This window comes from Myotis lucifugus, unplaced genomic scaffold (genome assembly GCF_000147115.1).
Source record: "Myotis lucifugus unplaced genomic scaffold, Myoluc2.0 scaffold_40, whole genome shotgun sequence".
Lineage (NCBI taxonomy): Eukaryota > Metazoa > Chordata > Mammalia > Chiroptera > Vespertilionidae > Myotis > Myotis lucifugus.
Genome location: NW_005871088.1, coordinates 2,447,489 through 2,515,167, shown reverse-complemented (window position 1 = coordinate 2,515,167; position 67,679 = coordinate 2,447,489). Strand labels below are relative to the sequence as shown.

The window sequence follows — 67,679 nt, the reverse complement described above, 5'->3', positions numbered from 1 at the left end:
CCCAACTACAATGTTGTGAGGGGAGGTTCTATTATTATTTCTAATTTACAGAGGATTTGGAGATTAAGAGTGCTTGGCAACCACCTGAAGGGCATATGGCCAGTAAGTGGTGGCGTTGGCACTTAAATTCAGATCTGGAAGACTCCACAGAGCCAGGTTGCTGAGAACTGCAGTTTCTGAGTGTCCCTGTGTGCTGGGAAGGGCTGGTGCCTTGGCATTTCTAGCCACCTGTGTGCATTCACTAGCTTAGAAGAAGCAGTATGACTAGGAGTCAGAAGCTTTGTGTATCAGTCCTGGCTTAGCCATCTATGCTGGGGAAATCACTGACTGTTACTGGACCTTAAGTTTTCATTTGTAAAAGAGAAATCATATTTCTATGGATCTGGGCATTGAATATGGACTGTAGACTCTAGGGCAACTAGGTGCACCCTGACTCTGGTCAAGGCTGCTGGTCATGTCTTGTTTTCTGAAACATCCTGTTTAACCCAAACTTTATTCTGTTTCCAAATCAATTCTTCAAAGGCCTTTACATACTTGTCTCACTACCAAACACACTCTCATCTCCCTTGCCTGCAGTAAACTTATCTGTGACTTTGAGTTCTGTAAGGCTATTCAATGTAAATGAACAAGGACTTAGATCTTATTCCATAGACCTGGGTTGGAGTCTTGTCTCTCTTACTAAGCAGTAGTGATATATTTGATCTGTGTGAGTTTTATTTCCTTCCTCTATAGAATGTTGTTAATAACTGTACCTATTTCATTACATGAAATAATGTCTGAGGAGTACTCAGCCTGATGCCTGGCACTATGTATATGCTTAAGAATGGTAGTTGCTGATGGATTATTTCTCCTCGCAAGCATAAAATATTGCATTTTTTCCATGTCAATATTTCTCTTTTCTTCTAGTCCTAAGGCCCACCTCCCTCTGGCACTCTCACTCTCCTCTCTATCCAGTTTCCTGAGGTCTCAGCTTTATGAATCATCACCATCCATGCTTACTTTCTAGTCTCTTTTGTTCTATTGGCTTTGGCCCTGCAGTCTAGAAAATTCCTAGGCATGTCCTAGCTTCCTGAACTACTTTGGTTTTTCCTTTGCCTTTATGCCAAACATCTGGAGAGTAGAGACTGCTTTGAAGGCCATCCCATACTCACCCTGGCTCCCTCCTCAGCTCCCAGCCACATGTCTCTGTCTCCCAATACTTCCCAGAACCTGATCCCACAGCAGGCACTCAAGATCTCCTAATTGCCAAATCCAATGGCCCCATTTTGCCTGCTATTTCCTCAAGCCTTCTGTACAGAGCTACTTCCACTCTCCTGAGATGAAGCTCTTTGCTTCCCAGCTGCCATCTCTTACATTGTTTATAAATACACCTTGCCTTTGAGTCTCCCATAGGTTTCTGAAAACTACCAACAAGAAAATGCTGAGACAGGAATGTTGGCTTCTTCCCAAACCTGTTGACACCCCTTGGCTCCTCTCCCTCCTCCCATCTCCTAACATAAACACTTCCTAAGTTTCTGTCCTTGGCCCAGTTTTCTAGCTTGACACTCTCTTCCCTGGAAATCTCACACTCCCACAGTTTCTGTGCTCACTTTTTTTGTGGATGGTTCCCAGGTCCCTATCTTTAGTCCTGTTCCCATCTGAGCCCCATTTTTCTATCTCCAACTGCCTGTTAGATGCTCCACCATCGATCAGCTGCCTCCTGCACATCTCCTACTGGGGATGTGCCCGCAACCCAGGTACATGCCCTTGACCGGAATCGAACCTGGGACCTTTCAGTCCGCAAGCCGATGCTCTATCCACTGAGCCAAACCGGTTTCGGCTATCCCATTTTATTTTTTTTTAAATATATTTTATTTATTTTCTACAGAGAGGAAGGGAGACAGATAGACAGTTAGAAACCTTGTCTGATTCAAGCTTTCACTGTTTTCACCTGGATAACTATGGTAGCTCCTACCTGATCCCCTGACATCCAACATTCCTTCTTCTCTCTCTTTCCTTTATCATAGCAGCCAGAGGGGGTCTTCTTAAAACCTAGACACAATTACTTCTTTCCATTGAGATGCTATATCTTTTTAAAGAGATGATACCTTCTCTTAAATTGAAGGGACATTAAAATTCATATTTTTATTTAAGATATGATTTATACAAGGATACCATTGAAAATTGTTCACCTCTCTTCCCCCATCTTTATACATAACATGAACATAAAGGCAAGGTTAGACGGAGGTTTGCACTAATAATGATTATTGTGTGGGGGTTGAAGTTATTTTTAATTTTCTTCTTTGACCTTTTCTATATTGATTTAGTTTCTAATTAGGAGGACAGATACATTTTACAAAAAAAAGTCATTCTTAAGGAGAGAGGGAAAAAAAGCTTCCAATGACTCCTTATTGCTGCAACAACAAGGTTCAAACTCCTTAACCTGGTTTAAGTGGCCTTCAGTGATTAACCTCTGCCCACCTCTCTCTCCACTGAAGGCCACTCTCCCCTTCCTCCACTGTCTTAAGCTCCACCCCTGACCCTCTTGCAGACTCACCATTCCTAGTATATACATTGCCCTTCCTCTTCTTCTTTTTAATACCTTTTGAAAGCATGTCTATCCTCCTGGGTAAAGCAAACAATGAGAAAAAAATAAGATATCATTGTGGATGGATATGTGTCTTTGTCTCTCAAGCACAGTTCTGGCTTCAGAGTCAATCATTTACAGCCAGGGGATCAACCCTCCATTCAGATGTTGCAGTCTTATGAGGGGAGGAGCAGAACTAGGAACATGAAGCTGGCATAGATGGATTAAGCCATGACTCTGAACAGTGGGCAAAAAGAGTGGCTTAGGAAAGGAATTGTGAGACCAGATGACCAATGTGAGCTTTGCTACCCCTTGCTCCTCTGGTGTATACATGAGTGTGGTGATCCACCTTCCTCCTCAGACCAAACATAGGAGAAGTATATACCTGCAGGCACCAAAGGGGCCTCAACCATTCAGATCCCAGGTAGCCCAAAAGTCTCCACTCCAATCATGGGTCTCCTGTGGTAACACAGAGCTCTGCAACCAAAGGGCACTGTGGTAGATAGTCCCTATCTACCTTTTCTCAGTCCTGCTAACTCCCATTGGTTTATGTTACTATGAAGGCAAAGGGCAAGGTTACCCATGCAGAACACCATCATCATCCTTCATCAGCCCAGCTCTGCTTCCATAGGGAGATCTTTGCAGAGATTTTTTAAATATTCCTCCAGTACCTCAAACACAATATGTCCAAGATGGAACCTAATCCCGAATCACCCCCATCATCTACCACCATCATCACAAGATGCCTTCTGTGTCCCAGGTCACGACTACCATCCTCCTCATCCCTGGCTCACACACATGCACCATGCTGTTTCACACCTCACTGCTTTCATATATGCTATGCACTTGTTTGCAGGATCTGTCCCCTCTTCCTTTTACCTAGTCCCCATCAAGACTCAGCTCAGCCATTAACTCTTGTGAAGAATTTCCCTTTATCTTTCCAATATTCTTGAAGTTAGATATGGAATCCCACCTCTTTGTCCCTCAGCAACTAGGGATACACCATTGTCACTTTCTTGCCTGATTTTTCCATCAGACCTGGAGCTACTTGAATGCAAGCACTATGGATTTGTACTTCTGGTCCCTATATTGAAGCACAGAGCTCTTTATACATTTGATGCTCAGTAAAAGCTAGCTAAAATATTTTATGGATTCATAAATCTTAATGTCATATGGATTCATGAATCCTCAACTTTTTCTTGGCTTTTATGTTCCAAATTCAGTCAGTTACTATGCCAGTCCCTTTATCTTCTTAATGATCTCTGGATCAAATATACTTCTCTTCAACTCTAGAACCTTCAGGCCATCATCGTCTCAGTGTCCAACCACTCCAGCCTCCTGAGTGATTTTCCAAACACCACACGGTAGCCAGGCAGAGCCTTTTTAAAGCATAACTTTTCTTGTGTTACCCTTCTTCTCAAAACATTTCAGAGGCTTGGCACCACCCTCAACACAAAGTTCAAGCCCTGACAACAACTTACTTCTGAGACCTTGGAGAATTCAGATCCTCCAGCCCTCCTCAGCCTTAATTCCCACACTCCTTTCCCAGAGTCCTAGAGTTCAAGAAAACAAAACAACTTGCTATTATTTTCAATCACTGAGTTTTCTACCTCTATCTCTTTTCTCATGTTATTAGCTCAACCTGGAATTCCCTCCTCAATGTGGAATCCCCTCCTTTGTATGCTTTCTGTCAAAATTTGCTCTCTATTTTAAAGCTACACTTCAGTGCCCTCTTTCAGGATGTCCTGGGAATCCTGGCCACCACCAGGTCAATGACTCATACCAAGGACATAAATCCCTTAGGCCATCTGAGAAAGGTTAGGTATCTTTCAGGTGGGGCCTTGACTGGAACATAGAACTTCTGAGCCTCCCTGTCTCAGCAGAGGCTCTTTGGCCCAGGTAAACTACTTCTCATTTTGGGGGTTAGAAAGATACCACTGACCCCTCTGGATTCCTCATGGCTACCACTCTATCCTTCAGCTGCTGGCAAGGCTATGTGTTGCCATATCCACATGTAGAAAGCCCTGGGGCCACTCATATGGGTGAACAATTCTGGGTGCTCGGACTCTTACCCAAAACACAGCCTTCTTATAAACAAAGTCAGACTCAGTACCTGACTTAGATGAAGCTCAGGAAGTCAAATGCAAATGAGCTTGATCTTCTGATGTGTTTGTGTGGGAGCTATGTGGGGTTTTTTTTTTTTGAGATTGGGAGAAATTTGGGCTCAGAGCTTTCCTTGTAGGCAGATGGATGGCTTGGCTGAAGTGACTGGGAGACTTCTAATAAAGTAATTCTGTGCTAGGTCAGAAAGAATGACAGTAACATGGGTGTAGAAGGAACTTCTTTGCCCAGAGCTATGACAAGAAAGGTAGAATATAGTCCAGGGTATATCTGTGGGCAGAAGTCAGGGACTTCTAAATCAGGGCTGTGGCATTTATAGGAAAACAGATTTTATTCTGAATTCAGGGAGGGATTCAATGCAAGCAATATTAACAGAGTGCCTATTCAATGCCAGGCACTTGGGACACAGAAAGGACACTGAGGTGATTCTACTCCTGTCCCTTCCTTCACAACACTTCTAGTCTAAACTGGAAAGATATTACATCCTTAGTGGACTTGTAAGCCTAGAGGTGGGAGCAAGGGAGAAGTAGAAATTAGGAAGAGTTAGTGAGGTTCCCAAGCTTGCCCCATGAGGCTATGGAGACCCCACTCCTCTCTCCCTCCCAACATGTAGTGGTGTGTGTGTGTGTGTGTGTGTGTGTGTGTGTGTGTGTGTGTGTTTAATCTTTTCAGCTTGGATTGAGTTAGTGCCAGTAATATTTTGCAATGTGGAGGTGAGGTACAGGGCAGGGGCCTTCTGTTTTGTTGTTTCCAATTTTCTCATACTTCTGAGATCTATAAGTTTTGAAAAATAGCTCATGTGGAATTTCTCAACCTATGATCTTATTTTCCTCATCTCCTCTGTAATGACTTAAACCTCAATGCTCAGCCCTACCTTCCTGCATTGATAGATGTAGCTGGAGGGCTATTCTGGTTAGGAGGTGAAAAATTAAACATAGCTGGTTCTAATTGCTTGCTTTCTCAGGATCAAAGGTGCTTTATTGACAAGTATAGCTATAGCCTTACTCCTCAGTTTGTCTCTGAGTCATTGTGGCCGTGTCAATAACAATACCACCAACGTGTTTTCTTAATGGCTGAAACAGATTGACTGTTTGCTGACCTGATTGATTTCTGAACTCCCAACTTGAATCTGTCCCAAAATAGCACCTGTCTCAGTGGAACACATGGGCTCACTCTATGCAGTTTTCAAACAATCACTTCAACCTTCTGTGCAATGGCTAACCAGTCAAGTCAATAGGTTTATTGTGAGTGGGTGCACTGATTTGCTGAGAATACTCAAAGGATTTAGTGGAGGTTAAGGACAAATGTGCCATAGTGAGTAAGTCTTCCTGGCCCCAAGATAGTTCTGGAGGCCTACTTTCTGTCTTAGACAGGTCCCTTTGAACCTGCAAAGGTAGAAGAGTAGACGCAAGACATGTGCACATACACATACTGGTGTGTGAATATGAGGTTCTCTCTCCCTTGAATGTCTCTCCACTGCCTCACTACTCAACCACCACAACTACCTAGTTAACTCAGATCTCAGTTTCTTCATCAGTTTCTTGGGAAGGCCTCCACCACCTGCTGAACTAGGTCAGGCCATCTTGGTCTTCACTTTCAGAGTAGCTTTCAATTTTCCTTCTTAGCACTTAGCTCTGTTGGCAATGATAATTCATTTCTGTGACTGTTTGGTTAATATCTGTCTCTCCAACTAAGAAGTTCCACAAAGAGGAGACCACAACTCTTTCACCTCTTGAACCCAACACAGAGTCCAGTACGTAGTTCAATCTCTTTTCTTTCTACCACTGTAGGAACCACATAGTCTATACAGCCTTTCCGCTCTTACCTACATTGGCCAATAGTTGAAGTTTAGCCACTGGTCACTAGATGTCTTCCTTGCCCATCCAGCTCTCTTTCCACTCCCTGCAGCCCATTAAGATGCACAGAGACCAGAGTTATTATCCAAAAACATCTGACTTTAATCATCCTTGGGGTCTTCTGGATCTCCTAGACAGGTATGGCCCTTCTGCTGTTGCTTCCAATCCCACTTCTCTAGCCTCATTTTCCCTATCTTCCACTCCAAATTTTCTGTTTTAGTCAAGCCAGTCTTCTTAGATATTGTATTCCATGCACTGATGCTACCTTTTTATGGCAATCTAGGTCTACCACCCCTTCCTTATCTGGTATAAAATGCAATATACTTCTTGAATTTTTTCTTTATTAAACCCACTCATCTCAGACATCTCCTGGATCAGTCCATCACACACAGTGCTCACTAACAGATTAAATGCAGTTGCAATGAGTTGTATATCATCACTTAAATTTTATTTAACAATATTACTGACCATTTACTGAGTTTCAGGCACTGTGCTGGGCCCTGAGGATATGACTATGACCATGAATGACATAGTTCTTTCTCCATGAGCTGAACAGTTCAGTGGAAAATCTAGATATGGAACAAGTGTGATTACTATTTTATTTATTTGTTTGTTTATTTATTTATTTATGAGCGAAACATCAATTTGTTGTTCTACTTACTTATACATTCATGTGTTGCTTCTTGTATGTGCCCTGATTGCAAATCAAACCTGAAACCTTGTCTTATCCAGACGATGCTCTAACTGAGCTACCTGGCCAGGGCTGTGATGAATATTTCAAAAGGGCAGGATCAATGTGCTTGGGGAGCTGATTAAGCCTGGGGGCAGGCAAGGCCTCCCCAAGGAAGAACCATCTCAGCTGAAACTTAAAGATAACAATGTTAAACTGGCCAAGGAGAAGAATAGGGGCAGGAAGAGGCAGGGTAGGGAAGGGTTTCTAGGAAGAGGAATGAATTATGAAAAAACCCCTGCATGAAATAAAAGCAAAGGAAAAGAGTATTAAAAAGAGGCAGGGGCTGGAACACACAGGATCATTAGGCCATGGGAAGGAGTTTGAATATATATATTTTTTACATTTGAAGTCATTTACTTATTTATTTTTTGTTTTTTATTGTGGACACTATTATAGATATCCACTATTCCTCACCCCACCCCTTTGCCGACTTCCAGTAAGCCCCCATACCCCTTCCCTGGCCTTCACCACAGTGTTGTCTGTGTCCATGGGCTATACACATATGTTCTTTGACCAATCTTTTCATGAAAATACTAAAGGCCCAGTGCACGAATTCGTGCACAAGGTAAGGGGAAGGACCTCGGGAGGTTGACCGCTGGGCCAGAGGAGGGAGCTGGCCCTCAGCTCCCCTGGGAAAGGGGCCGCGTCTGCCACCACCCACCCATGGTTCCCTGACCCAGACCAGGCCAGATGGCCCCAGTGAGGTTGGGAGAATAGGTGATGGTCGTTGGACCAAGCACCAACGCCGCCATCAGTGCCCCACCACTGCATGGTTCCCTGCCTCCCTCCTCCTCCTTCCCTCACTGCCTTGCTGCCACCAGGGGGATGGGCAGCCCCTGGAGAAAGGAGAGGATGGGAGCGAGACAAAGCCTTATACAAGAGCTGACTTTCAATAGATCACACCAAGGGAGTTGCTCTGCTACATATGAAACCCCGACCCAGAAGCAGGTCTCTATGCAGGTCTCTATTCATGGTTTAGCATGAGGGGCCAATGGGGGCCAGCCAGGAGGGGAGGTGCTGCAGGGGGTTAGTGCATTGACCACCAAGGGGAAGCTCCTGCACTTAGTGTCTTCCCCCCTCTTGGTCAGTGCGAGTTATAGTGACTGGTCGACTGGTCATTCTGGTTGTTTGGGCGTAACGGTTGCTTAGGCTTTTATATCTATAGACTAGACACCCGGTGCACAAAATTTGTGCACAGGTGGGTCCCCCAGCCCAGCCTGCACCCTCCCCAATTCTACTGCTGGTTTAGGCCTGATCCCTCTCACAATCTGGGACTGCTGTCTCCTAACTACTCACCTGCCTGCCTGCCTGATCACCCCTAACTGCCACCCTGCTGGCCTGGTCACCCCAACTGCCCCCCCCCTGCCAGCCTAGTCACCCCTAACTGCCCCGCCCACCGGCCTGGTTACCCCATGCAGCCTGCTGTTCAGTCGTTTGGTCACCCCTCACTGACCCCCCTGTTGGCCTGGATGCCCCATGCAGCCTGCTGCTGTCATTTGGTTGTCCCTCACTAACCCCCCTGCCAGCCTGGTCCCCCCATGCAGCCTGTTTGGTCGTCCGTTCAACTGTGATGGTTGCTTAGGCATATATGGATATATAGATATATAGATATATAGATATATAGATATATATAGATATATATAGATATATAGATATATAGACATATAGATATATAGATAAGGGGGAACGTGTTGTACAGTATATGATTGTCACCTTCTTTTACCCAGTTCCCTCCACTCTCCTACCCTCTGACATTTGTCAATTTCATGTATCCATGCCTCTAGTTCTATTTTGTTCATCAGTTTATTTTGTTCATTAGGTTCCAAATATTAGTGACATCATATGGTTTTTGTCTTTCTCTGACTAGCTTATTTTTCTTAGCATAATATTCTCCAGGTCCATCCATGCTGTCATAAAGGGTAAGAGTTCCTTCTTTTTTATTTCTGCATAGTATTCCATTGTGTAAATGTACCACAGCATTTTTATTCACTCATCTACTGATGGGCACTTGGGCTGTTTCTAGATCTTAGTGATAGTAAATAACGCTGCTATGAACATAAGGTGCATATATTCGGGATTCTTAGGCTATATTTCTAGAAGTGAGATCACTGGGTCAAACACTAGTTCTATTTTTAATTTTTATTTTTTCATACTGTTTTCCACAGTGGCTGCACCAGTCTGCATTCCCACCAACAGTGCACTAGGGTTCCCTTTTCTCTACATCCTTACTAGCACTTGTTTGTTAATTCATTGATGGTACACATTTTGGAAAGTGTGAGGTGATAGATAACTCATTGTAGTTTTAATTTTCATCTCTCTGATGATTAGTGACCTTGAGCATTTTTTCATATGTCTCTTGCCATTTGTATGTTCTCTTTGAAGATGTGTCTATCCAGTCCCTCTGCCCGCTTTTAATTGCATTGTCTTCCTTTTGTTAAATTGTATGACTTCTTCATATATTTTTGAAATTAACCCCTTATCAGAAGTATCATTGGTGAATATGTTATCCCATACAGTGGGTTCTCTTTCCATTTTGTTAATGGTTTCTTACGCTGTGCAGAAACTTTTTAGTTTGATGCAGTCCCATTTGTTTATTTTTACTTTTATTTCCCTTGCCCTAGGAGGGATATGGGCAAAAATATTGCTATGGGAGATGTTTGAGATTATACTGCTTATGTTTTCTTCTAGGATTTTTTAACATTGTTTTTTTCTTTATTGATTAAGGTATTACATATGTGTCCCTATTCCCCCATTGCCCAACCCCCACACTCGTGCCCTCACCCCCCTGGTATCTGTGTCCATTGGTTAGGCTTATATGCATGCATACAAGTCTTTTTAAAAGTATTTTATTGATTTCAGAGAAAGGAAGGGAGAGGGAGAGAGAGATTGAAACATCAATGATGAGAGAGAATCATTGATTGGCTGCCTCCTGCACGCTCCTTACTGGGGAACGAGCCCACAACCCAAGAATGTGCTCTTGACTGGAATCAAACCCAGGACTCTTCAGTCTGCAGGCTGACGCTCTATCCATTGAACCAAACCAGATAGGGTTCTAGGATTTTTATGGTTTCATGATTTACATTTAATATTTTATCCATTTTGAGTTTATTTTTGTGTATGATATAAGTTGGTGGTCTAGTTTCTTTCTTTCGTTCGTTCTCTTTTCTTTTCTTTTCTTTTTTCTTTTTCTTTTTGCATGCACCTGTACAATTTTCCCAACATTTATTGAAGAGACTCTTTCTATTACATTTTATTCTCTTACCTCCTTTGTTAAATATTAATTAACCATAAAGTCATGGCTTTATTTCTGGACACTCTGTTCTGTTCCGTTGATTTACATGCCTGTTATTGTGGAAAAGTGAAGTGATGGGATACGTTTTTCATTTTGAAAAGATTACTTTGATTGCTACAAGGAAAATGGATTGCGGGTGGGTAATAATGGAGGCAGAGAGATTAGCAAGGAGACTGCTGGTTACTAACTTATAGCCCCTTGACTTCAAATTTAGCCTTTTTGCCTGCTTTGCAAAATTGCATCTGTTTTCCCCAACTATTTTTTCCTTGCCAGTTGTCACTAAATCTTTATCAGTAGAGGGCATTGAAGATACACTGCAGGAGGAAAGGGGTTATTTTTTTTCCTTCTGGTTCTGATGTGTTCATCAGCAGTCTCTTGCACCTGTATGGAAAGCTACTTCCGGTCTCTCCTTTATAGTATATTCAGCTTCCCATTTGTCAGGCTCCTACAGTATTTGTAACTTTTCCAGAACGCTGATCCTGAGGTGCACAGTGAAAGTGTTAGTAATTAATTTTTTATACTAAACTGTCCTGTTTAAATTATTGTGTAGTTTCTTTCTCATGATTGGACCCAGAAATGAATACAGTGTCCCAGGAAAGAGATTGTAAAGCTAGGACTAGGAGTCATAGTGGAGATGGAGAGCAGGGAGCATGATATATTTTTAAAATTTTTAATGTTTTTATTGATTTTAGAGGGGAAGAGTGAGGGAGAAGAGAGAGAGAAACATCAATGTGAGAAACATTGATTCGTTGTCTCCTACACACACCCAGACCAGGGATGGAACATGCAACCTAGGCATGTGCCCTGACTGGGAATTGAACTGGCAACTGTTTGGTGCATGGAATGATGCCCAACCAACTGAGGCACACTGGCCAGGGCAGGCATGATATTTTTTTAATGCTAGAGTTAATAGGGCTGGGTGATGAACTGGATTGAAGGATAGAAAAAAAAGAAGAATCAAGGATGACTCCTGGTATTCTGGCTTGGGCACTGGGTGATAGTAATACCCTTCATTGAGGAGAAAAGCACATACTTGGCAGTAGAGCACTTGAATGAAGGGGTACATCTTTCTAAAATTTGTCTTTTCTTTTGGCCTGTACTTGGCATACTCTATAATAATGGCTCTCAACAGTGGCTGTGCAGTGGAATCTCCTGGGAGCTTTTAACATCTATTAATGTTTTGGCTTTTTTTCAATTGATTTTCAGAGAGAGTGGAAAGGAGTGGGAGGGGGAGATAGAGAAAAGAGGGGAAGAAAGAAACATCAATGTGAGAGAGACACATTGATTGGTTGCCTCCCACACATGCCCCAACTGGGGCCGGGGATTGAACCTGCAACCAGGTATGTGGCCTTAACGAGAATTGAACCCACGACCCTTTGGTGTTCAGGCCAAAGCTCTAACCACTGTGATACTCTGGCTAAGACTCCATTACTTTTTAGAGAGTAGAAAGGAGGGAGGGAAGAAGGGAGAGAGAGAGAGAGAGAGAGAGAAGCATCGATGTGAGAAAAACATATCAATTGGTTGCTTCTCACGGGAGCCATGGACTTGGGATTGAAACTGGAACCCAGGTACGTGCCCTTGACTGGGACCCTTCTGTGTGGGCAACTGATGCTCTAACCACTGTGGATACCAGCCATGGCCAAACCTCACTTTTGAGTGCAGATTACCTTCCAATCAGTCAGCCACTGACCTGTTTGTGCACAGAAAAGCCTATTCCCACAGTGTGACACACTCAGAGGGTGTTACAGCTCTTTCAGATCTAGCTTGATGGTCTTGAAAGTGCATTGCTGTTAATTCTTTTTTAAATGTATCTTTATTGTTGATAGTATTACAGATGTCTCCGTTTTCCCTCACTTGACACCCTCTTTCCCGCTCCCATCCACTGAGGACCTAAGACTCTGCACAAGGACACAGGTCCACAGGAGCTACCTTAACATGTATTAAGTGTCACAGCCACATAAGTAAAAGTTTCTGTGGTAGGGTAAAGCCAGCCTGTCCCTGTACTTTGGGAATATTTTCAGGTTGATGATATAAAGCATAGATAAGTTATATTTCTTCCATCAATTTAATGTCAGAGAGAGACACTTTTGCCAGATGGGGGTCAATGGTACCAAAACCAAATTTCCAAAGTTAAATTGTTGAATCCTCAGTTCTATACCCTCTCCATGCTAAGCAACCACTTTTCAAAATGAATACCACAAAGTTCCTTAATCTGACCACTGCTCCAACATGCAATAGGCCAAACCACACTGCCATGACAATCCTATATTTCCTTATCTCTCCATCTTGATTTCTTATTCCTACTGATCCTCAGGCCACCTTTCACTCCCTCTTGACAATTGTTATTATTACAGTGATCTACACCTTACCTAGCCAGTTTCTCCTTGATATTACCAATTAATCCAGCCTGCATCGCTGTAAATGAAGCAGCCAGCATTGACAGCTTCAATGTTCTATTTCTGACCTTGTTGGAAGGAAACAGGAGGAGAACTTGTGGATCCATGTTTGTAAAATTTACAGTAGTGGACAGTGATGTCCTAAGCCTTCACAGTCACTCACCACTCACCCAGAGCAACTTCCAGTCCTGTAAGTTCCATTCATGGTAAATGCCCTCTAGAACTGTACCATTTTTTAAATCATTTTACTGTATTTTAACTGTACCTTCTCTATGTTTAGGTATGTTTAGATTCATAAATACTAACCACTATAATTGCCTATAGTAGGCAGTATAATAAAATGCTCTACAGGTTTGTAGCCGAGGAACAATAGGCTATACGATGTACTAGTAGCCTAGGTGTGTAGCATTCCAAGATGTTCACCCAATGACAAAATCACCTAAAGATACATTTCTCAGAATGTATCCTTGTTATGTTGGCTCTATTTCTCTGGAGAACCTTAGCAGGATTGCTATTTTGCAATTATGAAAGCAGAATTCCTTATTTGGGAAACCTCAGTATTTGCTCTTAGGGCTTCAACTGATTTCATGAGGCTCACCCACATTACAGAAGGTCATCTGCTTTACTCAAAGTCTACTGATTATACATATTTATGACATCTAAAAACTACCTTTTTAGCAACATTCAGTCTGGTGTTTGACCAAACAGCTGGACACCACAGCTTAGTCAAGTTGACATATAAAATTAACCACATGTACCTTAATTTTCACCACTTTGTGATGGAGATATCATTATCCTTACAGTGCAGATGAGAAAACTGAGGCTCAGCAAAGCTAATTAATTTGCCCTAATTTACCCAACTAGTGGGTGGCTAAGCAAGGGTTAAAACCTAGATCTCTGGGGGGAGGGATAGGGGGTAATATGGGGATAAGGACACATATGTAATAACTTAATCAATAAAGAAATTAAAAAACAACAACAACCTAGGTCTCTGGGACTCCACGAACTCTCATAAAATGAGAGAGGCCAAAAGTCTATTTCTCTAGTGGTCCGTGAGTCTTATGTTGTGCTGACCTGAGGAATAGAGGCTCTAGAATTCTTTCCCTTTGCTCAGAGGGATGGTAGGTTCTCTTTTATCTCTTCCTTTTGTATCTGCTCCTTCCCATGGTTCTCTGGAGCTAGCTGCTCTTTGCCCTTTGTTAACTTGCCTAGGAGATGATCTTCCTTCCTGATCCCCCACCTGCCTCTCCCACTCCCCTTCCCAGTTAGAAGATGGACTTTTGCTAACACCTTGAAGGAATAACTTTTGTTTGTGGCTGTGGGTTTTGCTCTGAGGAGCAGAGGATCAGGTGTCATCCCATCTCTCATCCTTTTCCTCTGGTACACTTGTTTCTGGTTGGAGGATTGGACACATCTACTCTCCTTTCAAAAGGGTTTTCCCCCTCCTCCTTTTGGGAAGCCTGGGATATAAAGTTATATCCTTACAATGACTAGATTGGTGTTCCAAGCAGCAACTTGCTAATGCAATGATAAATATTCTAAGGTATTATTGCAAAAAGAAAACAAATCTCCATTTGCAATCAATGGAATACATTTCTCTAACTTTTGCCTCTGGAATACTGGTTTTCTCAACAGTTATTTGCTCAGTTATGTGGTGTGAATAATCATTTCTTCGTTAGGAGACCTTATTCTCCAATAAAAGCCTTTAGGTCATACAGGGTGTCTGAGAGAAGCTGGGGAAAGGTCAAGGAAGCCCGATACCTGACCAAGGAAGAGGATGGTGGAACATGCTGTTAGAGCTGAGTTGTTAATCTCCTGACTTCTCAGAGAGACTGAGGACTTCCTAATTCCTGTTCTAGCTATTTCCTAGGGTTTAGCTCTTCTAAGCAGGCTTACCATGACCCACAGAGGCTGTAGGCATCAAAGTATCTCAGCTCAATCAGAAATGTTGTTCTGTTTAGCAAACATTCCCTGAATACCCATGCAGCACTTTGCACAGCGTGACTCAGGCATGAGCTCTGCCCCTAAGGAATTCATAGGAAAATGACAGATGTTTGCATAAGAGCACAGAGGAGAGGCATGGATGCAGAAAGGGGTAGAGAGAAAACTGCCTAGGTGGTATGTTGCTTGAACTAAATCTGGAAGGAAGGGCCAGTAAAGATCTCAGAATAGGATATTCCAAGAAGGATCAGTTCAGTGGTGTTTGTGTAAATGTTTTAAAAAATCAGTTTTCTGGGGAAAGCAATTTCTGATTTTTTTTTCTATTTCCATGGTGTAAATAATCCCACGATGGTCTATTTTAAGCTACCAGCTTGACATCACTGAAAGTGCAGTGGGGTACACACGAATGCACACAATGGGGTGTCAGGACCAATGAACTGGCTCTAGCACACCACTGATCAGCCCCTTCAAAGGCTCTAAGTAGCCCATTTGGGCTGCTTGGTCATCCTAGAGGCTAAAGAAGTGGCTCTTGGGCTGATGGCAGATAATGTTGGAAAGGTCAGTAGGACTAGGTCATGAAGGGTTTGTGAGTTATGCTGCAGGCAGTGAAGAACCATACAAGGGTTTTAAGCAGAAGAGTGATACTAAAATACTTTAGAAATATCTAGATGCTGGTTGGTTTTCATAATCAATATTTTTATTACCTGCCCTATCACTAAAACATTTTCAAAAACATCTACCCACAATAAATACACTGAAATATAAAGGGACATAATAAGATAATACCTAAAGAAAGCTGGATAAAATTTCAAATATTTTCATCCTGTGTCCCAATGGGTCATCCTACAACAGGCTCCTACAGTACTTGACAAATTAAGGCCTTACGGGAACCACTAGCAACATGGGTACCATTTTAATGGAACTAGCAGATACGGGGGTCCATTTCCATAATGTGCTGATTTTTCTTGGTGCTTGGGAAGCATTCCCTGCACCTTTGCCATGTGTTTTCTTGACTGCCAGTAGGCCAGGAAAGTTCCAACATCGCTTGTGTAGAGGATGAGCTTGAGTCTGGAGGCTGGACAACTTGTTTGAAGTTCAGGTGTGAGATAGCAGAGACCTAGACTATGAAGTAGCAGTGGGGATGGAGAAAAGTAAGAGAGATTTGAGAAATCTTAATGAAGCAGGACCCACTGGACTCAGTGAAGGATTGAACATGGAGGTATGGAAGAGGGAGGAGATAAGGGTGACTGCCTTTGGCCAGCTGCATAGGTGAAGTCTAACTCACAGAGATGGGGAATACCAAATGCAACCAGAGTCTTTTTATTTTTTTATTTTTGGCCAGAGAGACATGATAATTGTCACAGATTAGATATTTATTAAGTAACTAGTGTATGCATGGCACTGAACAAGGCACCATGGAGGATGCGGAGATCATTAGGCATTTGCTCTGGCAAGAAATAATAACCGTGTTTGAGATTGGTCCCTTTGCCTCTGACCCAGAGGCCTGGCCTGCTCTATCCTTCCATGCAGCCTGTGGACCATAGAGTCTGTGGCTGGATGGGGAAGTGAGAGAGAAGATATAGCAGAGACTGTGTTCCATAATCATCTTCAAGGACAGTGAGGAAGGCTTCTCTTTCTATGGCAGTTGTGGTGTAGGCAGCTGCAACAGACTAAAGGCTCCAGGCTGCCCTTTGTTCTTCTTAACTGTAACAACAGCATTATAGTACCATTAAACAACATTATAGGTGAGTGACAAATAAAAACATAGCCCATAATTCTGACATCCTAATGCATAAGAGCCTATTTTCTATCCCACATTGCCTCCAAAGCCTTGGCCACATGTGTATTTTTTTTTACATTGCTGTAATTACAGTGTATTTACAATTTTATATTCAGTCTTTTCCACTTACCATTAAATCATAAGCATTTTCCATGTTGCAACATTGTCTTCATATGATCACTCTTAACGGCTGCATAATATTTCTTGGAGATGATGTACAACAATTTTTTAACCATGTCTATATTGCCTAATATCTAAATTGTGTTTAATTCTTTGCTATTATAGATAATGAAGCATGGATTACTTGTGTCTGGGTCAGGGGTGGGCAAACTTTTTGACTCGAGGGCCACAATGGGTTCTTAAACTGGACCGGAGGGCCGGAACAAAAGCATGGATGGAGTGTTTGTGTGAACTAATATAAATTCAAAGTAAACATCATTACATAAAAGGGTACGCTCTTTTTTTTTTTTAGTTTTATTCATTTCAAACGGGCCGGATCCGGCCCGCGGGCCGTAGTTTGCCCACGGCTGGTCTGGGTTCTATTATTTTTGTTAACCCTGACTTGTTTGAAGTAAAGGGCTGCCCTAGTTTTCTCCTCTTAAAAGTGAAACATACGTATATAAGCATGGTTTCTAGCTGAGAAGTCCCTTAATCTACCACCTGCAAGCTGGAGACCAGGAAAGCAGTGTTGTAGTTCTCAAGGCCTAAGTCCCAGTCTGAGGCCAGGAGAAGATGATGTTCCAGCTCAGTAGTCAGGCAGAGAGAGTAAAGTCTCCCTTCTTCTGCCTTTGTGTTCTATTCAGGCCCTTAATGGATTGGATGATCCCACCAACTCAAATGCTAATCTCTTCTGAAAACATCCTCACAGACACACCCAGAAATAATGTTTAAGCAGTTATTGGCCCCCTGTGGCCCAGTCAAGTTGACAAATAAAATTAACCATCAGAAAAAGCAAGTGACTATCTTGACAAAGAGCACTGAAAGTCCAGGGAACAACATGGGACATACTATGACTCTGCAGAAGATTAACAAATACCTCTCTATTCATTAGGTTTCCTAGTGTCTCTACTCATTTAATTCAGGTGCACACGAGGAGAAGCAACCTTGATGATTGTGTTTCACCAATGCACGGCTTAAAGTTTCAAAGGCCCATGGCCTTGCAAATCACTGCTGGAAGAATCCACAAATAGTTACCAAAAGTATATTATGTTATGCAGCAGTGAATTTCCCCATGCTAGCTCTGTGACCTCAAGACAGCCATTTGATCTTTTGGGGTCTCAAGCTTTCATTTGGAAAATGTATCATTTCTACCACTGGGGGTTGCTGGGAGCCCCCCATAGAATAATCACTGTGAAAGTGCTTTGCACCCAGATTTCTGAAAATTGCAGGGGTTGTTCCTACTGTCCTGAAAAATATTCTCCCTGCCAGTGGATCAAGTTAGTTATTAGCCTGTCCAAAGCACCTCAGCAACCAGAGGGCTGCACAGAGGCCTCAGCCAATGAGAGTTCTATGAGAGAAGTTTAACTCAAGGCTGGAAAGAGGAACAGGAACCTTGTGTAGACTCTAAATATTCTCTCTGCCCACTTTGGTCTCATGCAGAGGGTTGAGATGAAGGCTTGACACTTTGGAGGAACTGGTTAGATGTCCTGTATTAGTTTTCTATGCCTGTGTAACAAATTACCACAAACATAGGAGCTATAAATAACCTGCATTTATTCTCTTATAGTTTCTATGGGATCAGGAGTCTGGGCACAGCTTAACCAAATTCTCTGCTTGGGGTCTCACAAATAAAGTTGTAGGCTGAACTAATCTGTTTTCTGAGTCTCTGGGGAAGAATTTTCTACCAAGCCCATGTAGGTTGCTGGCACAGTACAGTTCCATGAAATAGTAGGATATATTTACTTTCTTTTCTTTTTTTCTAAATATATTTTATTGATTTTTTACAGAGAAAAAGGGAGAGGGATAGAGAGTTAGAAACATCGATCAGCTGCCTCTTGCACACCCGCTACTGGGGATGTGCCAGCAACCAAGGTACATGCCCTTGACCGGAATCGAACTTGGGACCCTTCAGTCCACAGGCTGACGCTCTATCCACTGAGCCAAACTGGTTAGGGCTACTTTCTTTTCTAGGTGTCACTCAAGGACTGTTTTCAGCTCCCAGAGATCGCTCTTTGGTCTTTGCACATGGGCCTCTCCATCTTCAAAACCAAATAGAGTGCATTGAATTCTTCTTGTGCTTTGAATACCTTTGACTTCCCCTCTGCCACCAGCCAAAGAAAATTCTGTTTTCAAAGGGCACCTGTGATTAGATCAGACCAGCCATATATTAAAGTCAACTGACTTGGAATTTTAACTACATTTTCAAAATCCCTTTACAACACTATCTAGATTAGTGTTTAACTTAATAACTTGGGAACAGATGTCTTATGGAACCATCTTTAGAATTCTGTCTACCAAGTCTCCACTGAGTTTTTAGAATCATGTCAACAATTTTCCTTTGAGAGCTACTTCAAGCTCCATTAAGTAAAATTGCTTCTTATGAGTCTAAGCATAGAAAGAAAATGATACTTCCCTCCTCCTATTGTATTTGTGTTCTTTTTCTCTAGTGGTCTATCTAAGGCTGTACCCTGGGCACAGGTGCCAGGTATGTCCAGTGGAATTGCAGTTCCAACTGTCAATCACCATCAATAAGGAATAATCTATTTCTCAGGTAGCAAACTGAATGTCCAAGATAGCTTCCAGGCAGGTGGTGAGAGAAATGTCTCTCGGTGCAGTTGTAAAGGAACAAGGGCCAACTGGGTCATGGTCCTTCTGGCAGAATGACAGTATGAGACTGAAAGGGAAGAGACTTCTCAAAGCTCAAAACTTGGGGCTATATTGGTCTGCCTGCCTTTTCTCCATATACTCCCTCCTTTTCCTCTGGAAGGTAATGTTAATACTTCTAAGCTAAAGTGTTTCTAAATAATGATGTAGCTCATGGGCCAACAACCCAATGTTGGAGGACATCATAATGCCCACCTAGAGTGATTACCAGTAGGCAATCCATCTGGGTATCTATGGGCATCTGGTCTGTTAGGGATGGACCATTTTCTTTTTGGACATTTATACTAGAGTTCTGATTAATGATTCAGACCACTATTTCTTCTTACCAGAAGACTGCATTCCCATCTGTATAGTGAATAATGTAAGAAACTTTGATCCCAAACACTGAGACCAAGCAAAGAAAGATATGGCAGAGCTAAGGGTCAGGGAGAAACCTGGACCTATCAGACAGTGCCATAGAAAGCCTCAGCTATCTACCACTAACAATCCCCAAATAATCGGAGGGAAGAAAGAGAGAAGAAACTCGGATTGAACATACTGGTAAATGACTTTTCCTAAGAGCAATTAGAGAAGCAGTCTGTGTAATTCAGAGAGAAAAACTCTGAAACTTTCACCTTAGGTCTAGGGCAGAAGGCCAGGAAAGCTGGTTCTGTTCTCATTAAACAAACAAACATGGTTCAGTTCTAATTGCAGCTCTTTTTTCACAGCTATGATTATGCCAAGAGACAAATCACACACTTCTTCCTCCAGTATAATAACATCAGACAAGCAAAACCCAGCAAAACCCAGTAAAGCCAGCACAGAAGGTGGTGCAGAGGTAGCATGAATGGATGGATGAAAAACAGGAGACTGTTAGGTTAGTGAATCTCAAGAGAAAAAGGTTGATCTTGGTAGTGCCTCATTATGTGACAAGGTGATATTTTGTCTCATTGGGGAATTAGGGCTCCTTTTCTGCCTAAATGTGGTGGAAGGGTCGGGAAGGTTTTTTTCAAAGGTCTTACTATCAGGTTTGCTCTACCAAAGTATATGAAGTACAAGACTTGGCAGGCAGGAATCATTCGGCAGGTGTTATTCTCTCCCCTCTTGTCTTCTTTATCCCTTTTTCATTTTATTTGAATTCAGTCAACTGCTGCTCCAAAGAGACAAGCATTCACAACTAACTTTTGTGTCAAAAGTTTACCATTAGAAAAAAAAGTACCATAAAGAGTCCAGTAGCCCCATTCTCTTTAGACAGGCAGGTGGTGAAAGAAATGAGGAAGACTTTCCTAGTCTCAGTTCCATTTGTTCAAATGGCAGGCTCAGGAGTGGAACGGAAAACATAGCTCTTGGTTCTTCAGCGGTGATGTTATAAGAAATCTGGTAGAGAAACAAAAGGCTTAACGTAAGGCATAATAGATAAATGTCCTGATTTTTTTAAATGGGCTTAGAAAAACTAAATAGACCAATGACCATGTAAGATTATAGTGGTGATCAAAAGCTAAACTCCTATCAAAAGGACCAGTTCCAGAAAATTTTATAGGTTGATTGTTTTATCAAACTTCACAAGAAAAGATAATCTATTTTCTCTACATTTTGTATCAGAGATCAGAAAAAGTGGGAAGAGTGCCCACTTAATTTAGGTGCTACTATAAATTTAATGTCAAATCTGGATAGGGACAACAAAAGAAAAAAAAAACACATTTATTGTAAATGTCACTTGAGAAAATAGATTGCAATTGCTAACCCAAATATTAACTAAATATTATAGTGTATTAAAAGCAAAATAAAACATAACAAGGAAACAAAAAGATTGCATCATTGCCCTGTAAAGTTTATCCCCAGGATGCAAGAATGGTTCTGCATCAGAAAATCTGTCAATGTCATTTATCATATTAATACACTCAGGGAAAACAATGAAAAAATATCTTTATAGATGCATAAAAACATTGTATAAAGTTTAACACCTATTTGTGATAAAAGACATTGGAATTATTAGTCAACCCCTCACCCCTATCAAGATCATCTATTAAAAACCCACATCAAATATCATACTTAATAGAGGCAAAACATTAGAAGCATTCCATTTAATGTAGAAAGCAAAGAGAGAATGCTGCTATCATATTCAAAATTAACACAAAATTTCTAGAAAGAAATAATAGTATAAGGATTGTTAAGGAAGAAACAAAAATGAGTGTATTTGGAAATGATGTGAACATTTAAACAGAAAGACTGAGATAATTAGGCAAACTATTAAAACTATTGAGAGATCTAGCATGTTTACTAGATTAAAAAATCAATACTCTAATATCAATAGTATCTTTTACACTAGCAGTAACCAATTAAAAATATAGAGGCACCAATATGGGACTGAGTATATGAATATGGAAGCTGTAAATGATGGAGATAAATAGTAGTTAAAAGGGAAGAACTTATGAGCATGCATAAATCTCAAGATAGTATGGTTGAACAGGGGTGTGGAACATCTGGCCCATGAGCCATATAAGGCCCACAAAATCATTTGGTCTGTCCCTGCTAAGGCATTAGGGGTAAGTTAATTAAATGTTTGACCAAATAGAGCAGGCAATTTTTAAGTTGATAATTTTGTATGGCCCGAGAATCTATATATATATAAAAATCCAGTGACTGGAACGCCGTAACGATCGGAATGACTTGTTGCTATGACGCCCACTGCAGCCAGCAAACCAGCCCGATCAGGGGGGTGGGGCTGGCCAACCTCCTACAGCCCCTCCCCCCAGGTAGCCCCCGCTAATCGACCTCTCCCACCCTGATCAAGGGTGGGGAGGCTGACCAACACCCCTGCAGCCCTCCCCCAGCCAGCCCCACCCCCGATGGGCCCCCACCACCCTGATTGGCCTGCAGCCCCTTTCCCCAGCTGACCCTGTCCCTGATCACCCCCCCTACCTCAATAGGGAACGGGGCTGACCAGACAACCTCCTTCAGCCCCTCCCCCTGGCCAGCCCCACCCCCGATGTTCCCCCACCACCCTGATTGGCCTGCAGCTTCTCTCCCCAGCCGGCCCCACCCCTGATCACCCCCCCCACTACCCCGTTCAGGGGTGGGGCCCACTGGCCAATTGCCCTCTGCTCCTCCCCCTAGCTGGCCCAGCCCTGATTGGCCCCGACTGGGGCTGGGCTGGCTGGACCCTACCCATACACAAATTTATGCACTGGGCCTCTAGTGTTGGAGCAATACTTTGGTAAATGCAATAAAACTGAATGATCAAGAGGGAGACAAGACATCAATTATTTATTAAGTTTATTAGGTATTATTAAATTTATATGAAAGTTTTGAAACACTCTCAATTTCTGTCTTACCTCATTGTAGTCTGGCATAGATTCATGGACCACACTCTGTTCTAGCATTGTGCATCCACTCAACCTTGCATCCCTGTCAGCCTTCCATTCTTTTCACCTTTCCTCAGAAACCTAGGAAGAAAGCCTCCTTCCTCCTAGTGTTACATGAGAGATCACCAAAGAGTCACCCAGAATGAGCTAGATTATTTTCAGGGTGTATAGTGGGGCTAGAAAAGAGGGCCTGTGCCCCCAAGGTCCATTAGGCCACTAGGCCCCTGTTCTGCAGTATATCTGTGCTGGGGGCAGATGTGTATAATGGAGTGGTCTGGAGAGTGGAAAGAGTGCCAAACTGGAAGTAGTTGGGAATGCTCCACCAACAGGAGCTAAGGGAAAGACACTAGAATGTCTTCGGTCTTTATCACACTTGACCTTCCCAACAGCACTGTGAAGCAGGCAAGGTATAAATTTTGGGCTTCAATGGAAAGAGAAACACAGTAAGGCTCAGAGAAATTATCTGCCCTACAAGTGTCAAACCTAAGATCATAACTCTAATCTTTTAACTCCAAGCACCTATAAGTTGTTTTACTATCCTATATTCCATCTTTCCTCCTTTCTAATAATTATCTGCTATATAGTTCTATTCACCTTCATTTCTGATTTGTCTACTGCCTCCTCCTCATTCTTCCCAGTGCATTACCAAAACCCCACCAGAATAGGACCTTCTTTACCTTGGCAGATAAATGGCACATGTTCCCAATAAGGATCCCTAGGCATAGGCAGGCCAAGATGTTATATGTCCTTTGCACTATTGCCTACAACAGGTTTTCAATCACTTTGCACATATCATTCACACTCCTTGGCATACCCTCCTTTAGGCTCTGTTAAATTTATTTATCAACACATTGAACTCTAGATCCAATACCCACTTCTAAACAACAGTCACTATGCTTCCTCAATATTCAGATCGATAGGCCACTTATGTGGCCATTCTTGTGCTTCAATAGTTCCTCCTTCACATAGAGGCCAGAGTGCTATTTTTAAAGTCTGATCATGCCAATTGAATTAGTTGCTAGGGCTGCTATAATGAAGTGCCACAGACTGAGTGGCTTAAACAAAAAAAATCTTTTATTTTCTCACAATTTTGGAGGCTATAAGTCCAAGATCAAGGTGTCAGCAGGGTTAATTTTTTTCTGAGAACTCTTTCCTTCACTTGCAGATGGCCACCTTGTCTATGTCTTCACATGGGCTTCCTTCTGTACATGTCCTAATTTTCTCTTCTTTCAAGGGCTTTAGTCATATTGGACTAGGGCCCCACCTTATTGATATCGTTTAACCTTAATTACCTCTTTAAAGACCTTATCTCCAAGAACAGTCACTTTCTGAGATTGAGTGCTAGGACACCAACATATGAATTGGGAAGGGCACAATTCAGCCCATAACACCACCTTTCTGCTCAAAAATCTCTTTAATGATCCCCCATTTCAAAGTAAAAACTAATGTACCTTCTTTTTTTTTCTTTTTTAAAAAAATATATTTTATTGATTTTTTACAGAAGGAGGGGAGAGGGATAGAGAGTTAGAAACATTGATGAGAGAGAAACATTGATCAGTTGCCTCCTGCACACTCCCTGCTGGGGATGTACCCGCAACCAAAGTACATGCCCTTGACCGGAATCGAACCTGGGACCCTTCAGTCCGCAGGCTGACACTCCATCCACTGAGCCAAACCGGTTAGGGCAAAAGTAATGTACTTTCAATGGTTCTCAAGCTATTTCAGGATTCAGTGCCCAGAAACTCCCTGACCTCATCCTCTTACCACTCTCCCCTTGCCCACTCTCCTTTGGCCACATTGGCCCTATTGTCATTTCTCTGGCACATTGGACATGTATGCACCCAAGCACTTCAGGGCCTTTGTACTCCTCCTCCCTCTGCCTGGAATGCTTTCCTCTCAGACATTCACATGGTTCAGTCCCTCCATTCAACCCCCTTCTCAATCACAGCATCTTATCCTATATAATAAAAGGCTAATATTCAAATAGACCAAATGGCGGAACAACTGAACAACTGGTCACTATGATGCACACTGACCACTAGGGGGTGTGTGCGGAACATGGCAGGTGTCAGCCATGGAAGGGTGGTGGAGCAGGTGAGTGGAGGCACCAGACCAAGGCGGGGTGCTGGTCGCTATCATCAGGGCGAGCCTCTGGTGGTTACTGAAAATTCTTTGCTCCCTTGTGCCGTGGTCCAGCCCGGCACTTGCACCTGCTGCTGGCGCTGGCCCCACTCGCACCCGCAACCAACACAGGAACCACCACTTGCACCCACTGACAGTGCCCGGCGCCGGTCCCAATCGCTCGGCACTATTAGCAGGTGTGAGCAGTGGCTGCTGGCCCCAATTGCCCCTGAGGGCTTCTCCACCTCCCCCTGCTCCTGAGGGGTGATGGGGGCATCAGCCGCCACTCGCACCTGCTGATGGCACTTAGTGATCAGAACCAGCGTTGGGTGCCAGCAGCGGGTGCGAGTGGCAGCTCTGGCGCCGTCAGCAGTGGCAACGGGAGTGGGGCTGCCTGCAGAGAGGGGACCGGGAGCCGTGGTGGGAGAGGCCAGGCGGGGCGTGGAGGATGGGCCAAGACCCACCCCTGTGCCCACTGCAGCCTCTAGGCCCTTCCTTTCAAGGTGCACTGGGCCCCCAGTTTAAAATAATGAACTGCACCCTCAGCACTACATCATTTCCATCTTAGTTCATAAAATGCAAGCCTCATGAGACCAGGGACCTTTTATATTTTGCTTACTTCTATATCCCCAGCCACTCAAAGAATCTCTGATATATGGTAGAGATATGTCAGAAAATATTACATAAAATATTATCTAAAAGAATGAATAAGCTTTGCTTAATAAGACCACAACTGAGAGGATGGAAAAAAGAAAGGCTCAGAGCAATTGAAATGGCCATCACAAAGCCCAAGTGTCATACTTTTCTCAGGGAGGGATACTGAAAGGCTCAGGAATTTAGTCAGAACCCAGAAAATTTAGTTTATATGAATTTCTATGAAGCATATGAATCTAAATCCCAATCCCAAGCAAATGAGAAATAGTAGGAAAAAGTGATTTCATGCAAGAAGTAGGTTTGCTGACAATCATGAAAAGTGGCAATTGACATATTGACAGTGAAGGAAGAAAATAAACCCTGTAAAATGAGATACACTGGCCCTGGCCAGGTGGCTCAGTTGGTTGGAGCATCATCCCATACACGAAAAGTTGTGGTTTCAATTCCAGGTCAGGGCACATACCTAGGTTGCAGGTTCAATCCCCAGTCAGGGTACATACAGAAGGCAACTATTGATGTTTCTCTTCTCTTCTCTTCTCTTCTCTTCTCTTCTCTTCTCTTCTCTTCTCTTCTCTTCTCTTCTCTTCTTTCTCTCTCTCTCTCTCAAAAAAAAATCAACAAAAACACATCTTTGAGTGAGGATTGGAGAGAGAGAGACAGAGAGAGAGAGAGAGAGAGAGAGAGAGAGAGAGAGAGAGAGAGAGCTTCATAAAGCACATCCATCTGGAGCCATTTTGCATAGAAGTAAAGTGACTACACCCAAGTAGCACCCAAGAAAAAAATTGCCATGTCCAAGGACATGATGTGAAGTTCACAATAAGACCCAGGAGTCATTAGGAAGAGGTTATATATCCCTGGTGTGCTTCATTTTGCTAAAGTAGAAAAATATGCCATTCTCCAGGTAATTTGTGTGTGTGTGTGTGTGGGGGGGGGGTGTTCCCTCCTAATATGTGGTTTAAAATAACTCTTTTGCTGTTCAGTTTCTCCTGATCTGAGGACAGAAATAAATTTCCTCCAGTTTCCCTGAAGACAGGAATGAGAGCTTGCATTGTCTTCCTTGCCACCCCTACTCCCCCAACGCACTCCCAGGTTGATGCTTGCTCTCCAGTTTACAAAGCCCTCATTGCTGACTAACATGCCATGTGAACCTTCACTGGAGATTGTTTGCCAATCAAGCAAATCACAGCTATTCCTCTATGACCTACTGGGGGAAAAAAAACAAAACAAGCCCGAGAGGGGATGAAGAAACATGTTTGAATTCATCCCTCCCCTGCAACACTTGCTGAGTCTTGGCAGCTAGAACCTGAAACCCAGCCAGCATAAGCCCTGGACAAAGTCCAAGACCAAAAGAGGGAGGCCTAGGGTATGTCCCATGAGTCAACAATCTAGGGATGCAGCCAGGGTTCAGAACCTCAAGGCATCATTAACAGAGCCAAGATCCAAACTACAAACTGAGTAACTTTAGTAGAAGCACAGGGAGGAGTGGGCTAGAGTGGATATGGGAGGAAAGCTGAGAAGGCAAAATGGCAGCATCCCTAGGGCAGAGAACCCAGGCAAGGTCCAAAGGCAAGTGGAACCATAATGTCCCATTGATCAGAATTCTGCAGGCCCAGCTGCAGGCAGCTCATGTCATTTCCACGAAAACTCCAGTGTTCTATCTTCTTCTCAAATTTCTTCTTTTTTTATAAGCAAAATATGTGTGAATTTTATTTTTCCATTACAGTTTACATTCTGTATTATTTTGTACTAGAGGCCCGGTGCAGGAAATTTGTGCACTTGGGGGGGATGTCCCTCAGCCTGGCCTGTGCCCTCTCACAGTCCAGGAGCCCCATGATTGATTGCCCCAAAGAGGTAGGCCCTGCCCACCTGGCCAGGGCTCAGCCTGGCCTGTGCCCTCTCACAGTCCAGGAGCCCCATGATTGATTGCCCCAAAGAGGTAGGCCCTGCCCACCTGGCCAGGGCTCCTGGATGGATCAACCCTGCAGAGGGAGGCCCCGCCCACCCGCCACAGCCCACCGGTTGGTGGTCTGGGCTTTCCTCTGCAGGGCAATCATGGGGCAATGGCTAGGCCCCCGAACAATCGCATCACACCTACCTTGGCTGGCCTGGTGCCAGTGGTTGTCATAGCATGGTCATCTGGAAGGTCATCTAGATGGTCGTTCTGCTGTTTGGTTGTTCAGTCGATTTGCATATTACTCTTTTATTATTATAGATTATTTTCAGGTGTACAGCATAGCAGTTAGATAATCATATATTTTACAAAGTATTGCCCCTAATATTTCCAGTACCCACATTGCACCATATACAGTTATTACAATATTATTGACTACATTTCCTATGTTGTACTTTACATCCTGTGACATATATATATATATATATATATATATATATATATATATATATATATATATAGAGGCCTGTTGCAGGAAGATTCCTGCAAGAATAGGGCTTCCTGAGGCCGGAGTGAAGCAGAGAAGGCTGCCTCTCTCTCTCCCATCTCTGCTGCCTCGTTCCCTCCAGTCTCTGCCACCTCGGCTCCCTCCCATCTCCGCTGCCTCGGCTCCCTCCCTTCTCCACCGCCTCGCTCCTTCCCTTCTCTGCTGCCTCAGCTCCATTCCCTTCTCTGCCTCTTTGCTCCCTTCTGCAGCGCTTGGCTTCCTTCTACACTCCACGCCTGTGTATGTAAATTAACCGCCATCTTTGTTGGGTTAATTTGAATATCGCTCTGATTGGCTGGTGGGCATAGTGGAGGGACAGTCAATTTGCATGTTTCTCTTTTATTAGTGTATATATATATATATATATAAATTGCCGATAGTATTGCAGATGTCTCCCATCTCCCTGCCTTTACCCACTTCCTCCCAGCCCCTACCCACCCACCCCAGTTCTTCACCACCTTATTCCCTGTGTCCATGGGCTATGTATATAAGTTCTTTGGTTTATCTATTCTCGCCTCCCCCCATCCCCTCATCGAGGTATGTCAGTCTGTTCCATGCCTCCATGCTTCAGGCCCTATTTTGTTGGTCAATTCATTTTGTTCATTAAATTCCACAAATAAATGAGACCATGTGATATTTGTTTTTCAGATTGGCTTATTTCACTTAGTATAATATTCTCCATGTCCATCCATGCTGTTCCAAAGGGTAAGAGATCCCTCTTTTTTAACAGCTGCATAGTATTCCATTGTGTAAATATCCCACAGCTTTTTAAAAAATTCTTTATTGTTGAAAGTTTGACATATGTCTCCTTTCCCCCCATTGACCTCTTCCTGCCCACTCCTGCCCCCCAGCACATGCCCCCACCCGTCTATTATCTGTGTTCATTGGTTATGCTCATATGCATGAGCATATCAACAAGTCCTTTAGTTGATCTCTTACCCTCCCCCTCCCACCACTCTCCCCTGCCTTTCCTCTGAGGTTTGAGTCTTTTTGATGCTTCTATGTCTCTGGATCTATTTTTGTTCATCAGTTTATTTTGTTCATTATATTCCACAAATGAGTGAGATCATGTGATATTTATCTTTCTCTGACTGGCTTATTTCACTTAGCATAATGCTCTCCAGGTCCATCCATGCTGTTTCAAATGGTAAGAGTTCTTTCTTTTTAACAGCAGCGTAGTATTCCACTGTGTAGATGTGCCACAGCTTTTTTATCTATTCTTTTACTGATGAGTACTTGTGTTGTTTCCAAATCTTAACTATTGTGAATAACACTGCTATGAACATAGGGGTGCACATATTCTTTCTGATTTGTGTTTTGGGGTTTTTAGGATATATTCCCAGAAGTGAATTTGCTAAGTCAAACTGAAGTTCCATATTTGATTTTTTGAGGAAACTCCATACTGTTTTCCATAGTGGCTGCACCAATCTGAATTCCCACCAGCAGTGAGCTAGTGTTCCTTTTTCTCCACATCCTTGCCAACACTTGTTGTTTGTTGAATTGTTGACGATAGCCATCTGACAGGTGTGAGGTGATACCTTACTGTCATTTTAATTTGCATCTCTCAGATGATTAGTGACTTTGAGCATTTTTTTATATGTCTCTTGGCCATTTGTATGTCCTCTTTGGATAAATGTCTATTCAAGTTCTCTGCTCATTTTTCAATTGGAGTGTTTGTCCCTCTTTTGTTAAGTTGCCTGAGTACTTTATATATTTTGGATATCAGCCCCTTATCAAATGTATCATTGGTAAATATGTTCTCCCACACAGTGGGTTCCCTTTTCATTTTTATGGTGGTTTATTCTGCTGTGCAGAAGCTTTTAGTTTTGATGTAGTACCATTTGTGTATTTTATCCTTAGTTTTTTTTGCCCCGGGAGATGTATCGGCAAAATATTCTGCTACGTGGGATGTCTGAGATTTTACTGCCTATGTTTTCTTCAAAGATTTTTATGGTTTCATTCCTTACATTTAAGTCTTTTATCTATTTTGAGTTTATTCTTGTGTAAGGTGTAAGCTGGTGGTCTAGTTTCATCTTTTTTTTTATATGTATCTGTCCAATTTTCCCAACAACATTTGTTGAAGAGACTGTCTTTACTCCATTGTATGTTCTTGCCTCCTTTGTCAAATATTAATTTACTGTAATGGTGTGGGTCAATTTCTGGGGTCTCTTTTTTGATCCATTGGTCTAGATGTCTATTTTTGTGCCAGTATCAGGCTGCTTGGGTTATAATGGCTTTGTAGCATTGTTTGATATCCAGTATTGTGATCCTCCCAACTTTCTCTTTCTTCTGTCTCAAGATTGCTGCAGCCATTCTGGGTCTTTTATGGTTCCGTATAAATTTTTAGAGTATTTGTTCTAGTTCTGTGAAGTAAGTTATGGATATTTTAATAGGATTTTTGTTGAATTTATAGATTGCTTGAGTAGTTTCGACATTTTAATGATGTTAATTCTTCCAATCCATGAACATTGTATACATTTTCATTTGTTTGTATCTTCCTCTATTTCTTTTTTTCAATGTCCTATAATTTTCCAAGTACATGTCTTTTACCGCTTTGGTTAAAAACTCTCAGAAAATTGGGAATAAAGGGATCATACCTCAACATAATAAAGGATATATATGACAAAACTACAGTCAACATAATACTCAATGGGGAAAAAAACTAAAAGTATTTACTTTAAGAACAGAACAAGATAAGGATATCCTCTTTCACCACTCTTATTCAACACTAGAGGGCCGGTGCATGAAATTCATACATGGGGGGGGTGTCCCTCAGCCTGGCCTGCACCCTCTCCAATCTGGGACCCCTCGAGGGATGTCCAACTGCCAGTTTAGGCCCGATCCCTGTGGGACATTCCTCTCGCAATCCAGGACTCCTGACTCCTAACTGCTTGCCTGCCTGCGTGCCTGATCATCCCTAACCACCTCTGTCTGCTGACCTGATCACCCCCTAACTGCTCCCCCATGCAGGTCTGATTGCTCCCTAACTGCTCCCCCATGCTGGCCTGATCATCCCTAAGTGCCCTCCCCTGCCAGCCTGATCACCCCTAACTGCCTCTGACTTGTCCCCTGCCCCCATGGCTTTGTCTAGAACAGGGGTCCTCAAACTACGGCCCGTGGGCCACATGTAAATACAAATATTGTATTTGTTCCCATTTTGTTTTTTAACTTCAAAATAAGATATGTGCAGTGTGCATAGGAGTTTGTTCATAGTTTTTTTTAAAACTATAGTCCAGCCCTCCAACGGTCTGAGGGACAGTGAACTGGCCCCCTGTTTAAAAAGTTTGAGGATCCCTGGTCTAGAAGGACGTCTGGAAGATGTCTGGTCTAATTAGCGTATTACCCTTTTATTAGTATAGACAGTACTAGAAGTCCTAGCTACAGCAATCAGACTAGAAGAAGAGATAAAATGAATTCAAATTGGAAAGGGGAAAGTAAAACTGTCATTATTCGAAGATGACATGATATTGTATATAGAAAACTCTAGAGTCTACCAGGAAACTACTAGACTTAATAAATGAATTCAGCAAGGTAGCAGGATACAAAATCAACACCCAGAAAATGGTGGCACTTTTATACACTAATAATGAATTCTCAGAAAGAGAAACTAAAAAATCAATCTCATTTACTGTTCTATCTTCTTAATCTCTATAAGCTTTCTGAGGAACCTCAGCAATTCCCATGGCTTCTCCCACCATCTCAGTGAAACTGACTTTGCTATTTAAAGAACAGTGGGAAACATGGCACTCAGCATTAGGAGACCTGCATTCTAGCACAGCCCTGTTACTTCCAGAGTGTCTGATCTTAGGCAAGTAATCTAATTTACCTGGGACTCAGTTGCCTCAGCTGGGAAGTAAGAAACATAATGTCTATCTCACAGAATTGAGGTAAGGATTAAATAAAATCATGAAGGTGAAGATGCTTTGTAAAACACTAAGGGCTATATAATCCTATATAATAAAAGCCCAGCAACTTAACTGCAGAACCACCAGAAGGACCAGTCGACCAGTCGCTATGATGCGCACTGACCACCAGGGGGCAGACACTCAATGCAGGAGCTTCCCCCTGGTGGTCAGTGTGCTACCACAGTAGGAACACTGCTCAGCTGATCAGGTTGAGCTCCTGCTGCGAACCCCAGGCCAATGGGCAGGAACTGCTGTGATCTTCACCTCCTCACCCCAGGCTCCTCCTCCTTGCTCCCTGCTGCCTCCTCCAGATGCTCACAGGCCCCGCAATGCTGCCACTGCTGGGCTTGCAGAGCTGACCCCAGAGGCTGGGAGGCGGTTCATGGCCGCTATGGGACTGAGGCCTACTCTGCTGCCTCTCGGTGCTATTGTCCCTGGGCCCGGCCCCAACCAGGTCCCCTAGAGAAGTGAGTGCTCCGGCTCCACAGAAGATGTGGACCAGGGAGCAGCCGCTCAGAAAGTGGGTCCACAGCCACTCGGCTGACCGGGATGAGCAGCGCTCCCACAGTGGGCCAATCCCCGCATGCCACGCCCCCCAGTGCATGAATCCCATGCACTGGGCCTCTAGTATCATTCATTATATTAATAAGTCCATCTCTAACCTAAAATTCTGTCCTAAGCTCCATCCTAATATGTTTAACTTGCTCCTGGAAATTTCCACTTGTACATCCACAGGTAATTCTGAGTCAACGCATCTCAAACTATGAAAATCTTAACCTCTATCACAGCATCCTGTTTCTCCTGTGGAGTCTATCTCAGTGAAGGGCACTAGAGGCACTAGGGAGCCACACCTGAAACTTGAAGATCCCTATAGGCTGAACACTCCCTGACCACCCACATCCAATCTGTCACTAATTACCAGGATGAGACTAATACCTGAAGGACACCAAACCCCTTTTCTCTATCTCCTCTGCCCTACCTAGGTCATATTCTCAGTACTTATTTCCTGGAATATTGCAACAGTATCTTAAGAAACCAGCTACCTCTGGTCTCACACCCTACCTTCTCAAATCCATGCTTGGCATAACGGTCATACTAGTCTTTCAGAAACATAAATCTTACCATGTCAAACTCCCCTGCTTAAATTATGTAATGTCCCCTAAAAGAGAAAACCCAATCTTAGCACCTTGGCACCAGTAATACATACTGATTTCATTTCCCACCCGATCCCTCTAAGTATCCAATACTCTCAGCACTCCTAACCAGAAGCATGCTAAACAGATTATGTCCTCTCCAACTTTCTTGACCCTTTTTCATTCTGATATACCTTGAACCATATCATGGAATTGGATCCTTCCTGGATTTTTGGGACTTTAAAGTCAGTTGAACAGCAAGAACTGCCCTAACATAGCTTTCTTCAAGTTCCAGTGATATTTGCTTTTTTTTCACAATATGGCCTCATACAGAAGGCAACTGCTGCATTTGAAATATCCACAGTTCTAAGAGAGCACAGGAAGTAGACAATTGAATTAACTGTTAGATGACTTTGGGTCCAGTTCTTGTTTTAGTTCTGCCACTAAAGAAAAAAGCCAACTATATTTTGCTGTTTTCGAGATGGTCCTCAATGACATTGTTGAGCTGCTGTGCTAAGCAACACAGCAGCCCACATACCTCTGGACTTCCTGTTATAAATGTTTTTGTTGTCTGAGTCAATATAAATAAGGTTTTTCATTACTTTGAAGTAAAAGCACTGTAAATGATCCAGCACAATATCTGACTTGAGAAAAACACAGGTATATGAAGTATGGATAGGAAGCTATCATCTTTCTCACATCAATCAAACAAACAAACAAAAATAGAAACTGAGGCTCAGAGAAGAAAAGTAATTTCCTAAAGAATACACTGAAAATACCATGGCTAATTGCATTATTATGGCAATACATAAAACTATTTGCGGCCTTGATTATCAGGTGAATAAGCCCTGTTCCCTCCTAATTGTTAAGTTGCTGTGGAATGGGTATGCAGACTTCAGCAGGATATTTAGAACTATATGTAGACTAAGTATAAACAGGCTCTGAGTGAAGTAATTAGGGCTTATCTATGAAGAAATATCAGAAACCTTAGTGTTGACCTTAGGATGTCCAGATGAGTGTAATGTCTATATATTCTTGGCTAATCTTTGATCCATACAATACCAAAAATATTAAGATAATGCACCACTTACTTATTTTTTAATTTATTGGGGTGACATTATTTAATATTCTTATATAGGTTTCAAGTGTACATTTCTTTGATACATGATCTGTAATTGCATTCTGTGTCCACCACCCAAAGTCAAATCATCTGAATGGCACAGAGTGGATGCCTATAGAAGGGATGCCATACCATGCCTACCTATGTGGGTAGGGCAAAAGAGTGGTAGGGACAGGCTCTCTAAGTTCTAGTTTAAATGTTTTTCCTGGCCAACTTAGAGTTGAAAAGCAATGGGAGTCAAATTGGCCAATCTACCTTTTTTCTCAGGAAATTTTTACTTTTCATGTCAAAGGACTTCTTTGCTGTAGAGCTAGTCTAAAAGTGACACAGGCTGCCCTGGATTCCCCATCCCTGGTTCAATATAAGGCTGAATGTCCCATTTGTGAGGGAGAGTATAAAAGAGATTCCTATTTCAGGAGGAAGTTAGGATCAGTTACATAGAATCTTTTACAGTCCCTTTTAAATCCCTATTCCTCCTATAGCCCATCATACTAGGCTCTTAGACATGAACACATATTCTATTTTTTTCTATCAAGGTTGTCTATATAAATAGGATGTAGCAAATGTATTTAGCCCATAACAAATCCCTTTATGTTTCATACAAGAGCTCTAGTCTTAAAAATTTGGAACTTAGGCCCAAGCAATGATATTATTGATGATGCATCAGAAAAAAGAGAACACCTGTTCGTTACAAAGACCTTTTCACTTTGAGACTACCTATTTCCTTGATCAATACACCTAACAATCTGTTAAAACAAATGTCTTTTGTAGAACAGGCTGCTTCACATTGCAGAGTCAATGGCAGAGCTTCCATCCAAGGAGCCTCTTGGAACACTTGACCAAGTTCAATATCCCAATTGTTACAAATTATTGGCAACTGGGCCCATCAGGCATTATGAACTTTCCAATTAGTTTTCCACAACCTTGGGAGGTGAAATGTGTTTCATTATATAGGCTATTAAACTTGCCCAGAGCACCAGGGAAAACATGTTCCTCCTGAAAATTCTAAGAAGAGACTCACTCTTTTTCTTCTTAACTTACACAAGGCAAAGGAGTGTGTGTCCACTGAAAGGGTGCAAAGAAAACACAGACTCTTCAATCTAGTTGCTTTGCTCCATCTCTACCAAGAAACCACCCTGCTCACAGTCATTATTGAAGCCTGTGTTTGTTCCCTTGGGACCTTTGACAGTTGGGGAAATCTTTCTTAGAAATGGGGTGAAGAAATGCAGGTCCTCATGGTTATTCATGCTCAGAAACCCTGTGTCCTGAACTTCAGGCTCAGGAAAATAGGCAAACCAGACTATTTGGTGCAAAGTCCTGCAGCTCTGAAGGATGAGTCATCTGCTTTTACTACCACTTGAAATAAATGATAATGGCTTGGCAGCCTCTTGTATATTAATAGCCTTGTCATTTTACCTACATCTTGCTCCCTTTATTCCACATTAGAATTAGAGATGGCAAAAGTGTTTTCAGAGCTGATTGCCTTGAGTTTCCAAGCTGATCAGAAAACCCATGAGGAACCCAGGACATTCTCTCTACCCTGGACAGATTAACAGTCCCCTGTCCTTCTCCTGTAGTCATTCTTAGCTACATTACCAATTTTAACTGTTTCATGGCATTTCATACTGAAAAATATTAGATTTAATTTTTTATCTGTTTATTGCCTAGTTCCTTGTATAAGAATATAAGCTGCGTGTAGTCAGGGACTTAGTATCGGTTGTGACTGTATTCCCAGCACCCAGAACAGCATCTGTGAGAAAGAAAAGGGAAGGCTAGAAGTGTTATCCCTTCTCTGTCTGGTAGGACAGAGCAAAGAAAATGCAGTGATCCTGGTTTCTTGTTTTATCTGTGCCAGGCTTCTGTGGTATCCAGGAGGGTCATCTACCTTTTGCAGCTGCCTGTCCTCTGTTTAATTTGAGGCAAGAGTGAGGGATGGAGTAGCATTTCTGGAAACCAATTTGGACCCTCTGTCCCTTTGTTAGGGGATGTGGGAAAGTATCTACCTGACTCCTGGATCTTATTTTTATATTACTCTGAACTTTGAGGAGATAGGGATGCACGTAATCATTTCCCTCAAACCCCAACAAGACTCACCATACCCCAAACCCCAGTCCTGTTCTGTAAGCTTTTGTGCTCATTGCTCTCTAGAACACCCATCCCTGCACTACAATGTGCTTCTGCAACTTCAACTGGACCCTACCACTCTGGCATCACCTCCACATCTTCAAAACCTTCCACTAATCCACTGGCACATTGCTCTATGAGATAGATGCCTCCACCTTCCCACCTCTTGGTGTATACTACCTCCAACTTCCCATAGAAGAATCAAACATATAGACATGGCCCTGCATTAAGCCCCCATCTCCACACACTTGGTCTGGGAGACAATAACAGTTCTTCCTGCTTTCCAGCCAGACTTCTCAGATAAGCTGTCTACATTCAGATTCTCCTTTCTCTCACTTCTCCTCTCTTGTACTCCTCAACCCTCTGTGAACTAGTCCCCCAACCCACCTGCTCCACTGTAACAGCTGGTACCAAGCTCACCAATGACCTCCTTGTTGATAATCCCAGTGGGCACCATTTAATTCTCATCTTACTGGAACATTGTTGATTAAATCCTGCTATCCTGATAGGAAAGTCTCTTCTATTGGTTGCTGTGACAGCCCTCTCAGGACTCTTCTTTCTCTCTGGGTGACCATATCCAGTTTCATGGATTTGAATAGCACCCATGTGCTGGTGATTCTCAGTCTCCATCGCCAGCCATGACTCTCTTCTCCCTTGTAGACTGGACCTGATACCACCAGTCTGGGGTGCTCACTTAGTGGTTAGTTCACTGTGGTCAAGAGTCCTGTTTTGTCCACTCCATTTCCACCTTCTTGGGATAGAAACCTTGCTCTACAGTGTAAATCTGGAGCTGAGCTCTTGCTCCTTGGTCAGATACTGCCTAGGTGCTATTCAAGATCTCAGGGATATCAGGTGTGCAAGCCCTGCTATTTATCAGTTATTGAATAAAAATGGCACAGAGATTTTGTTACATATTGACCATATGCTAGACTAGGGGTGGGCAACCTTTTTGTGAGTGCGTGCCAAAACCAGCAAAATCTCTGACTCAAAATTCTTCTGCGTGCCAACCCTAATTTTTTGAGAACATGTTATGCCTACTTGATATCTCTTAAGGTGTACGTATGTGAAGAACCTTGAAGAAATAATAAAACTCATTCGAGCGACAAAAACACAGTATATGATGATGAAAAATACATTTATTTTTTAATGTATACATGTACACTGATAGTCCGACAGAAAACGTTATGACTCTGTTTGATATTATCAGTGGGACTTTTGCTGCTGCATCACTGATGACAGAGATTTTACATCAGGTTTATATTTCGTGACCTTCAGAGATATGCACGAGCTACTACTTTCATTCATCAGGCTACTCCTATTATGAGACTTAACAAAATTCATCACTGAGAGTAAAGATTCACAAGCGTATGTGGATAAAAAACATGGAGAGTAACGCTGTTGCAAAGTTTTTTAAACAGAAAAAATTTTCTGGAATGGCATTCCAAGTTCTCAATGGTTCATTTTCGACACTATTGAAATTGCACTTCCCCTCTCTCGTCAATCTATATCTATGGTCTTTAAGATAACTTGTTATGTAAAATTATTTATTTATGTAAGATGCACCTACACTGAATTTATCTGAAAAATAAAAAGTCGATATTAAGAAAAAAATTGTAAATGGAAGATTATAAGAGAGGGTTTCGCGTGCCAGCAAAAGTTACTGGCATGCTATGTTTGGCACACGTGCCAGGGGTTGCCCACCTGTGCTAAATGTTTTACATACATTATGCTATTTAATCATCATAAATGCCATGTAGAAAGCATTATAACTCTCATTTTACACACAAGAAACATGGTGCTCATGGGGGCTTTAAGTAACTTTCTCATGGCCATTTTGCTAGTATCTAGTGGAGGATCTGTAATTCAAATTCAGCCTTGCAGGTAATGGAGCACAAAGACCTTATCACTTTTCTGTGCTGGCTGCCTCGGCCTCCACTGTGTGTCTGTCTGTCCTGAAGCCTCGCTGTCCCCATTCACTTCAGTTTCTGGCTTACCCTTATATCCAATTTGAATATCAAATTGAAGAAAGACATATTTGAAGTATAAATAGCCCAGGATAAAGAAGTGGACACACACACACACACACACACACACACACACACACACATCTAGACAATAAATGTGAAGGTTCTTGGTACATTAAGAAGTGAAGTGTAAAATGCAGGAGACCATTCTATTAACTGTGACTAAAACTCTCCCCGCTCATCCTGCCTTCCATATTTCTGTTCTGCCACCCTGGTTACCTCTTCTCCAGCAACCCTCTTTCCTTTGCCTACTCCCCCACTCCATGTAATGAGCCATCCATTGTATCAATTAAACCTCCCCCAGATTTCTCCCTCCTTTCCAACTATCCCTGTGGCTCTGCTCTCATTCAGATTGGTATAACTCCTTCTCTGGGAGAAAGGAGGCTTTAGTCTGTCCCTCCTGCAAGCATTCTTCCCTGACTCCACTAGAGGGGTCTTTTGAAAAAAAAAACAAAACAGTTCTGACATGCAATGTCCTTGTTAAAAACTCTTATGTGACTTCCCCTTTGACTACAGAATAAAGTGCAAGTTCTTGACTGCCATTGAAATTCCAGCACTTACCTGTCCATCCTCCCACTCCAGCTTTATTTCCCACTAGAGGCCTGGTGCACAAATTCATGCACCACTGGGGTCCCTTGGCCTGTGGGAATTGGGCCAAACCCGGCTCTCTGACATCCCCAGAGGGGTCCCAGATTACGAGCAGGTGCAGGCCAGGCCGAAGGACCCCACTGGTGCACAATCGGGGCCAGGGAGGGACTGCAGGAGGACTCCAGGGCATGTCCAGCCCATCTTGCTCAGTCCCTATTGGAGGGACCCCAGCAGCAAGCTAACCTACCAGTTGGAGCATCTGCCCCCTGGTGATCAGTGTGTGTCATAGCGACTGGTCAAATGGTCGAACAGTTGGAGGGATACTTAGCATATTAGGCATATATAATATATATATATATATTAGAGGTATATATATATATATATATATATATATATTAGAGGCCTGGTGCATGAAATTCGTGGACTTATGGGGGGGGGGGTCCCTCAGCCCAGCCTGTGCCCTCACACAGTCCGGCAGCCCGTGGGGGATGTCCGACTGACGGCTTGGGCCTGCAGTTGGACATCCTTAGCACTGCAGTGGAGGCAAGACCAGACACCAACACTGCGCTTGCCAGCCGTGAGCCCAGCTTCTGGCTGAGCGGTGCTCCCCCTGTAGGAGTGCACTGACCACCAGGGGGCAGCTCCTGCATTGAGCGTCTGCCCCCTGGTGGTCAGGGTGCATCATAGCGACTGTTCATTCTGCTGTTTGATTTGCATATTAGCCTTTTATTATATAGGATATAGATAGTACCTCTTCACACAAGTGCTCCCTGCAAACTCCTCCTTGTTCTCTATCAAGCACTACACATTTCTGATTTCAACGCCTTGGCTGGCTCTCTGCTTGGAATGTCCATCTCTTAAACTCTGTCTGTGAGACCTACCTATTGCTGCCAAGCTCAAGTCCATGTGAAGTACAACCTTCTCCAGCCTGTATGCAGATTCCAGGACTGCCCAGCTAGAGGCAGTCCTATCTTCCTGGGAATTGCAGGGCAATCATAACTTTCTATTTTGTGTTAATACTTTTTGAGAGAAGCTCACTCTCCTCTCTTGCACCACATATGTGGGAGCCAAGTCCATGTCTGAGGCCTTGCTGTATATTCTTCCATCACCAAGTCCAGGGCCTAGTACAGACAAGAACATGTGAAATACTTGGAGAACTGGAAAATGTGAATAATCTCAACCCTTAAGAGAAAGGTGCCCTGGGTGGGTCCTCTGATTAAGAAGCTGTAACTAGTTGCCTCTTGGCTGCCTGGGATTCAGTCACTCATTCAGCAAATATAACTAACACTGGCATTTGAACTCAACCCAGGAGAAGACAGGTAAATTAGACAAACCGCCATCTTCTGGAGCTCCAATGCCCATGGAGGAACAGACATGTATATAAGACACTTCAAGTGCAAGGTTAGCTATAGTAAGTACCTCTCTGCAGCAGTCTGGTGCTGGACAGAAAGGCAGACAGATGGCCAGACAGCTTTCTTTGTGTGGAGGCTCAAGAATGTTCTGTGTTTGCCTCTTCTCTGATCTGCAGCATGTCTCCCTAGGGCAAGAGTGACTACATAATTTACAGGGCACGGGGAAAAATAAAAATGCAGGACCACTGGTTCAAAAATTATTAAGAATTTTGAAAGGGCAACAGCAAAGCATTAAACAAACCATGAGACCCTTCTATGTGCAGAGCCTGTGGAATTGCACAGGTCTCACACCCATGAAACTGGCCCTGTCACAGGGCTAGGAAGCATACATACAGGAGGTCTGAATGTGCCCTGCAGTCTTCTCTCTTGCACAGAGTCTAAACGAAGTCCAGATCACAGTGAACTTAGTGGCACTAGGATGCACAGCTGCATAAAGGACATACCAAATATTTGTTGAGTGCCTACTGTGTGCCCAGAACTCATCTAAGTTTCAGAGATGTGGTGGAAAATCAGACACATTTGTTTTGTTTTGTTTTGTATTTGTCACCGAGCTTACTCCAGTAGGGGAAAGCCACCATAAACAAGCTCACAAAAAAGTGCCCAAGAAAATTATTAGTTAGTGCGCAGTGTTGTGAAGATGACAAGCAGAGTGATGGGATGGAGGTGAGGAATAGAAAGGGTGTATTAGACTAGTGTAATACAGCAAAGCCTCTCCAATGAGCCACCAGGTTAGCTGGGATGCACACAGCCCATTCTAGAGCAACAGGTAAGGATGCTGCTAGTGTTTGGCATCAGCTTGATGTCAAATCTCTGCAATCCTTTCCCCTCTGAAGTGAATCATGAGGATCTAGGCAAGAAAAATAAATCCAAGGATACTTAAGACTCTTGAGATGTCCCCCCTGAATGGGGACATTGACCCCCATCCCCAATGCCAGTGCCCTCTCACTTTTTCTGGCATCACCTAGAGCCAAGTCTCCAGAAAGATTTGACCAGCTGATCTTGCAGAGATTTCCAAGGTCCCTCCACTCCAGTTGGTCCATCTCACACCCAGGGCCCCAGGCTAAACCAGAAGCTAGTTGTGTCAGTGTCTCTGTGGAGTGTTGCAAAAGTCCTCCAGTGAATGCTTGAGCCTGGTCTTCTGTTTTAAAGGCCTCTCAGTCCCCCAAAGGCCTAGGAAACTGGTCATATAGTAGCTCATATCAGAGTTTGCTAGGGAAATTCCCAAGTCTCCTTCCCCTGTGTCAAGGAAGGTGCTAAATAACCTAGTTGCCCTTTGGATGCCAGGAGATGTGCTCTGAAAGACTGGAAGGTGTGGAGTGAGGGTGTGGGAAATATCAGAAGCTAGGCTACTTTTGAAAACAATGGGGTGCAACAGGTGGTGGTGGGGAGCCAAGGACAAGAGGGCATAGTTCCAGCCTGCAGTGCGTCAATGGGCTGGAGGGGGTCATGGAAAAAGAAAAAGCCCACCCAGCCAACTCATGGTGCCCTTGCCCGGCCCAGTCTGCGGCTGTCTTTGCAGCCGCAGCCTCGGACCGCTAGTTTCTTTTGCCTGGGGCCAGCGTATTGCCAGCTCGCCAACATCCTCCCTCTTCTGTCCCCCGCCCCTGGCTGTCTGGCTGCGCCGCAGTGGTGACGGCAGAGGGGAGCGGGGGCCCTAGGCGACAGGGCTCCCTCCCCCTCTCCCTCCTCCTCCCCCTGCGGCCCTCGCAGACCGCCCCCCTCCACTCCCTGCTGCCGCAGCGAACACGTCGTCGGAGATTTCCATCGGGGCCCAGGGGGCGGGGCCAAGGCGGGGCGAGTGGGAGGAGTGAAAGTTGGAGCCCAACAAAACCTTCCACACTGCGCTTGGTGCAGCAAGACCGTGCGCAGCGACCTCCGCACAGGTGGTCGCTCCGGTCTCTGGCAAGATGTTGACCAAAAGTTCTCCTGATCCTTCTGGGCTTGCCCATAATCCTGCCGTCTAGGTGAGTCTCCATCCCGGAATCCAGGAGCCTTTCGCGCCCAGCTCCCTCTCCCTGGGAGCGAGGCCGGCTCTGGGGAGCCGCGCACACCTTGTCCCCAGCACTTGTGCAGCCATCCTCCACACCGCTTCCTCCCGGACGGGAGCTCTGGGCCCCTGAGAGGGCGCGTCTGGGAACCAAGGCGGGATGCTTGTCCCCACGCCGCTCCTGTCGCTGGACTCCCCCTCTCCAAACCAGTGCGGCGGTTGAGAACCAGCATGCCCTCTCTCTCAGTCTTCCGTGGGAAGAGGCGAGCGCCCGTGGAGCGACCAGTTAGGGCAGGCTCTCGCTTCTTGGCAATGGAACTGGGAGCGGAGGGCGGGGGGGCGGGGGGGGGTGGGGGAAGCTTTGGGAAGATAGCACCTAAAAACGCGCGCGGGCTGGGGAAGCAAAACTGTGCCGAAAGTGTTTGAGTGTTGGCTAGTCTGCCTTCTCGATCTTTTTTTTTTTTTTTCTGAGCTCCGATAGAGTACCAAGCATGGTGCCAGAGAACTCTGACTTTACTTGCTTCTGCACTAGCCTTGGTTTAGTCTCAGAGTTCCCACCCCAGCTACCCACCCCACCCTCTCTACCGCTAGTCTCCCCTTCTTATCCCTCCTCCTCTCCCCCAAACACACACACACACACACACACACACACACACACACACACACACCCTGCTGGGCCTTGGGCAGACTGGAGCCAGAGATCAAGGAATGGTATTCTCTGAGGTTTATGGTTTGGGTCCTGGATTTCAGTCTCTCCTCACTTTTCTAAAGGCTATCAGCAGGTTTCCCTTGAGCAGCCAGTTTCCCTCGCACCTTCTGGCCCTGGCACTTTGCTAGGAATGTTCCCTGTGTTGCTGGCTTTTTAGGGTGGAAGATGACTGCTTCATATTTTTGAGAGGGTTTCATGCTGACTGCGAACTGTCAAGTGTTCCTAAGCTTCCTGAACTGCCCAGCATTCTCGAATCCTCCATGGCACTGGGCTTGTGTCTTGCTTAACTGTGTTGGGGAGCTTGAAGATGGCTTCTTTTCTCACCTTAGAATGCTTTAGTTCCTCGAGGGAGGGGCTGGCTGTATGGCTCACTGGTGCCCTCACTTGGGGGTGAGGGCAGCAGAGGCTTGATAAATATTTCTGAATTTGTGCTAGGAATTTCCAGTTATCCACATCAATCCAGATGTGAAATAGACTGGTTGGGAGAGTTGAGTGATGACTGACTAGGGCAAAAGAGGGGTGGGAGCAGGGAAGAAAGAGGGAGGGGGCATAAGGAGGGAAACAACCAGGAGGGTGGGCTATTGAGATGGAAACTACCTTTCTATCCAGGGGGAAGGGCTGCAGTAACTGATGTTCAAACATTGTCAACATGGCAACCCATGACGTCAAGAAAGAGCTGGGGAGGGTGCAGTGGGGTATGCTGGCAAGGGCCACATCAAACCAGGAATACTTGCTCTGGTCCAGACTCGGTCTCAAATTAATTGTGTGACTTTAGGCACAGCCCTCCCCTGATCTGAGCCTCAGTTTCTCCATTTGTAAGGTGAAAAAGAGGGCTGATTTTGGGGGAAAAAAACATCCATGGCCCTTCTCCTATTCCCTTCCCTTCTCCCAGCTAGCTGAATGAACATCCTCAGTGGGGGCAGGGGTTGCAGAAATTCAGCTCCATCTTGGACCATCACATCTAATAAGGGATGTGAAAATTCCCATGGAATGATTCCACTAGTCCAGTGCATGAGTGTTTTTCAGGTTTTGTTTTTTCTTGCCCTGAAAATGGGTTTAATGGCTGAGGAAAAGTATGCCTTGTCAGCAGCTCCTTAACCCCAAGGATCCCAGGATGAGAGTGTTTTTGTTTGTTTGTTTACTGCTAAATATAATTGTAGAATTATAGCAACATCAAGTCCCTCTAATATCATTTTCATTGCAGACTAGTGTATGAACAGGGGGGCTTTGGTGACCCCTGGCTTTGGCTTATTTGCCTCCTAAACCTCAGATTCTTTGTTTTTGGCTTCAGACATCGGGGAGGGGCTACTGCAGGTTCTTGGATAGTCTTGGCTGGCAGTGTGAATCCTGATTGTGCTATATTCCTGGCCACGTCACTTATTTTAGGGAGTCTCAAGCCCCTATTCTCCCTCCTCCCCTCCCAAAGTGGTTGGTATTATCTATTTGGGGGACTAGGGGAAAACCTCAGGGAAAGGGGACATCTCTGGATGTGGTATTTAGAAATGGAAACTATTTTTTCCTAAGCCCAGTTCTCCCCTGGCCCACAATGGGAATTAGCCACTTTGTTCATGAGAAACGGCATAGACGTGGCACATCTGTACACCAGTTAAGCCATTTTAAGAGCTTGAAATAGTATAGGAAAATTCATTTTGCTGTTCAAATTGGCAGTCCCTTGGTCTGCAGTACAGAGGCCATGCCCGCATCTTCTGCCCTGTTAACCCCTTATTTTAGGAAACAAGTTTCCTTATGGCTTTTTAAAAACTAAAATAATTTTGTAGGTATAATATACAAATATAAAAATATAGAAATCTGAGCAAACAGCTCAGTGCATATTCACAAAGTAAACATGCTATTGTAACCCACACTAGACCAGGGAATAGAACATTCCAGTCACTTTCACCCCCTCCCCCTACAACCCTCACTACATGCCTCCCCACCAGTCCACTCCTCCCCAAATGAAACCACTCTCCTGCTTTCTAGTATCACAGATCAGTTTTCCTCATAGCTTTTCAAAAAGCTTTTTATTATATTTTTTCAAACATATGTAAAAGTAGAGGGAACAGTAGAGTGAATCTCCTTGTACCCATTAATTATCAACTCATGGCCACTCTTATTTTCTCTATACCGAACAAACTCTCCATTTCCAGCTTAAATTATTTTAAAACAAATCTAAGTCATTATATCATTTTATATGTAATCATTTTAGTATGTATTTCTAGTCATAAGGCCCTCAAAAACATAATAAAATACAACGATTACACCAAAAAATTTAGAATAATTTCTTCATGCTGAAGAAAATATCTAGTCAGTGTTCAGATCACCCCTATTTTGTCAGAATTTTTTTTTGTTTTGTTGTGTTTTGTTTTTTAGTTTGCCTGTTAAAATCAGGGTCTGAATAAGATCCATAAATTATTTTTATTAGCATTTTTATTTTTCAAAACTTCATATTGCATTAGAACTTGTATTCACAAAAGTGCTCAAATCATAAGTGTACAGCTGATGAGTTGTCAGAAAATTGCCACACTGATATCAAGACACCCACATTAGGACCTAGAACATGACCAGTACCTTAGAAGACCCTTGGTACCCCCTTCCTCACTGCCTCTTAGCAAGATAGCACAACCTTGACTAAATAAATATATTGGCAGGTGGCTTTTAACATTTTTGTTTTTTTTAATTTAATTATTCTTCTCCTTAGTTTTTTGGCTATGGTGCATGGCTGGATTTCTGTTGGCCATCTATTTCCTGGATTACAGTCTTTGAGTGAAGGACTCCTGCCTTTTCTCAATGCTTAGAGTTTCCTCCAACCCCCAGCCTCCAACTCCAATGCAATGAGTATCACGAAAGCAAAGAAATGCAGACTATTCCCACAGCATTCCAGCCCTCTCTGGGAGAGGTTTCTCTGGCTTTCCTGAGAATTCCTCAGGGGTCCTATCCCTCTGCCTGCCCATTTGCTCCTGGATGGTGTTGGTCAGGCAGACTGGAGACCAAACCTAACAACTGCAGCTGATTGGCTAGAGCTCATACACCAGTGCCTTCACCATTTTCATTGAAAGAATATTTTAAAATATTGAGCTCGGTTTTCATATTGATTTTTTAAAAATAAAGAATGATTATAAAAAAGTGATAGCATGGAAAATTCCCAAAGACCAGCAAGATTTAGAAGAAATAAATAAGTATAATCTGTTACTGGCTCATAATTTACTGTTGCTAGTCACTCTTTATGCCTTAAATTGCAGATTATTTTGGTTTGCTTCTGTCCAGAGGGGTACCAACTGGGGCCTCTACAGATTGGAGGGCAGAGTTTAATTTTTTGTTTGTGTATTCTAGGATTGAAGGAACTGATGTTGAATCAGAGATGGGAGCATGTGCTCATCATGATGATGTCTATGGCCCTAAGCCCCAGTATCCCAAAAAGAAACTCCCCTCTGAAGAAATAAAGCCCACTGCTATTGATACCCACCGTGACCTTGGAAAACTGCCAGCAGCCACTCAAATCCTGGACAGTATCCTCAATAACTCTGATTACAAACTGCGCCCCGGCATTGGTGGTAAGTAGTAGAACATAGTTCTTCCTCCCAGAGGGGAGAGAGTTTGAGGGCATAAGTATAGAGAATAAGCCTGGGGTGTTGGTGAGGGTGCCATACATGTGGGCAGGAACATCTGTTGCTCACCTCTCAGGTGAGCTCAGCAATGCCATTTACCTTGGTCTAGACTTTTTCCTTCTCTCATCCTGTTTTCCCAGCTATAAAATGAGATGACTGGACTAGGTGATATGATATTGGAGGTATGTATAACTCTTACAGTCTATGAATTGGTTCTTGCCATGAAAGAACAAAGAAAGGAAAAGGATTGGATGTTGAAACCATTTAGTCTAACCCTGATCCTTCTCCCTTTTTCTGCCCTCAGTCCACACCCTTCCCTGCCACATGCCCCTGTAGAAAACTTATCTCTGCTACTTCTGCTTCCTTTACAGAGAAGCCCACTGTGGTCACTGTTGAGCTCTCTGTCAACACCCTTGGTCCTATCTCTATCCCAGACATGGTGAGTACTGAGCTTTGATACAGTATCTTCTAAGTTAAGGAGTTGATCCATAAGGCATTTCACATACTTATTTTTTTCTGCTATGTGTGTCTGTAATGCAAGTTTAAGGTTTGGGGGAGAGATTTTAACAAACACTGACTTGAAAAGAAGGCTGGGAAAGGTAAGTAAGTACCTCACTGCCTGAAGAGGACCTTCAGAATCCTGACTACATCTTCCAGTCTTTCATTCAAAATAGTAATAATAAAGCAACTTTAAATACCACAATGGAATGTCTTTTTTATTCTGATAATGATTTTTATGGACTTAATACTATAGTTAGCAACTCTTGCTCTAAGAATGATTTTCTAATTTTTCTCTGGTTCCTTCTTTCCTTTTCTATTGCTATCATTCTAGTGTAGGTTCTGTCTCCAGTTAGCCTTCATTATCTCCCACTTGAAGAACACAAAATTCAAGGTTTCTGTCTACCCCAGTCCACATACCAACCTGACCTCCTGAGTCATGTGTCTCCTACAATTCTGACCCTGCTTAAAGCATGAAGTTTAAACCCATACTCTAGCAGTCAAAGTCCTCCATGGCTGGAGCCAACTCAGGACTCTGGTTTTATCTCTTTTAGCCCCTCTACTCACAGTAGACTATGAGTGTTCACAAACTATCTTGTGCCTCTGAGTTGTTGTTCAAGATATACCATTGCTCCAATTTTCTCTTTGTCATGAGCCTTATCTTTCAGGGTCTAGCTCAAATAACATTTTCATGGTATTATTCCTGACCTCCACAGCTACTTATTGCTCCCTTCTTACACCATAGCCTTTTCTTTAACACACAGATCTTTCTTGCTTATATCCCAGTTGTTTACTTGACCTTCCCTACCTCATTATAGTATAATTATGTGCTCTATGTCTGCCTTGCTCCATCAACTATGGGCTTCTTAATGTCAAGGACTCAGTTTATGTTAGCTGAACAAGTGAATTATGAAAGACATTCTGCACAAGTCACTTTAATCTACCCAGCCTGATAATGAGAAAGGCTGTGGTAACCAACTCCATTGTAGCCATAGCCTTGGCCTGGCTCAGGCAAGACACAGTTTTAGTGTGTCTGGTATCCTACAAGCATCATTGGGTGAGCTCAGAGTCTAGGCTTTGAGATGGGATTTGCAAATAGACACTCAGAGATAAGTAAACATTCATGGTAGATCAAGATGTTTATATAAGCTGAGTGGAAGAATGAGATTCCCCCTTATGATGCTTTGGCTACCAAGTTCTTGAGGCATGGTGTACTTATGTATTACTGTGTAACAAACTACCCCAAAACACAGAATCTTAAAACAACAAATAGTCATTATTTCACAGATTATGTGGGCTAGGAATCTGGACATGATAACATTGAGCAAGAGCACAGTATGGATTGTGGAGGGGAAGGTTTCTCCTTATTACCAAGCACTTCATATGGCCTGAGAACGAATGAGGCTGTGCAAACCAAGTTGGAGCTGTCAGCCACTTGGGACTGAAGAAACACTCTGAAGGCCACTTGTGAGGGCTGGATGGAGGAGCCTGGTGGGTCAGGGCTGAGGGCACCCAAGTGAATGGTATCCAGGCTCTGTCATCTTTTTTCTGTCTGCTTCTGCTTCTCTGGACTACTGTATGGAATATTCTGTCTGGGAGGCTGGATCCCAGCAGTTCTCACCAACTTTTGGGGTAGGCAGCAAAGGCAAGTAGGGATTATCTTGACCTTCCCCACTGCAGGCTCTACTGGTGTCCAGGGTTATGAGTGGCTGGTTGGTGTTCATTGTTTGATGTAGGATAACTCAGGGTAAAGACCTATGTATTCTGCAGAGGGAAATTGGATCTCAGTACCCAAAGGGATTGTTGGTGTAAGTGAAATAAACACGGGAGAGGGAAATCAGTGAAGCTCCTCCCAGGACAAGGCTATGGTAATGGTGCTCTGAGCATCAGCGCCAATGTGCCGTTGTTAACTATTTGTGTGACTTTGGACAGGCTTCTTCCTTTCTGAGCCTCAGTTTCCATACCTGTAAAGTAAAGGCAGTTGAGCTAGCCTTCAAGAGTCTACGTTGGCTTAGTTCTGGCACTTATTATTCAAGCTGCTTGCAGTTCTATTACAATCTGCTTTTTCTCCCTTCAGTACCAGTGGTACAAATTTCCGGTTACTCATGCTTCTTCATGCACACCCATTCAGAGGTTAGGTGCTCGTGTTTAAGAAGAAAAACAACACAAAAAATTATTCAAAAAACATGCAACTAAATAGACATTTATCTTGTGACACAAAGTACTTCGTTTTTAATGTAATTCTGGAGGATGAAGGATTTAGGTTAATTAAAAGCTGCGTTCCCCAAATAAAAGCTGAAAGACAAAACTTTGCTGTATATAATCAACACTGTGTGTGTTTGTGAAATGATTTTGAGCTGAGATCTTTGGTTTGCTATGAAACAATGGGAGCTGAGAGTGTTTACCTGGCTGGAGTAGCAAAACAGTCCTATAAGGGAATGGTGATGTGATGAGTCCAGCCCATGAAATTAAGCCATTATTGCCTGTTTCTAGATGAAATGTATCTTCCCAGACTGTTATCCATTTGGGAATATTTCTTTCCTTTAGGAATACCTGGAAATAGAAAACTCCTACAGCCAAACTCATGCTGTTGTCCTCTAATGCCAGGGGTGGGGAGCACCCTTCCCACAGGCCATAAAACACCAGAGAAATCATTTGTTCTGGCCAAATATAGCAGACTCATATTTAAGTTGATAGTTTTGTATGGCCTGCCAATGATGTTATAAATATTCAAATGGCCTTTGGCAGAAAAAAGGTTCCCCATCCCTGCTCTATGCAAACCTAAGTGGGTTTCTATCTGCTTGATAAGCTTGTCACAGGATGCCATGAGCTTTATTTTATCTTTTCCACCAGGCGTACTCCATTGACATCACTTTCTACCAGACCTGGTATGATGAACGCCTCCGTTTCAATGGAAGCTTTGAGAGCTTTGTTCTGAATGGCAACATGATGAGCCAGTTATGGATCCCAGACACCTTTTTTAGGAATTCTAAGAAGATCCGTGTGTATTCGATCACCATGCACAGCAAGGTGGTCCGCATCCACAAGGATGGCAAGGTGTTGTACACAGATAGGTATGTCAAACCTCTGGAATCTCAACCCTTGGGACTCTTCCTCCCCTTTTGAGACTTTTTTGCCAAAGAAACATGGACAGAGGCTTCATCTTCAATGATACTTCTAAGGGCCTTTCCAAACTTTCTGAGACCATGAGCTCAACCCTCTCATGTATAGACACAGACACTAAGGCCTCAAAATAGAAAGATGGTACTTAAGACCACACCAAGTTTCTGGCAGAGCTGGAACTGGTACCCATTTACTAGGCTCCAAGTACAGAGCTCCCCTACTAGAATGTATCAGTATGACTGCATTGCCTGGACAATTCCATCCAGAGAGGGCACTGGATGTAAGGACACATTCATAGTGGTGGAATTGTTAGGTGGAGCAGTAACACAGTGGTCAGAAAGATAGCAAAGACCAGGTTGGGTACCTGAATGCCTGGCAGGGGAAAGTTGTAAATGGCTGGTGTAGGGGGTGGAGAGGTGATAGAGAGTGGGAAAGTGTTGGCAGTTTCTGGAAGCTGGGATGGGCAAGAAACAAAAGCCCATCTATGTCAGTCCTTACAGTTTTCTGATGATGGAGACCAGAGTAGCCAGATACTTCCAAGCTGTTCTTCCTCTCTTTTTGTCTTTCCTTTGAGCCCTTTGACTCAAATCCCACTGTTGCCATTCATTGGTGGTGATCCTTGGGCCCAAGTTGAGTGTATATGTAAGTGTTCAGAGCCAGCCTAATGAGGCTTCTTTCTCCCTTCCAGGATGACCATTGATGCTGGATGTTCATTCCACATGCTCAAATTTCCAATGGATTCTCACTCTTTGCCCTCTGTCTTTTTCTAGCTGTGAGTACCTTTCCTAGCTGTGAGTACCTTCTTAGGTTTCTGGGGCCCCAGAGTCATACTGGGATCCTCCTTTTTCTCATCTTTGCCCTTTATATTTCTCCTAAGTTGGTGCCAGGGTTTCCCAGGACCACCCAATCCATGCTCATCTCCTTTCCTGCTGACAATACTGTGTTGCTCAATCTGCATCTCATGTTGGGTTCTTTTCTCTCCCTTTCACTCCATCTCAAGTCTGTTATCCACCACTGAAGTGTATCTCATGTATGTCTGTTCCTTTCCATCTCCACTGTCACTAACTTGGATAGGTCTTCGTCATCTTCCATTGGGACTTTTGAAACATCTTCACTTTGAAGCTGAACATGTCCAAAACTAAATATATAGTCTACTCCCAACCTCTACCCCCAAACTAAATGTGCTTTTTCTGTGTTCTCACCCATCTCATTGAAATACATCATCACCCACTAAGTTGTTCTAGCCAAGAACTTTGATGCTTCTTTCTTCTTCACCTGCTACATCTAATCAATTTCATGGTGTTGATATTCCCTTCCAAATTGCTATTGATCCTGTCTGTCCCTCTGCATTTTCACTGCCACAGCTTTGAATACTGCCTTCATTCATTTTATTATGCCTGGATTACTGCACTGGCCTCCCATAACTGGTATACCTGTCAACAGGCTATCTTCATATTATGACCAGAGTGACCTAGCTGAAGAATCATTTAGACCAAGTCATTTCTTAGTTTCAAATCCTTCCTTATCTCTCACGTACCAATTCCAAATCATTACAATATTCCTCAAGGCCCATCACAAATTGGTCCCTAATACCTACCCTTGTATACTTCATTTAACGTCTGTTAGCTATCCATCCTGAACTTTTAGCATTTCCTAATACATAAGATATGTTTATCTCTCTGTGCATAGAACACCCTCCTCACCCTTTCAGCATCATACATATAGAGAAAACTGACTCAACTTTAAAGACTTATTGGGAATGTCACCTACTCTAAGAAGTCTTTTCTGGATATATCCCTAAGTGATCTTTCCTCCTCTATCTCCCTACTGTCCAAGGGCAGAGGTTTCTCAGAACAATTTTATGAATTACAGATGTATACTCACTGTCCAACTCAATAAAATGTGAATGCTTGAGGGGCAGGGTTCCTGCCTTGTTCATCTATGTATTTCCAGAACAAGGCCTGGTACTGAAGAATGCTCAATAAATGCACTTATTGAATGGACTTCAACAATGAGGTAAGAGAGGCAAGGTGCCACACTGGTGAGGCCAGAGTCAGGACTCGAAAGCATTGTTCAGACTCCATGCTGGTGGAGACCTCCACAAGGCTTCCCAGTCTCACATGACCCTCCTTCCCATATTGCTTTACAGTTTCCTATCCTGAGAATGAGATAATGTACAAGTGGAAAGATTTCAAGCTTGAAATCAATGAGAATAATTCCTGGAAGCTCTTACAGTTTGATTTTATAGGAGTGAGCAATGAGACCGAAATTATCTCAACCATGGCGGGTAAGTGCCCCCTTTGGAACCAGGGCTAAGCAGAGGCCCAGGAGGGTGGAAGGGATGAGTGGAGGTAGCCATCATACATACAAATGCTATGTAATCATCCCATGGAAATATTGTAGAACATGGCTCCTGTCTTGTTAATGCTAAGCACTTACAACTGTTTGCAGAGGAAACTGAGACTTTGTAACTACATCTCAGTCTCATCTGCAAAGAAGTAAGTGCTTTGCCAAACCCCCGCACAGGGTAAGTAGATAAAGTTGTATTGTCAGAATTTGCAACTAGCTTTGTCATGCAGACCCTTCAGTTTTAAGTCTTTGTTACAACTGACCTACTTGAATGACTATGAGGAATGTAGCGCATGTGAGTTCTCCATACCCAGAACCAATCCAAGCCAGCTGAGTGAGAAGCAAAGACTTTCCTAACAGGAGATGGAAGCTAGAGTTCTAATGTCAACCAAGTGAGGTCTGGGGTAGTATGGAGGAAGTTTCAGCAGCTACAATGGCTGCTGCATCAACATTTATTTTAAAGGAGCAGCTCTGACAAGCACAGATTTCTGTCAAAGGCTTCATTATAAATTCAACATGGGTATGTAGTGACCACTGGCTTTCTGATCTTGTTCCTAAAAGGACCAGATGGGAGGGTCCTGGGTCTCATACTTCAGCTTCCAACTAGGTGTGAGCATCTTTGCTTGTGTTCCTAGGTGATCTGAATAAGGAGCCAAGGGACCTCCTCAGGGTTGCTCCCAGAGCAGCCCTGGAAATGCTCTTCACACATACTGGCCAAGTCAGGGCAGTGGAGGCACTGCTCTCATCGTCTCCAGAATGCGGATGAAGCCATTCACCAAATCAACCATTTGCCATGGGAGGCATCTTGCTTTGTGTCCATGAGGCTAGGCAGGAAATATGCTCTTGCTTTACTTGTTGAGTGACTGGGTGAGGGATATCTCATGCTCATCTGGCTAGAGCTTTGCTTGCACAGTACTAGGTAGGGGGAGAGGTCTGCTTTACAAATGCTTTCCTTTTTCTTGGGAATTCTGGGTAAGCAGTTTTACTACTTTTGATTTGGAATCCTTGATCTTCTGTCAGCTAACCATGGGCCTGCCTCTTGCCTTTCTGCATCTCAGTTTCCCCAAACAGGTAGGACCCATCATCAAAAGTGGCAGAGGAGACAAGGCCCAGGGGCTTTCAAGTCACTAGTGGTTCCGTTTAGTAGATGGTTGTGCATTGTTTCAAAATGGTACCCTAGTGACTACAAAGCCCCAGAGCCAGCATCATCACTAAAGCAATGGCAATAGGTAAGCACCAGTCTTCCCTGGGAGAGATAAGGGTTTTTATGGAGAAAAAAAAGGAGGGCTTCTTTTTCTTCTGTTAGAGACTAATTGATTTGGAATCATGGTTTCTCCAGTATCACAGTTATCTTTGGGACTGATCCCAAACTCTTCCACTTCCAGTCGCCTCAAGGGCAGTCTCTCCATAAGTAGCAAACTTAAGTACTAAGATCCTAAAGGTTCAGAAAGCAATGGTAGCTTGCTACTCTGGCTACCTTTGGTGTAGAGCCAGAAGGTTCTCAGAGAGTCCATCCTTGACTCCAGTGAGTAAGCCAGCCTTCACTGGTGGCTGTTGAGACTCTGATGGAATTTTACCTATGATTAGGACTTTGCTTTCTTTTCTTTTTTAAAATTTGTCTTTATTGTTGATAGTATTACAGATGTCCCCTTAGTTTTTGTTTTTTCCCCATTGAGTTCCTCCACCAGGCACCTACCCCTCCTAGGCCTTCACCACACTATTGTCTGTGTCCATGGGCTAAGCATATATTCATATAAGTTTCTCAGTTAATCTCCCCCTACCCACCTACCCACCCCTGCCTTAGGACCTCACTTTCTTGAGAGTTTCTTCCTTCTGTAGATAATTCCGTCCATCAGAAAACTCTCCCTGTTCATCTGAAATTAGAGTCTTTGGAACTTCCACCCATTGGATCTAGTTCTTTCCCCCTAAAATTATTGAGCTTACAGTAAGTCCAGTCACTTTCCAATAAGGTAAAGATTAAAGGGTCAGTATTATGGTTGCAGCCCTGGGTCATATTCTTGTATAGACTATAGAACACTAGTTCCTTTTTCTTCCCTTGTTACTCAGTTTTGGGTCCACTCATCCTTCTAGTCTCAGTCCTCTGGACACAGTCTTTTTAATTGTGCCCCCCTGACAGTGCAGTGACCAACTGGGGGTCTGACCAAAGCAGATAAGACAAGAGCAGAAAACACCTCTGCCTTTTTTTTTTTTGGCTTGGTTCCTTAGCCCTAGGTATTTCCATCCTGTTTCCCCCTTACTCATTCTCCTGCATTCCTCAGAAATAGCAAAAGTGGTGTGTGTTAGCATCCTTCTATCAGCCTTCAAAGATAAATTTCTGTTGATAAGTGAAGAAGGTTGGTCTTTGGCTGGAATAAATAAAATAAAAATAGTAAAAGCCAATAAGATAATAAATCTTCTTGCAATAAGTACACACTGAACAAACTTTTGTGTGAGTGGTTGTAGCTAAATAGGGTTGTGCTAAATTTTAGTCAAGACCCCAGGACAACTTGATAAATTGGAACTAGGAACTTGATACATTCTGGCCAGAGACAAGTGTGAGTGGTCCCTGCAGCAACCCTGGAGTTCTATCCCCAACACTACTAGTCCGGACACAAGCATTCCACTAACCCCAAGATATGTCCTTGCCTTTTTCCAGAATATTCTGTGAAATCTTGTCCATTGTCAGTGCTGCCAAGGTGAGTAGGAAAGGCTGTTGTTCTCACTCAGCTCCAACACACTTAGACTGGAAAGGTGATCTACTTTTCAAAATTGGAGGACAAATGGCCAAGTTAGTGTTCTGGTCTGCTTCACAAGGCATTGTGAGGCAGCAGCAAGACTTGCTGAGCATGTGCTAGGTTCCAGGCTGTGCCAGGCTTAGATAATGGGCAGGATCAAAGCCACAGGGGTGCTCTGAAAAGGGTTTGAAAGGGGTTTCAAGGCCAAGGAATTCTATAGTATCACTGAGGTGGGAGTTTGGAGCTTAGCTTCACTAAAGAGTCAACATTTGAGCTATTATACATCCAATGTGATGTTGAGAAAAAAAAAGGATGTTTTGGCTTCAGAAAAGTCCCCAAAATTTCTGGAGTCACGGTGGGCATGCAGTGTTTAAGATGAATGTGTCATAGTAGAGGGCAGCATGAAGGGTACAATAGAAAATACCAATTGGAGAGGTAGATTGTCATTAGGTCCTATTGAAGTCATCAACCATCTAGGGCAGTGGTTCTCAACCTTCCTAATGCTGTGATGCTTTAATACAGTTCCTCATGTTGTGGTGACCCCCAGCCATAAAATTATTTCCGTTGCTACTTCATAACTGTAATTTTGCTACTGTTATGAATCATAATGTAAATATCTGATATGCAGGATGTATTTAGGCGACCCCTGTGAAAAGGTCATTCGACCCCCAAAGGGGTCATGACCCACAGATTGAGAACCGCTGATCTAGAGAGAGAGCCAACATCAAGGACATGATGCCCAAATGAATGTCAAGACCTCAGCCGCCTGTGTGTCTATACTCTGCATACCTGACATCTAGAGGACTAAATAAAACTTTCACTTTCAGCTAATTCTTGTTTTTCCAAAACACTCAATTTGGGTTATGGTACTAGATTAAGAACAGGGAGTCCAGGGTTAGAATATGGGTATAAATATGCAAGCTATTGCAGGGAATCTGAGAATAGATAGGATTAACTTAGGGTATGGTGGTGTGTGCATATGCGTGTAAGATGTTAGATGGAGTCAGTCCATGGTAGGCCTTTGGTGTCAGGTACATAGTGTAAACTTGATTCTATAGCTCTTCTAGAGCAGGGAACCACCAGAGGTTTGGGGTTAGGCTAGTGATTTTTTTTTTGGCCATTGTTGGAACAGTGCTAAGGCATTTCACCAGCATATGAATGTATGGAAGGAGGCCTAATGGATTATGTGCTTCCCCCACCACCTCACAGACCACCCTTGGCACTTTTGCTGAGAATACATATTGTAAGGGCTAGTAGTGCATGTGTAAAGCTGTGATTCTGCAGAGTAGATGTGGCAAATCAGTGGACATAAAGGCCTCAGTAAGACATCTGGACATTAGCTGTGTGGTCCTAATATCTAGAGAGCTAGCTGATTTTTCACTTTCATCTGACTCTTCTGCCAGATGGGTACGGGGTGGGGTAAGGTCACGGGCACGGGCACGGGCCCTGGAAAGGCAGATGTAGGGTGTGGGACAGTGAACTGAGAAAGAAGCAATTAAAGTTCTTCTCCTGGCTTAGCTCTTAACTGACCATGGCTCTTGCAAGGTGTCTCCTTTCTGGGCTTCTGATTCTCTGTAGGTGGCACTGGAATAATATGCCTCTAACCTAGGACTGTGGTGGGGATCCCATGGGCTGAACAATGGGACCTTTAATATGCATGTCCTGCCTGGGGAAGACCCTTATATCATTGCTGTAATAAAGTGGTATTTTTTATGTTTTCCAGGTGATTTCATGGTCATCACGCTTTTCTTCAATGTAAGCAGGCGATTCGGCTTTAGTGCTGTTCAAAACTATGTCCCTTCTTCTATGACCACGGTCATGTCCTGGATTTCCTTTTGGATCAAGAAAGAATCTTCTCCAGCCAGGACCTCTTTAGGTGAGTAGGTAAGGTGGGTATCCACCTGGGCACAGAATTGCCTTCTCAGGGATCCTTTCAGCAGTGTGATATATGGATACATAGCTAAGCCTACCTCCACTCCTGTGCTTTAACAGGCATCACCTCTGTACTCACCATAACCACATTGGGTTCCTGTTCCCAGAAGAATTTCCCACGTGAATCCTATATAACAGCCTTGGATGTCTACATTGCTATTTGCTTCCTCTTTTGCATTTTTGCTCTGGTGGAGTTTGCTGTGCTTAACTTCCTGATCCGCAACCACACGAGACCCCGTGCTTCTCCGAGACTTCGCTATGTATGAACTGGGTATGGGCGTGGTAGCATGGTTTGGGAGTATTGAAGCATGCAAGTAAGGGCACTAGAATTCATGGCACATGAGTAGCCAGCTCACTGTGTAGTGTGTGTGTGTGTGGGGGGGGGGTAAGCTGAAGTGTTATAGGGAGTTGAATAAACTTTCTAATGTGGTGGTGGGAATTTGGGGAAGGGGCAAAAAAAGTGTGCCAAGGACAGAATCTCTAGAAACCCCTGAGGCTTGGTTCATCTTTACTTTTTCCCCTTCCTTGTTCATTTCAGCCTCCTACCAGTGCCCGTGCCCGTGCCCGTGACCTTACCCCACCCCGTACCCATGCCAACCAACAGCAGCAGGAAAATGTTTTTGTGTATGACTTCGAGGGGACTGATGAGGAGAATGATGAAGAAGATGGTCCATCTTGCCCAGCTCAGCAGTCCCTCAACCCAAGACTCACCCAGCGCCGTCGCAGCTGCTGCAGGATCTGCAAGTACTTGTGTGTGGTCCGCAGTTGTGATGGCAGTTTTTGGCAGCAGGGCCGCCTCTTCATCCACATCTACCGCCTGGATAACTACTCACGAGTTATTTTCCCAGTGACCTTCATCTTTTTCAATGTGCTCTACTGGGTCATTTGCTTTAACTTGTAGGTACCAGCTGGTACCCTATGGGGCAGCCTCCCAAGTTCCCCAGGAGGTCCCACACCCCTTACCAAGGGAGTTGGGGGAAAGCAGCAGCAGGAGCAATTAGAAAGTGTCTTTCCTCCCCCCACCCCCAGCCCATTCAATGAATACCCATGGCAGGCCATTTAGAGTAAAATGGCTCACCTCTTTATTCCTCAAGGGGCATTGGTGATGTTGAGGCTTAAAAATTATAGGCTGTCAGTGACCAGCTCCCTAAGACCATGCCCGTGTATGAGCATATTAGCTATCTCCCAACAGTGTTGACAAACACTGCTTTTTTCAAGAATCCTAATACTGCCTTTGTGGTGCTCCAGGCCCAGATCTGGCCTCAGCCTCAAAGTGCACCGACCAGCTGCTTCCCTGTTTCTGACACTTCCTTAAGATGCTGGTCAGCAGTGTAATAAGGTGTCTGTGTATCCTCCATCCTTAGGTGAGATTATATTATTGGTTCGATTTCCCTGCCCACCCTTTCCCTGCAGATAGAGCCTGACATTATCCCTTTAAAAGGAGAGCCAACACTTGAGCTTCTGTAGGACAGTATCCCCCCTCTGCTGCTGTGATGCCTCCCTCTTCCTCCCCCACCCCTGCCTCTATCATTCATCTGCACTACCAATTCAATGCCTTTCATACAGTGGGTTTATATTTTTGTGTGATAATAGTAATAACCCCCTGCTTTATATGCCACCTTCTCCCTCCTCCTTGACCCCTGTGACTCTTAATGTAACTACCCCAGTGACTTCCCCAGCCCCAACCCAGGTGCTAGGCCATGGTGACTTCCCAGGGCCAAGAAATGAAGGGAACTCTGCTTTGCAGTGGGCATTGCTTGCATTGATTGGTGCCCTCTATGGCACAGCATAGAAGTTCTGCCACTTCCTTGGCCCCTGGATCCATGAGCCAGTCCACTCTTATCCCTGGGGCACTCTCACAATCACAATCAATCAATTGAATTCCCTTGAACAGCACTTTACTTTTTTGCAAAAACACTTTTGAAAAACTATTCTATTATAGCCTTATTATAGCCCTGTGAAAGATTCGGGGCAGGATTCTTATCCCCATTTTGCAGATGAGAACCCTGAGGCACAGATTTCTATGGGACTGTGGATCTCACTGGAAACTACCCAGGAGCCCACTGTCATTTTCTAGACTACATGATAGGGCTAGGCATCTGTGTTCACCATGATTAAATTCTATAGCCTCTGCTGGCACCCCAGTGGTAGGGCCCAGAGTAGCAGCCTCTCTTCAGCTTTGGTCTACTCAATTCCTGGGCCTCAGGTGCTCAGACTGCCCTCAAGATCCAACCTCTCCTGGCTCTGAGAACCCAGTGAGGTCAAATTTGGACATGCCCCAATGCTTGTATATGCTGAATGAAATCTGTGTCTGTATTTTATTGGGGGGGTAGGGTAGGGGTTCCATCTGCTTTTTGTCACCATCACCTGAAAAGGGGAATTATATCAATAAATATATCAGCAAAGCATACGACGTGTGACTGGTTTCTCAATCACTCAAGTTTGTTCTCAGCTCAGGTTTTAAATCTTAAAGTAATGATCCAACCTTTTGACTGTTTCACTCTCTCATCCATGATCTACAGACCTACAAAGCATGCATATGAACCTGCTTTCAGTGCAAGAGTGAGAGAGACTAAATAGATAGCCCCTTTTATTGATCTTTTTACTTGCTTTTATACCTCTAAATAGAAGCCTTATACCTCTCCATGTCCATTTTGCTTCGCCCATCATTCTAGCCTCACCTAGAATGTTCCTACAGACCATCAAACTCAGAACATTTTCCCCACCATGTAAAGAGGGAGATGCCTAGGCACAGAGAAAAGTGTCTACAGTCATACAACTATTGAGTAATGGAGAGGGATGAGACCCCAGAAATCCCAATACCCTGTTTTGGCTTGGAGTAAGCCTGGAGATCTTGGTTGATACATCCTTCAAATGAAATGTCTCTAAAGATATATTAGGAAGTGTTGGTCCTAGCATCCTGTGACACATCCAGCTCTAAGGAAACACAGAAACAATAACAAGAACTGAAGAGACAAATGGCATCTCAACAGCCAACATTTTTGCAATAAAGTTTGTGAAATAATGCTGAAACACCTTCCCTATAAGAATTCCACATGTCCTACTGTGGATGTCCTAACCTACCACAACTTACAAGTAACAATTTAGAAGAAGGTAAATAGCTCTTCATTTTTACTTACATTACAATGAAGCTGGGAGAAAACAAAAGTTAGCCTGGCTCTTGAGCAATGAAGACATGCAAATTTGTGAGCACTCATATTTAAATGCATTTTAAAACAAAGAATTAGTACAAATGGGATACCTTAGTCACAGTGCAATAAAGCTAAGAACAAAGAAAATTCCCACCATTTGTACAATTTTAAAAAGCTCATGCAAACAGTAATTTAAAAATGAAGAAATGGAGAAAGATAAATATCACATTATCTCACTCATTTGTGGAATATAACGAACAACATAAACTGATGAACAAAAACAGATCCTGAGACAGAGAAGCATTGATCAGACCATCAAACCTCAGATGGAAAGCAGGGGAGGGTGGGGGTAAGGGGTAGAGATCAACCAAAGGACTTGTGTGCATGCCTATAAGCCTAACCAATGGACACAGACACCAGGAGGGTGAGGGCATGAGTGAGGGGGTGGGGGGATAATGGGGGGATAAGGACATATATACAATACCTTAATCAATAAAAAAAAAGTTCTCAAGAAAAAAACTATTAACCAATGTCACCCCAATAAATTCAATAGAATTTTTTTTAAAATGAAGAAATTGCCAAATAGGTCCAGAGACATGGAAGCATGGAACAGAGGACAGATCTCAGAGGGATGAGTGTGGATGGGAGAGATTAATCAAATAACTTGTATGCATATATGCATAGCCCATGGACACAGACACTAGGGTGTTGAAGGCCTGAGGTTGGGAAGGAGCCCAGTGGAAGGGGACAATGAGGGAAAAGATGGGGGACATCTGTATTACTCTCAATAATAAAGATAAATTTCAAAAAATAAAGAAATTCAAAACATAATTGGGGGCATAATATCTAAAATTAATAAAAAAAACTAAATATTAAAACACATCAGATGTAGCTAACACTGCAATTAGAGAAAATTAATAATTTAAGCATTTCAATTACTAAACACAATGGAAGAAAAATGAGTTAAGTATTAACTTGGAGTTAAATAGAAATTGGAAAAAAATAATAAAAGCAGATTATACTTTAGAAAAGTTTTGGGGAAAGATTCATTTTAAAAATAAATAGTGTAGAGAGAGCTAGTTAATCATGTAGAAAAACAATAAAAAGACTGTCTCTACTTCTCTCTTTACATTGAAATTACAGATCAATTAAAGATTTACGAACGTTTAAAGAAAATCATAAGACAATATAGGTGAAAATGTTTATATTTTGGGGATGGAAAATAAAACACCAGAAGCTATGCAAATATTGAAAATTATGTCCCTTTTAAGAATGAATAATAAAAGCAAAAAAAATGTATAGAAAAACACACTGTCACTGGTTAGTTTTTCTCTGCTGCAGTCTCTGAGACTGAGATTAGCATGCAGGGGATTGACTGGGGATTCCTCTTAGGGTCAATGCCTGTGGGAGAAGAGATTGGCTTGCAATGCATTCACAATAAGGGCCTCATCTGAACACATGGGGAGTTCTGAGATTGGGTTGGGCCTTCTGAATTTTTACATATCAGGGAAAAGGGGCTGGGCTGGTATACTCTTGCACTGACCAGTCAGTGAATGCCAGTATGAACTTGAGACAAAAACTTGTGTATGTGTGGAGAACCCCTCAACTATCATTCTCCAACAATCTTAGCAGCTGGAAAAACAAAGAGCTTCTATGCCAATAATACTAACTTTCATTTCTTGGAGGAATTTCTGAGAAGGTCAAATTTGCCTAAAATTCTCCAACTTTTTCAATGACTACCATGTGACAGGAGATTTCAAATTCAGGATCACGTGTAATTTCCATAGGATCCTGTAAATATCAGTTGAGTGGGTTTGCCATCTTCACTCAATAACACTTTTCTACACTTCCCTTTGAGATAACCTATATAATCTCAGTTGGCTGAGAATTATCTCTTTCCTTTTGATGCATGACCAAAATCTTGTGAGTTTCTGCTGCCCTCTACATGACTGAACATACCTGAACACCTATACAGGTGCCATCAGGTACACTGAAAATGATTATTTTCCTGGGGTATAGACACACAGACATGAAACAGTGGGGGGAAAATATAATTATTTTTTAAATTTGTAATTAGGATGAGCATGTCTACATAGAAACCATTTTTCACCTACAAGGGGGCTCCAAGTTTGGGGGAAATTAGCCTCTGTAGATGTTTGCTCAACAGTGATTTCCATGGTCTTCCTGCATCTACCACTTATGAAGGAGGCATTGGGATTTGACCCCCTAGGTAAGCTGATTCATCCGTGTATGTGTTCAGTGGCCAGTTTCAAATAACACACCCCATTAAACTCCTGCTGTAAACAGCAGGTATTCTAACAAACCTTCTTTCTAACTTCAGGGTGACATCTCCAAATTGGTAGATTATGGGCCCAATCATACTGTACTCATTGATTCATTTGGAAAGCATGTTAAGAATGTGCTGAAGACATCCAGCAGGATGTCCAAGTATCTAAAGGTCACTGTTCAAATTCAAAGAGATTTTTCCATCAGAGCGGTTCCAGGGTGAGGGATGGATGATCAGTACTTCAGCAGGGAGTAGACATGTTCTAAGCCAGGGGAGGGGGAGTGTAGGGGTGTATGGTGTAGGAGATTTGGGGCTGTTCCACCATGAGTGGCTGCAGCTTTCAGAGGAGGCAACAGTGAGAAGCAGGCCAGGATCCAGGGATGGACAAGAGGGCACACAGGGGAAGGGTGCTGTCATGTGGAAAAAATGCATGGACTGGACAGAAATGCCAGCATCTCAGTTCTCAAGGGACCCTGGGAGTTGGGCAGGAGGAACCTTGGTAAATAAAGGCCACTGCTGTTTGTTGATTTATAGATGGTTGCAATTCTGGCAGGTGTGAGGTGATACCTTATTGTCACTTTAATTTGCATCTCTCCCATGATTAGTGACATTGAGCATTTTTTCCATATGTTTCTTGGCCATCTGTATGCCCTCTTTGGGGAAGTGTATATCCAGGTCTTTTGCCCATTTTTAAATGGATTGCTTGTCTTCCTTTTGTTGAGTTCTTTATATACTTGTTTTTTATGCATTAATATGAAATACAATAGGACACAGAATGTTAAATTAGCCCAAAATACTGCTTTATACATAAAACTCAGTACAATTTCATTCCAGAGGGTCAATTATTATTTTAAACTACAGGCCCGGGGCATGAAATTCATGCACAGCCTGCACCCTCTCCAATCTGGGACCCCTCAAGAGATGTATGACTGTCTGGTGGGATTGGGCCTAAACGGGCAGTCGGACATCCCTCTCACAATCCAGGACTGCTGGCTCCCAACCGCTCGCCTGCCTGCCTGCCTGATTGACCCTAACCGCTTCTGCCTGCCAGCTTGATCACCCCCTAACCACTCCCCTGCCAGCCTGATCAATGCCTAACTGCTCCCCTGCCAGCCTGATGCCCCTAACTGTCCTCCCTGCCAGCCTGGTCACCCCCAACTGCCCTCCCCTGCTGGCCCGGTCACCTCTAACTGCCCTCCCCTGCAGGCCTGATAGCTCCCAACTGTCCTCCCTTGAGGCCTGGGCCCCCCAACTGCCCTCCCCTGCAGGCCTGATTGCCCATAACTGCCCTCCTCTGCAGGCCCAGTCCCCCCTAACTGCCCTCCCCTGCCAGCCTGGTCTCCCCCAATTGCCAACCCCTGCTGGCCCAGTCACCCCTAATTGCCCTCCCCTGAAAGCCTGATCACCCCCAACTACCCTCCCTTGAAGGTCTAGTCCCTCCCAACTGCCCTCCCCCTGCTGGTCTGATCACCCCACTGTCCTCCCTGCAGGCCTAGTCCCTCCCAACTGCCCTTCCCTTTGAGGCCTGGTCCCCCCCAACTGCCCTCCTCTGCAGGCCTGATTGCCCACAACTGCCCTTCCCTGAAGGCCCAGTCCCCTCCAAATGCCCTCCCCTGCTGGCCTGGTCACCCCTAACTGCCCTCTCCTGCAGGGCTGGTCGCCCCCAACAGCCCTCCCCTGTTGGCCTGATCGCCCACAACTGCCCTCCCCTACAGGCCATCTTGTGGTGGCCATCTTGTGTCCACATGGGGGTGGCCATCTTGTGTGTTGCAGTGATGGTCAGTTTGCATATTACCTCTTTATTAGATAGGATTTTTTAAATTTATTTCAGAGAGAGAAAAGGAAATGGAGAGAGGGATAGAAACATCATTGATGAGAGAGAATAATTGATTGGCTGTCTCCTACAGATCCCTTACTGGGGATTGAGCCCATATCCAGGCATATACCCTGACCAGGAATGGAACCATGACCTCTTGGCTCATGGGTAAATGCTCAATCACTGAGCCATACTGGCTGGGCAAGGGTGAATTATTTAATTTGGGGGTAGGGGGTCTTCCCCAGCTTCCCCTAGAAGCAACTCAAACCTCCTAGAATATGAGTCAAAAACCAACTTCTTCCTTCCCTCCCAGCTTCTCTTACAGCCAGATCATAATTTTCATTCATTTCAACCTTACTAAATATCAAGCCTTTGCTTAGAACTGTGCAAATTACACTCAAGATCGTCTAATTAAAATATTTTCTTTAATAGAGTGGATCTGGTATTCCATGGCCAGAGAAAGGAGTGTCAGTCTTAGAGGCTTCTGGGTACCACCTCAAATGAATATCACTGGATTTTCCATAAATCCTTGAGGATGATGGGTATAAGACACATACTAAGTATAGTGTATTCAAGTGTATTGGGACAAGAGTATAGGACACCTTCTCTACCTGTCCCAAGTGCAGACTGCTCTGGATTATCCACTATCCCAAAAATAACTGTTAATTGCAGTTTTCCATTCTGGGCTTTTCTCTCATCCCCCAACACATGCTGTCTGTAAGTCTGGCAGTGGCCACCACCCAGCTTCCTTACAATCAACTCCCACAGAGGGAATCACAGTTCCCCAAAGCCCCAAATGTCCTGGCTTTGGCTATTTACACTTGAGTGCTCTTTCCTAGAGCCCCACCACTTCTCCCTTTCTTTTACTTGTTCTATAGGTCTTATGGGACTCCTCACCCCCTTCCTTATATGTCTGTGGTTTCTAGACTATCATTCTATGGGTGGGTGTGTCCTGCTTATACTAGTGTTCCCACTACTAACACAAGACCTTCCTGAAAGCCAATGTTTAATTAATGATTGTAGAAGAAATGAACCAGTGAGCAGGGGTCTTATTTAATCATATTTAATTTCTCCTACATTTTTAAATAAGCCAAACATATCCAGGTATACATCTTTTAAATTTATAGAACAATATGATAAAAGGGATAAGGGAAGGCCAGCATTAATATTTTAAAACTTTTCCTGTATTTCTTTATCCCATCAATTTTACTGCTTCTTTCAAATTTCCAAGGAAACTTTCTTTCAAAGCCATGCTATCTTGTTCCAGATCACAAAATAAGATGGAAGGTTTCCCAATTTGTTTTACAAATTCCTAAAATGCAGAAAATCTTAAAAGCAGCAAGAGAAAAACAACTTACTATATACAAATGAACCCCCACTCAGTCCCATAAGACTATCAGCAGATTTTTCAGCAGAAATTTTGCAGGCCAGAAGGGAGTGACACAATATATTCAAAGTGCTGAAAGATTCAACCTTGAATACTCTTCCCAGAAAAGTTATTCAGAATTTGTGGAAAGATCATGTTTTCAATATAAGCAAAAGCTAAAGGAGTCCATTACCACTAAACTGGCCTTACAAGAAATATTAAAAGGACTTCTTTTAAACTGAAAAGAAATTGTTCTCATTAGTGACAAGAAAACATACTAAAGTATAAATCTCAGTAGTAAAGGTAAATATACAGTAAAGGTAGTAGATTAATCACTTATAAAGCTAGTATGAAAGTTAAAAGACAACAGTAGTAAATGACTATAAATACAAAATAGGCAAAACACTCACTTCTTAAACTGGATAAACTGCAACACATTTGTGACCAATGTTATTTATAAACTTAGAACTTTGAGTTAATTACACTTTCCATTAATAAGAACAAAATCAGAAAAATTCCAAAAACAACATATTTCCAAACCACCCTTATAGAACAGGAACACGAAGATGTCATATACTAAATCTCCTCAATCCCTATTCAGCCTATCCATTACTTAGAACATTTTGACTGCTCGCTTCAAAACCAGAGTGAAAAATCTGCCTCAGATTTCACTTAGGGCAAGGGAAGCTGATGGATGTGGCTCTAGAATAGGCCCAGACCCTGGTCCTGGCTGCCCCATTCTCACTGACAATAAATCTGCCCTGGGATCTCTCTTCCTCATCTTTCAAAGCCTCCTCATAGCAGTGAGGGAAGGCCATGGGGATAGTATCATTGATCTGGGTCAAAAACTCCAAGACTTTCAACTTGGTGGTTTCAACATGGGCCCTGGGACCCCACAGGAACTCGTACCGTGCAGGATCACTTTTGGGGACCTGCCGGTACTCCAAGTACTGTTCCTGCACCCAAACTCTGGTGAGGAGCTCCCTGGGCTCCCCATAGATGAAGTGCTCCCTCCCATCATACACCCCCATAACACTCAGCATTTTCCAGATGACCTCCTCAGGAGCACAGTTGCCATTCATGAAGATCACACCCAGAATATTTATCAAGAGGCCAGTCTTGGGCACGCTCTGCTCATCATTCAACATCCCATTGCAAGTGAGGCCCAAGGTGTTGACCAGGACATAGGTGTGGCTGGTAGGATCCACTTCCTTCACATCAATGCCAAAGACCAGCTGCATGCACTCTGATACTTGGTCAAAGATCATAGGAAAGTGATCCTTGTACTCTTTGATGACACTACTTAACACTTCCGCTTTTGTGATTGGTTCCTTTGTTTTATATTTGAGGAGCAGGAACCCCACCAGATCAGCCACCTTATCTTCTATGGCATCTCTAAGCAAAGACCCAGTGTCTAGCAGAGCCTGCGAAGTGCTTGGCCCCTCCTTTTCCTGGCTACTGGAACCCTGATATGATTTGATTGATGGAGTGACTGCCATGACAGTGGGAGAGAAGTAGGCTCTCTGAGGAAGCTGGAGGGGACGTGGTGCTCTAGCAGCAGCATAATGTACCTTCATGATTCCTGTTGTCCTGGGATTGCAGGAATGGGGGGAAGAAGAGGAGGAAGAGGAGGGGAGAAGGAAGAGGAAGAAGATCAAGTGGAGGCGGAGGAAGATGAAGAGGAGGAGGAGGAGGAAGAGGAGGAGGAAGACAGGAGCATGAGGAAGAGGAGCAGGAAGAGGAAGAAGG

At 43.5% G+C, this 67,679-nt stretch overlaps 2 protein-coding genes across 2 annotated transcripts; one reads left to right on the top strand and one right to left on the bottom strand.

Moving 5' to 3' along the window:
* The first annotated feature begins 41,143 nt into the window (after positions 1–41,143).
* On the top strand, positions 41,144–59,681 carry GABRE (gamma-aminobutyric acid type A receptor epsilon subunit). The gene is given in 11 exon segments (XM_006087798.3): positions 41,144–41,222; positions 42,293–42,335; positions 46,398–46,618; positions 47,044–47,111; positions 50,024–50,244; positions 50,982–51,042; positions 51,044–51,065; positions 52,443–52,580; positions 57,101–57,253; positions 57,370–57,569; positions 57,848–59,681. Coding segments are annotated over 11 exon segments (1,569 nt in total). The 3' UTR covers positions 58,211–59,681.
* A 6,917-nt stretch (positions 59,682–66,598) lies between these two features.
* Positions 66,599–67,507, bottom strand: LOC102434788 (melanoma-associated antigen 10-like). Its single transcript, XM_006087797.1, has one exon. It carries the CDS (start codon positions 67,505–67,507, stop codon positions 66,599–66,601), a length of 909 nt encoding a protein of 302 aa, XP_006087859.1.
* Positions 67,508–67,679: the final 172 nt, after the last annotated feature.

Excerpts from the sequence above, each read along its gene's own strand:
- LOC102434788 (XM_006087797.1), bottom strand. The coding sequence starts at position 67,507 with ATGAAGGTACATTATGCTGCTGCTAGAGCACCACGTCCCCTCCAGCTT.